The sequence below is a fragment of the Nicotiana tabacum genome, chromosome 5 (assembly GCF_000715075.1).
Source record: "Nicotiana tabacum cultivar K326 chromosome 5, ASM71507v2, whole genome shotgun sequence".
Lineage (NCBI taxonomy): Eukaryota > Viridiplantae > Streptophyta > Magnoliopsida > Solanales > Solanaceae > Nicotiana > Nicotiana tabacum.
The window spans coordinates 165,993,573-166,065,661 of NC_134084.1; the positions used below are offsets into that span (position 1 = coordinate 165,993,573).

At 39.9% G+C, this 72,089-nt stretch overlaps 1 protein-coding gene across 1 annotated transcript; it reads right to left on the minus strand.

The window, feature by feature from the left end:
* Positions 1 to 26,599: 26,599 nt before the first annotated feature.
* LOC107767019 (FH protein interacting protein FIP2-like) lies at positions 26,600 to 47,961 on the minus strand. Its single transcript, XM_016585934.2, has 11 exons — positions 47,804 to 47,961; positions 47,252 to 47,361; positions 40,958 to 41,092; positions 40,034 to 40,189; positions 37,887 to 37,970; positions 36,622 to 36,668; positions 36,322 to 36,395; positions 30,220 to 30,278; positions 29,883 to 29,942; positions 28,764 to 28,844; positions 26,600 to 26,964 (listed from the first exon to the last, which is right to left on the minus strand). Exons 1-11 carry the CDS (start codon positions 47,853 to 47,855, stop codon positions 26,911 to 26,913), a joined length of 912 nt encoding a protein of 303 aa, XP_016441420.1. The 5' UTR covers positions 47,856 to 47,961; the 3' UTR covers positions 26,600 to 26,910.
* Positions 47,962 to 72,089: the final 24,128 nt, after the last annotated feature.

The following is a 72,089-nucleotide window of genomic DNA, read 5'->3' on the forward strand; positions in this document are numbered from 1 at the left end:
CCAGTGCCCTTATAATATCCCCTCGCGGCTTGATACCCAACAAACTCGTGAGACCTTTCAGATGTCTCTTGATTTCGTCATGCCCCTCTTTGCCTAAATCATTCCACCATAGCCACAACTGGAGGGGGATTTTATTCATGATTGAAAAAGGTTCAATTTGAGTCGTGCTCATTTTGCACATTTATTAACAAGATTAAACAAAAGAAAATTTATTTGACTAAAAACGATTTAATCATTTTTCCTAAAAAAAACAGATCTTCCGAACACGACCTTTCAGCACTTCAGGGACGAAGATTTTAAGGTTGCGCGAGTTAACCAATCAATAATAAAAATAAAAAATGACAGAAGTGGCCGTTTATACAAAGTTAGCCTTCCGGCGTTCCTTTTGGGAACATTCGGCTATTTTTGATAAAAACGGCATCACCCGACTCTATGACGAAAAATTAAAAATTTTGACATTTTTGGGCTATTTTTGCAAAATGGGAGGTTGGACCCGACGAGGGTTGCCTACGTATCTCACGCCCTGTGAGAATCAAACCGGCGTAGTTCGCCCAACATAAACTAAACTTGTAAACAAGATTCCTTTCTTTTGTTTTTCAAATAAATCAAACTAAAAAAGACAATTTTTTTTTCATTTTTCAAATTTCGGCAGGGTTTTGACACTACTTGGACATTGGTTTTATTTTTCTAAAAATAAGTAGTTATCTCCCTACACTGCTATTTTTCTTTTTCCTTTTTTTCACAATTTTTCAAAAATTCCCGATTTCAGAAGCCGGTCAGCATGCAGATCTGAAGCAAATAAATGTGCAAAACAAACAGGATGCAGCAGGATAGTCTTTTTTCATTTTAGGTTGCTTGTCCTAGACGGACCCAACCCCTGTGTTGAGTCCCCTAAGTCAAATGCAACATGATGTAAATAAACGTTCCTACTAGGAATCCGGTATGCAGTCAAGTTATTCTAGGTTCAACCTGGGCATATGTTCTAGACAGTGTACCCGAGCGGACAACTCGAATTGAGGAAGGAGCCCCTTTCCGGGAACCAAAAGGCCAGCCGGCTTAGAAACTTTCCGAGCCTCTTTTATTTCAGGGTATGACACTAACAGAATAGGGAGTCTCAACCAGTAAGCACATCCCCGGAGGTAAGAAGAGAAGAGTTTCAGCACAATTTATATGTATAGTTCAAATAATATCAAAGCAGTAATAAGCATCATTTTGCATATTAAGCACAGATCATATGAGAATATCAGATAATAAAGCCAAAATACAACAATTTATCAAGCTCGAATTTCTAACCCTGAACCGGTGGTTCTGGGTAAAGTTTACCTCCCCAGCAGAGTCTGCAGAGCTGTCACACCTCCTTTTTCACCCGCGCCACCCGCAAAGGGGCGCGGAAGGGAGTTTTTTCCAATTAAAGGACAATCGATTTATGCCAAGCCGATTTAGTAACTAGTGAACTAGTGAACTTAATCAGTTTTGCCAAGCCGATTTAGTAAAGACCGACTTATGTTATTTTCCTCCTATTCCAATTATTAAACAGTTTGACAGTAATGAGCATGCTTAAATATATACTACCTAATAATCAAGTTAAAGCAAAGTATTATTTAATACATCACTACCAGATGCCTAGTTATGCAGAGCGACAGAAATTTACAGAATAATAATACATGAAATAGCCTAAATACAATTAGTAAAAGAAACAAAGAAAAAGCTAAATTAAAACTTTAAAATTCCATTCTTCATATGTATTCATACTTTCACATTTCAGCTTACAAAATGCCAAAATTACAGTTGTGTACCTGGTATTGCCAATACAAGAAGAAGAAAGTCAGCAAAGTAGTATGTAACACAGCAACAACAACAAATAACCAGCAATATCCAACAAACGGAACACCCAGTGACAGATTTGAAAACTGAATAAAATCCAGCAATAACCAGTGAAGTAGTAGCAAATAACCAATTAAACTCGAGAAACAAACCACATGAAAATCCAGAAACACCAATAATAATCAACGGGCAATAACAAAGTGAACTTCTTCTTTCTTTTTTTATTGAAAGACCAGTTAATGTTTAACCTTTAATTCTCTCTTAATGTTCAGAAAATTCTTTCTTTTTAAACTCTCTTCAAATTTGAATCCCTAAAAATCTTTTAATATTTTTCGAATTTTTTCTCTCTATTTTCAGCTCATTCTCCCCTTTTTTTAATTCTGTCCAAATCTGTTCTATTTATGTCTTAAAGCAGACCCCTTAATCAATTAATCAAATAATAAAATAATCCAATTTCTCTTACCAAACCCACTACTACATAAAAAATGCAAATTTGTTTTAGTCAACTTTTCTTGAGCCCCGCAATCCCACTATATCTTGTTCCCCATGATTGATTAAACAAATGCATTATTCCCCACCATTATGTCTTGTCCCCCCACTACATATTATTTTATACATTATTTTAATATTATTAGTTTAGTGGACAGAGCACTCAAAATAAATAATTGTTCAGATTTTCAATTCCAAAAATATCCCTCTGAAATTACTGAAATTACCATTCTACCCCTGAAAATACTGCAATTTACCATTCTACCCCATCAGGCATAACCAATTCAACTAATCAATTCTAACCAAAATACAACAGCTATAACCAATTCTTAATCAAATTCAATCAACAAATTCAAACTAAATGATGAACACCAAAGAAACAACTGGAATTATTTTGACTGAACAATATTTTTAAACAACAAACCTACTTTCAGATTCAACAACACTAACAAACAAGCATGTTCAAATTACTGAGCTTAAATTCAAATTAAGCTTAAACGGAACAAATAAACAGATTCAAATCACTAAATTAAATAACCAATTGAACCTCAAACTTAAATCTAACAATATTACAGTCAAGACGAAGGATTCAAGTTATCAAACTAACATATTTCTATCTTAAAACTAAATCCTTTTAAATTAATAAAAACAAACTGAAGAAATAATTAATTGAACTTCAACTTAAATCTAACAACATTATAATTAAACTAACAATTTCTACACAATAAAAAAAATGAAACAAACTGAAGAAAATAAAAAAAACGATAAACACGAAATTAATATCAAACATATACTAATTTCAGATCCGAAAATATCAAACAAATTACAGACAGAAACGAAACTTAAACCAACTAACCGGATCGGAACGACGATGAACTTGAACGAAAACAAATCTGCCCGGAAATAATTATCGCACTAAAATAACTCGACGCCCAAGACGACCACGAACGGACGATCGAAGAAGATGGTCGTTTGGTGTCGTTTGAAAATGAAGCAGTGGCAGCCCGTCGAAGCTGGACGAAGCAGAAGGCAGCAGCAGCCCGGTTTGCTTGGAGTCGTTCATGGTGGTTTATGGAGGCGGTGAAGCAGCAGCAGCTGCTACTGCTGAACATGGAGCTCGACGAGGCAGCTGGGAGGTAAATCAGAAGATGCAACAACGCAGCAGCCATGTTGCTTGTTAATGGCGGACGGGGTGATCGTTTGGACGCAGACGAAGGAGGCAGCCATGGATGTTGGTTGTTCATGGTGGAGCTGGTTTTGGTGGTCAGCTGGTGGAGTTGTTAGACGATGGGGTGATGGAAATGGCGTAGGGCAACCATGGTCGAAGCTGGACGAAACAGCAGCATCCCGGTTTGCTTGGGGTCGTTCATGGTGGTTTAACCCAACACGATGGAGAAGAAGACGATGCAGCGGCAGCAACATGGTTGTGAGGAAGAGGCTGGTGGACTGGAGGGTGGTCGACGGGCAGACATGGGAGGGCAGTCATTGATGTTGGGAGTTCGGAGGTCGTTGGGGTAAGTCGAGGAAGAAGAAGAAGAAAAGAAGGGGGGGCGGGTAGTTTTTTTTCAACAGTTAAGTTTAGGGTTTTGTTTTGAAAATGAAAGATAGGGAAATAGGGATGTTGGGTCTTTGGGGTTATGGACTGGGTTGACCCGGGTCGAAATGGACCGGGTCGTAGGGGAATGTTGGGTATCTTTGGGCGTGTGGTTTAAAATTGAAGAAAAGGCCCAATCCGGTCTTCTTCTATATTTTTTTTCTTTTCTATTTATTCAATTTCTTAATTAATAAAGCTAAAATGTTAAGATTAAATTATAAAAACCAAAATTATCTAAAAATACTAATTAGCTCCTAATAACAATTAACACACAATTAAATAGCAATTAACGATAAAATCACACAATTTGGACGTTAAATGCTAAAAATGCAAAATACATATTTTTTATGATTTGTTTTAATTTTGTAAAACAAACTTAATTAATCCTAACTGTAGAATTAAATATTAAATGCAAATGCGACATATTTTTATATTTTTTGTTAATATAATAAATAAACCTGCACAGACAAAAATACAAATAATTATCCAAAAATGCCGTAAAATTCAAAAATTGCACACAAAAGAAAATTGTTTTATTTTGAATTTTTTTTTTGGGAGTAATTCTCATACAGGGCAAAAATCACATGCTCACACTGCCTAATTAGATCTTTGCTCGTGAATTGGTACCATGGCTGGTGGAACCACTTCAGATTTGCGTGATTGTGTGCAAAAGTTGGAGGCGCTGATTGGCGTAACTGATGATCCTTTGGATCTGGATGATCTGATTTTTGAGATCTATCATCTAAAGGATGGGATGGGTCAGTTTCATGAAGGTATTCAACAAACTTGTGAGGCCACAAATGTTCAAATTGAAGATCTAAAAAAGGAGATCGAAACTCTGAACTTTGAAATTACTATTCTTCGAAGGGCATTGGTTGCTCATGGCCAAGGCGGTGAAGAACGTTCTAAGGTTAAGATCCCTGATCCGAAGGCTTTTGGTGGAGCGCGTAGTGCTAAAGAATTAGAGAATTTTCTGTGTCAAATGGAGCAATACTTTGTTGCTGCCAAAGTTCCAAACGGGGAGAAAGTTATAATTACAAGTAGGGGTGTACATGGACCGGGTTGGTTCGGTTTTTACCAAAACCAAACCAAACCAACTATATCGGTTTGGATTGGTTCGGTTTGTCGGGTTTTTCGGGTTTTTGGGTTTTTTTGTTATATGAATATTACTTCAATCTTACTTTGTTAAAATTATAGATAAAGCTTTGATAAGTGAATACATGTTTAGTAAATATGAAAAAAATTGACAAACATATGATCTATTAAAATATTCTAATGGGAGAATTTTTTTAGTAACACATGATAGTTATTTTCTTAGTCGTTTAACAATAATTTTTCGTTAATTTACGCTTTCAAGATTAATACATGAGAGGATCCCAAATATTTCTACATTTTCTAAAGAAAAATCACTATAAACTCTTAAAAATATAAAACAAAATTATATATTTATATGTCGGTTTGGTTCAGATTTTTTTATTCAATACCAAACCAAGTCAAACCAAATCTAGTCGGGTTTTTTAATCGGTTTGGTTTGGATTTTTGGTTTGGTGCGGTTTTCCGGTTTGGTTTGAACACCCCTAGTTATAAACATGTACCTAACAGGAGATGCTAAATTGTTGTGGAAAACTCGCATGGCTGATGACGAAAGTGCTGGCAGACCAAAGGTCGATACATGGGAGAAACTCCGGAAAGAAATGAAGGACCAGTTCTTACCTAGTAATGCATCTTGGCTTGCTAGGGATCGCTTGAAACGTCTATAGCAAACTGGAACAATTTGTGATTATATTAAGGAATTCACTTCCTTAATGTTGGATATACAGAACATGTCGGAGGATGACAAATTGCATAATTTTATTTCTGGAATGCAAGGGTGGGCACAGAACGAAAACGTGATGGATCTCCTAAGTGCGATTGCTGTAGCGGATTCTTTGGTGGATTATCGCAGTACCTGTAGTCTTTCTGAAATTCCTTCTACATCAAAACCTAAGAAAAAGGTGGAGAAGAAGGGGAATGGAGGTAGGAAGTTCTAAAAGAAATTATCGAAAAGGGCAAGGCTACTGTTGAAAGATCTGCTAGAAACAAGGGCATTGCCAATAAAAAGGGCGATGGTTGTTGGACTTGAAGCGGACCTCACATTGCCAAAAATTGTCCAAATCAAGGCATATACAGCAAAAAGGGAAAAGCTGCCATTAAATAATTTGGATTTTAAGACAGGGAGCAGATTTAATGTTGCTAACAACCATCCACAATTCAGAACAAAATGAGAAAACAAGTACCATAAACATCATCATAAGCTAACATAAGAGATCGACACTTAAGACTTGACACTGAGGGGACACTATCTATGGAGCACTGGAAGGAGAGTGCTTAGAGGCAGAGGCAAGGGTTTGGAGGACTAGATCCATTCGAGCATTCACCGACATTTGCTCATTGAGCAGTTTTTCCTTCAGGTCCTCAACTTGTTTCTTTAGCTCAGCATTGTCCTTAGTCAAGCGGGCAACCTCTGTGCTTTGAGAGCTACTAGAACCAAGTGCCTCCTGGAGCTGACTTAGCTGACCTTCAAGAATGACATTCCTTGCCTTCAGCTTTCGGATCTCATCAATAGTACTGTTATAGGCATTAATTAACGCCAAGAACATGGAAGGACCTGGTTCTTCTAAGTGTTGCTCAACCTACTATTGCTGAAATAGTAAATGCGGAAAGTAAAGAACACAAGTATTTTACGTTGAAAACACCTAGCTCAAAAGGTGAAAAAACCACGACCTACTTCTCAGTAGAATTTTCCCAAACTCTCCACTAAATCACTGAGCCAAAAACTGCATTTACAAAATACTTTTGTAAACCTAGAATTAACTCTAATCCCATTGTGGCAAACAACCTCTAACTATTGCGACAACTTCAAGTTAACTCTAACTTGAATACTCTGAGTACCTATTACAATTGCCTCTAAATAAAGCTGAAAGGTACAATATGAAAACACTTACTACAATTGAACTAGGATAAAAGATAGACACTTGGAACCGGTTCTTCTATCTGGTTCATGTAGCTTCAGGTTTGCACATTTGGATCACACACGAACTGCTTGCAACATGCCTTGCTATTTTTTTATCAATTCATGTATAACTTCTGCATTTGTGCATCACCTGTAAAGTGAGAACATCCTGCAATTTATAGAGTTAGTAGAGTAGAAAATAACTAGAGTTCTAATGCTACTCTTCCTTATGGAAGACTTCTAGTTAACTTCAACCTCTAACTCCTTCCCTATCTTGGATAGTGTTCTCTTTGAGTAAGGAGTCCTTCTCCTTATCAATTATGCAACCTTTTCGATCAGGAGATATCAAATATACCAAGTTAAGCTTATCTCCTTCACGTGCATCCCACTTGCTCGAATCTGGCCATATGCACACAAGGGATGCACATGGTTCATGCCTGAGCTTCCTTTGTCAATCTTCAAAACAAACCTTCACTTGGGCCAACAAATTCCCCCTTTTTAATGATGACAAATTGTGTGTTTTTTCATAAGTTTAGGCCCTGTTTCAACTCAGCTCAACATCAACACAATGTTAGAAACATTTTTCCTTCTTATCACTTATCATCAAGGATCAGATACATTAGGTTATAAACATCACTGTTCAAAGTGTAAAGCACAACCTTTTTCCCCTTTTGAAATCATCGAAAAGTTGCATAAATATGCAAGATAACCAGATTTTAAAACTTTCTCATGGCCAATTGGGCTATTTCAAATGCAATCATGGATTAATCATCATAGATCAAGCTAAGAATTTAACCATCAAAAAAATATAAACAAACCGTTAGAGCAAAATTTAGTGAATTTCATTGATGATTGATAAGATTCTACCACAAAGCATAAGAAGAAATAAAAATACTGCAAACATGAGCAAAAGAAACAAAAAAAAATCCCGAACTGGATAACTAGTTGATCTACACTAGGCTAGGAGGCTTAAGGCTGGGAAGGACCAAGTGCTTGGTTTTTAGCTTGGAGGTTTTTCAGCATATTCTGAAGAACGCCATCATTTTTCTCCTTTTCTCTTGCGAGCTCAGTTCTGAGAGCATCTCTCTCAGTCTCCACCTCTGCCAACCTCTTCTTTAGCCTCTCAATGTCAGCATCCTTAGCCCCACTTTCTTGCACCAAGGCTCACACTTTGCTATTCACTAGTACCTTATTAGATGAACCAGGTTCTTTGGGAGTGGTTTGAACTCATAGTCACAAGCAGTTAGAGTGTTTGCCCCAAAATGATCCTTGCTTGTACCAACTTCCCATTTCTTAATGAGTACCTTAAAATGTGCAAGTACAGCCGTGAGAATAAAATCATAGGGTATGGCATGAGTCTTGGTGCCATTTAGAACTTTGTCAAGAAGCTGGATGATAAATCCAGGCCAATTGATTTGTCTCCTACTGTCCAAACATTCCATAAGGACCAGGTCCATGAATGTAGCAATGTGCCTCCTTTCCTGCCTTGGCGGCACACATTATTAACAAATTCGAACAACACTTTGTGGGGTGGATTCATCTCACTTTTGTAAATAGCCTTGGGCTCAAGTTCCTCTTTACTGTCACCAAACTTCTTAGTAATGGCAAGGGAAGTAGGGAGATTTTGTAGACTTGGCCATTTAAGCTTCTTGTAATCATTGTACCCTTCAGCAGGTACACCTAAGATCTCTCCTAGTTCTTATCATCAAAAGTCACTGTCACCCCCTTGACCACACTGGTGACCCTACCATCTTTAATCTCACATTAGCCATGAACTCCACAATCTCATCTCTGGCCAGCCTTCCATCCATCTGAAGGACCATGTCCTTCCAACCTTGCAATTGTAACTTCTCCAGCAGTAGTAACATTCTTTCTTCCTCCAAGACCCTGAGGAGTCTACCTTTAAGATAATTCACTTCCCAAACTTAACCATCTTGTCCTTCTCAACATCTTCTTCTTCTTCTTCTTCTTCTTCTTCTTCTTCTTCTTCTTCTTCTTCTTCTTCTTCTTCTTCCTCTTCTTCTTGAGTCTACCTTTAAATAGTTTGTTTTTTAAACAAACTTCTTTGAGGAAGTCTTGATTTTTTTAGCTTTTGGAGTCACAACCACCACTCTTCTATCTCCTCTTCATCCTGAAGGACCAGGTCCATCTCATTAATATCAACAGCCTCAACAGGCTCACCCATCTTCTTATTTCCCTTAGCAACTGCTTTTCTTCTACTTTCTTCCAAGGCATTCTCCAGTTCTGCCTCATTTTGCTTTTTCTGGTTTCTTATAGCTCTACCTCTTGTGGGAGGAATTTCAATAGTAACAGATGGGCAGCTTTCCTTTTCTTGTTTGCCCTAGCAGTGCTAGGGGTTTTAGCCTTTGAACTTCCCTTTTTCTTTGGGTTATAACTCTCAGTCACCTTTTTCAATAGGTCTGCGAGGGTTTCCTATTCAGGTGGAACAGGTTGGTCTACATTTTCCCAAGCTGAACCAACCCTTCAGCAGCTTCGCCAGACCCACTTCCCCTATTTTGCGCACACTCTCCTCTATTCCAGTAGATTCCTCTTCCCAAACAACCATTGTACATATTTCTTTGGTTAGACTAACAAGAGTATGTGAAGAATCAACCACTCTTTTACCCTTTCTCCTCACAGTACTCCAAGTATCCTCACTCTCTTTTTCTTTTCCTTTTTCATTTTACCACCAACCCTTCCTGACTCTATAGATTCATCACCTGCTATAAATCCTACCAGCACAAACCTATTCTCCAAATTTGTAGAAACCTCAGAAATAGTTTCAGGAGTGAGTTTAGGGCCAGATGATACCTGTTTAGTTTCAGAAGAAATGATTTCTTCCCCCTCAGTAGCAGATTTGAAAGACTCATCAGATTTCTGGGATTCTTCTTCCCTACCTGCTTTCAATTGTTTGTTTATTTTTTTGATCTGCTCTCCTCCAGCGACAATCTTACGAGCCATCATTTTTACTCTAATTTCTTAGAGAGTGGTGTGGTTGAAGGAGTGGTAGAAGAGGTGGAAGTGGTTTCATGTGGTAGTGATGAAGGATTTTCAGGAGTGTTAGCCATTTCTGTGCTTGGGTATGTAAGAGAAGAGAATTAGATTGTGTTTAGAAGATGAAAGAAGAATGAGAGTTTTTTGACAGCTTGAAAGAGATGAAGTAAGGAATACACTAAAGTTGATCAATTTAAAGAGGAGTAATTAATGGGGTAATGACAGCTCTTCAGACTCTTAGAAGTCTAATCAAACTAAAATTCAGTCTTGAAGAGACGTTGGAGTGTATCCCTATAATCTAGGTACTTCAATTCGGTTGGGACTATTTTGAACGGAACTGGTTCACATGTAACGGATAAGTCCAAAAGAAGTTTGAAATTAGGTGGGACTCTGCTCATGACCCAAATAATATTATTTCAAATTATGCAGAGGGTAGAAAGCATACCGAGTAATCTTGATGATGAATTAGGTTTTTCACTGAGAATTCTCTTGTGTAAGTCTAAATTTGCCAAAATAGAGAAAATATCATTAGAGATTAATGAGTTATTTTAGCACATGGCACAGGAGTATACTATTAAAATTATAAGACTTAGCAAGATTTAATCTAATTATATACACAATTTACAGACTTTCTAACCAAAAAAATTCAATTTTTTTTTCATTTAACTTTGAACTGGTCCTTTTAGGTGATCTTAATCATCCCTAACTCCAACCTTTTCCTCTCAAAGTGATCTCTTCTTAAGGATTTTGTGAAGATTTAAGCTATTTGCTTGTTAGTAGCACAAAACTCTATAGTGATCAAACCCTTCTCATAGTTATCCCTCAAAAAATGGTGTCTAACATCTAAGTTCGTTGTTCTCTTATGATGAACTGGGTTCTTTATCATACTAATGGCACTAGTGTTATCACAAAATATAGGGATACAGCCAACATCAATTCTAAAGTCCATTAATTGTTGCTTGATCCACAGCAATTGAGCACAACATGAAGCAACATCAACATACCCAGCTTTAACAGTAGATAAGGCTACAGAATTTTGCTTTTGGTAATCCAAGACACAATACATGAGCCAAGAAAGTGTGTCATACCTGAGATGCTCTTTCTATCCACAATAAAACCTGCATAATCAGCATCAGCATATCCCACTAAGTTGAAATTACTACCTTTTGGATACCATATACAAAGGTTGGTGGTGCCTTTCAAGTATCTCAAGATTCTCTTAATAGCAGTCAAGTGAGACTCCTTTGAATTTGCCTGAAATCGAGCACAAAGGTCTACACTGAAAACAATGTCAGGTCTGCTGGTAGTGAGATATAACAAAGAGCCAATCATTCCCCTATACAACTTCTGGTAACAGATGAACCAGGTTCATCTATATCCAATTTAGTGGATGTTGCAATAGGAGTGTTAACTTCTTTGGATGTTCCTTCCTGGTTTTGTTACTGAGGAATAGGTTCATGGAAAAGTTCCTTCGAGGTTTGAGGACCAGTTCCTCTCTAATCACTTCCCCCTGTCAGGTTGCCCTAGGTGGAAGGACCTATTCCATCACTTGTTCCTTCTTGTGATGCAGCTTTAGGCTGGACTGTGGCTTCATCATTTGAGTTTCTTGTCAGTCCAATCTCTTCATCATCATGTTCCTGCCTCTCAGAAAGAATGTTATTTTCAAATATAACATGCACACTTTCTTCTACACACATAGTTCTTTTGTTATATATCTTATAAGCTTTACTATGTAAAGAATATCCCAAAAATACTCCCTCATCATTTCTGGGATTAAACTTACCTAAGGAGTCTTTACCATTGTTGTGCACAAAGCACTTGCATCCAAATGCCCTAAGATGGGATATGTTTGGTTTTCTCCCTTTAAGTAACTCATAGGGAGTCTTCTCTACAAGAGGTCTAGTCATGCACATATTTATGATGTAGCATGCAGTATTTACAGCTTCTGCCCAGAAGCTATGGGGCAATTTACTAGAAAGAAGCATAGTCCTAGCCATATCTTCAAGTATCCTATTCTTTCTTTCAACTGCTCTATTTTGTTGTGGAGTCCTAGGAGCAGAAAAGTTATGATCTATGCCATGCTCATCACAAAATTCAGCAAATTTAGCATTTTCAAATTCAGTGTCATGATCAGACCTAATTGATGCAAGTTGATTACCTAGTTGTTTCTGAGTTTTTCTAGCAAAAGAGTGAACGTGTCAAATGTTTCATCTTTAGATGTTAAAAATAATGTCCAAGTAAACCTAGAGTAATCATCAACACGCACCATCACATATCTTTTACCACCTCTGCTTAATGTTCTTATTGGACCACAGAGATCCATAAGGACCAGTTCCATTGTCCTGGTGATGCTTACCTCTTTCTTGCATTTAAAAGAGGATCTTACCTATTTCCCCCTTGCACAAGCTTCACAAACTTTATCTTCCTTGAACTTGATGTTAGGCAACCCTATCACCGGGTCCTTGGAGACTAATTTGTTGAGTTGACTCAGACTTGCATGTCCAAGTCTCTTGTTCCAAAGGATGGGATCATTGTCCAACATACTTAAGCAAGTGAGTTTATTTTCAAAAAGTGTGGAAAGATCTACAATATATGTATTGTTCACTCTTTTTCCCTGCAAAACGATTTTGTCAGTGGTAAGATTTATCACAAAACATTTGGTAGAGGTGAATGCTACCAAGTTACCTCTATCACACAATTGTGATACACTGATTAGACTGTATTTTAGGATATCTATCAAGTAGACATTCTCAATAGAGTGAGAATCAGTCTTACCTAACTTTCCAACCCTAATGATCTCACCTTTCTTCCTATTTCCAAAGGAGACATTACCTCCTTTGAGGTCCTCAAGTGAAAGGAACTGGTTCTTGCTTCCTGTCATATGCTTTGAGCAGCCACTATCCATGTACCATATTTGGCTGCTCCCCTTCATTTGGACCTGCAAAAGGAAATCACGGGTTAGTCTTAGGAACCCAAACTAGTTTGGGTCCCTTTCTATAGGTAAAAGGGTGAATCGGATTCTTTTAGCCCAACTTGACAGCCTATTTTTCCCTTGAACAAGTTTTTTATTTTTTTTACTAGCCTTTTCTTTTACAGTTCATTCACTTTTATAGTGACCAGTTTTACCACAGTGTATGTAAATTTTGTTCTCAGAAAGTGTGAGGTACTTGCTTTTGGGGTCTCACTTAGGTGCAGGGGTCCCGTAGGTAAGTCCTCTCTTATTATTACTATGGTATTCATGTAGCCATGAAAGTGCATCAGAAGACCTGTTCCATTTACAGGTTCTGTCGAGATCGTGCTTGACCTTGCTTAGCTCCTTCTTTAGGACTCTTATCTGCTCATCTCTTTTGTACAACTCATATTTTATTTTTCCTACATTTTCTTCTAAAGTGAGTTGTGTGTGATCAGCTTCTTTTTACCTGTTCGTAATTTCAATTGTAGATTTTCAGATTTAAGCTCTAGGACAGTAGTGTCAAGTTCATGAACCTGGTTTTTCAACATAGCATTTTTACTTTCACTTTCACTAGCCCTAAGTTCTAGATTTTTGCACTTAGCTTTCAAAATCACACATTCTTTAGACAGCTGTTCCTTTTCATTATTACATCCTCAAATTCATCAGTGAAATCTAAAAGTAACTCAGATAGCCTTTCTTTAGACAAAAATTTAATCTTGTCCTTGAGATGATTACACTTACCTCAGATTTCTCATTAGATTCTCCAACGGACATAAGTTCTTGTTCATCCCCATCTTCATCATCTGAGCTTTCATCTGAGATTTCTCCCCAAGCAGCAACCATAGCCTTTGTTGATCCTTTGTTCTTCTTTGGGTTGAACATGTTCCTTCTTCCCGTTTCTTCGTTCAACTCTTTCCTTATTTCATTCAATTTCCCATTGAGGGCAGTTTTTGATGTGGTGATCAGTCTTCCCACACTTGTAGCACCCCTCATTGGTTTGCTTTTTAGGAACCATTGGTTTGTTGTAGCTTCCACTTCTTGAATGACTCTTTCCTCTCATTAGGTACTTCTTTAAGTCCTTTGTGATTATGGCCATTTCATCATCTTCTAGTTCAGAACCTTCAGTGATTCTCAATGCCAGGCTCCTTTCCTTCTTTGGTACATCCATCTTCATGGTTTGCCTTCTAAGTTCATAAGCAATGAGATTTCCAATTAGTTCATCCAACTTAAAAGCGACAATGTTCTTTGATTCCTGAATGGCAGTGATTTTGCTCTCCCAGGTGACTGGTAGAACCCTTGTCAAAATCTTCTCAACTCTATCTTCTTCAGGACTAATCCTTCTAAAAGACGTAAGTTCATTTGTCAGTGTGGTGAAACTTGTATACATCTCTTGGATGGTCTCCCCTTCCTTCATGGTGAAATTCTAATATTGAGAATATAGTAGTGTTCCTCTGGACCTCTTCACTTGAGGTGTTCTTCATGATCCACTTGCAAAGTGTCCCAAATTTCCTTGGCAGTGGTACAGCTCTAAATTTTGTTGTACTCATCTGTACCAAGTCCACACACAAGCCATTTCTTGGCCTTAGCATTCTTCTCCCATTTCCTCAAGTCCTCAGCATTGCAGTCAACTCTTGTTTTTGGCACATCTACTCCTTCAGTATTTTTTTTCATGGTAGCCAGGGGACCATCAGTGACAATGTCCTATAGCTCATAGTCCTCTCTTATGATATGGTCTCTCATTCTGTTTTTCCACCATGAGTAGTATTGGCCATTGACGAGTGGTGGCCTAGCAGTTGATTATGCTTCCCAATTTCCAGGTGGTGCACTCATCTTGATCTTCTTCTAAGGTGTTAGCCTCTTCAAGTATAACCTGCTCTGATACCAATTGCAATTGTCTCTAGATAAAGCTAAAAGGTACAATATGAAAACACCTACTACAATTGAACTAGGATAAAAGATAGACACTTGGAACAGGTTCTTCTATCTAGTTCATATAGCTTCAGGTTTGCACACTTTAATCACACACGAACTGCTTGCAAAATGCCTTGCTATTTTGCTCTCAATTCACGTTTAACTTCCGTGTTGTACATCATCTGTAAAGTGAGATCCTTTGATTTATAGAGTTAGTAGAGTAGAAAATAACTAGAGTTCTAATGCTACTCTTCCTTGGTGGAAGAGTACTAGTCAACTTCAACCCTATCTTGGATAATGTTCTCTTTGAGTAAAGAGTCCTTCTCCTTATCAATTATGCAACCTTTTCGATCAGGAGATATCAAATATACCAAGTTAAGCTTATCTCCTTCTCGTGCATCCCACTTGCTCGAATCTAGCCCTATCTATGCACATAAGGGATGGACCCGGTTCATGCCTGAACTTCCTTTTGTCAATCTTCAAAACAAACCTTCACTTGGGCCAACACACTCACATTCTTCGAAAGTGGTCTTGGAGAAGGTTTGTTTCCTAGTGCCCACTTTAGCTTGTCCCAGAGGGACCTTAAAGAACTCAAAAACCATGGTGATAAGGAACCCATAAGGCAGCCCATAGTTACCATCTTAGAACTCTGCCACTTTCTGCATGTGTTCAATCATAATCCCGGGCAGGTTAATAGTAGTGAAGCCATCCAGTGCTTCCATGAGAACCAGGTCGGCTCTGGATGCCATGGACCTTCTCTCAGCACGAGGCAGAAAAACCTTATTCACCATCTCAAACAACAATTGGTACATTGGAAGGAGAGTCTTCTTGTGTACCCATTCCCCCTACTGGACTGCCTTATCCTTAACTATAGCATTTCTAAAATTTGTAGAGCAGGAGCCTTGAACAGTAGACAACCCTTCAGTAGGTACATTCAGAATAGACCCTAGCACCACAGATTCCATTACAAAATCCACCCCATTCACCATCATGCAGATATGGTCATCTTCAGTTTTGAAGAAGTCAGCATAGAGGCTACGCACTTCCTCCTCATATACTTTGGGAGCATCTCCTATCAACAAGTGTGTCAACTATTGAAACTCACAAATTTCAACCAATTGTCGCATTCCATCCTCCTCCAAAATGTCTGGAGAAAATGTGCAGTCCCATAGCACTTTTTGATTCTTCAATTTCACTTTTCGAGCACTCTGGGAATCACCAACTTTGGCCTTCTTGGAGGAACCAGGTTCCTCATCGACATCAACTTTCCTTTTCACAGACTTGCGAATAGTTTTCTCATACACATGTTCACCAAAATCTTTCATCCCCTTGTTACTAGATTTTCCACCACTTTCTTCAACTATCTTGTCAGCAGATTCTTCTACCAAACATCATCACTCTTGTTTGGACTCTCAACACTCACAGAAGATTTCTTTTTAGACTTGGAGAGAGAGTGCTTTTGTGAGCGCGTGTGAGTCAAGGAGCCAGGTTCCTCGTCCACTTCATCATCCATAGTGACAACAGGCACTACCTTCTCATGCACAGCCTTCCCATCCTTCACCAATTTCCTCCTCCTTTGACTGACTTGGCTTTTCTTAAGAGCGGACTCAAGAGCCTCCTTCTTTTGCAACCTTGTAGTAGGTTGCTTAGGAGTTGCCTTTGGAGTAGCAATTGGTCTACGTCTATCCTGGATAAAGCTAGCAATAGCTATATCATCGAAATCCTCTTCACTATCCCCATTCTCTTTACCAGATACAAATCTCATCTCAGGCACCACCACAGACAATGGATCAGCATAAAAATGAGGAGAGGGAGCATGATCAATACTGACTTGGGGCTCTTGAGAGAACCCCTAAGTTGGATCCTCCGATGAGGGATCAGGTCTTTCATTAGGTACCCAAGTAGTATTGTTATGTGCCGATTGTTCAACAAGCACAAGCTCTCTACCTTCTACCAATGTCTTAGACACTTCCCCCTGAGGCTCAGACCCATCCTCACCTCCTTCGATAATAACCCATTCACCAGCTATAGATAGCATATTTTCTATTGTTTCTTTCTCTTGTAACTCCATAGAAAATGCAGGAGAAGGAGGAGTGTTACCTGTGGGCTCAAGATTAGAAACTATCTTTGTTTAGTCAGCATTATCGGAACTAGCAATTTGGTCTACATTTGAGCCTTCGTCCATTTTGTCAACTGTACCTTTTTCACCCAGTTTTTCCTGCGAGGCATGAGGAGAGCTCGTAGCCACAAACCTTTTAGGAGTCGAGATTTTGCGGCTCCAATGAGAACCAGAACTCGATTGGGTAGGAGAGGAGACTGAATGTGGGGGTGACTCTACCCTAGGGTTTTGGCTAGTAGTGATGTTGAGTGAGGAGTCTAACATCGGTGTTTTAACTGGTGAGGACTCAATGGGGGTGTTACTTGTAACACTTGAGGTTTCTTGATTTTCAGTCATGGTGAGGAGTGATGAGTTGAAGAGGAGGGATTGGTAGTTTGAAGAGAGATAGAAGAAGGAAAATTTTGAAGTTTGATGTGAAGAGTTGTGACAGTGATGGGTGTATTTAAGATGGGTGAGGGACCGGTTAAGAAAATGCGGCAGTTTTGGGAGTCAGGTCGCTTAACAATGGGTGAGACATTTGGGTTCAAAAGATGCAGAGAAAAGAAACTGACACACTGATGATGTGGCACTGTTTTATCCGTTCAAAATTATGCATGAGAGAACAAAGAAACTACTAACCTATGTCATGAGAACCAGGTTCCCTGACGAATCTTGCACGTGTACTTTGCCCTTTTTACTAGCGTGCACTGCATCAACTACTTATTTTCTCTGTAATCATCATGCGTGACTACCTGTAACTGTATAGAGATGAGTTAGACTTTTCCAGAGAATACTTTTTAGCTAACTACTTGGACATTTCTTTCATAGCCAACTATCGAGGGACCAGGTTCTCAGTTGGATTTTATCAAGCCCAGTGCCAGACGATTTATTTCAAAATGATCTCTGATCAAGGCTTTGGTGAATATATCTACAATCTAATCTTCTATGCTGCAAAATTTCATACATATGAGCCCCTTTTCAACATTGTCTTTGAGGAAGTGGTGATGCACATCAATGTGCTTGGTTCTCTTATGTTGGACTGGATTTTTGGCCATGTTGAGTGCACTTGTATTGTCGTACAGGAGGGGCACACAGTCAGAGAACACTCAAAGTCTTCCAACTGTTGTTTGATCCATAGCAATTGAGCACATCAAGAAGCAACTGCTACATATTTCGCTTCTGCAGTTGAGAGTGCCACCGAGTTTTGCTTCCTTGTACCCCATGAGATTAGGCAGGAACCCAGAAAATGTGTCATTCTAGATGTGTTTTTCCTGTCCACCAGATATCCTGCATAATCAGCATCAGCATATCCAACAAGATCAAAGTTTTCTCCTGAGGGATAGTAGAGAACCGGGTCCTATGTTCCTTTGAGATATCTCAATATTCTTTTGGCAGCCTTTAGATGAGATTCCTTTGGATTAGATTGAAACCTTGCACAGAGACCCACACTGAACACAATGTTTGGCCTGCTTGCAGTGAGATACAAGAGTGACCCTATGATGCCTTTATACATGGTATGACCAACAAGGGAACCAGGTTCATCCATGTCTAGACGAGTAGCTGTGGCAATATGAGTGTTAATGATTTTTTATGTTTCCGTGTCAAATCTCTTCAGCAACTCTTTGATGTACTTCTACTAACTTATCATTGTCCCCTTTTGAGATTGCTTCACTTGTAGACCTAAGACGAAGTTTAGTTCCCCAATCATACTCATTTCGAATTCACTTCCCATGAGTTTTGCAAATTCTTCACATAGGGAATCAACTGTTGGTCCAAAAATGATATCATCAACATAGACTTTCACAATGAGCAGGTTCCTTTCTCGTTTCTTCAGGAAGAGAGTGTTGTCGATTTTCCCTCTTGTAAAGCCATTTTCTAGAAGGAATTTTGACAACCTTTCATACCAAGCACGGGGAGCCTACTTTAACTCATACAAGGCCTTGTCGAGTTTAAAAACATGCTCAAGATGCTCATGATTCTCAAATCTAGGAGGCTGTTGACGAAGACTTCTTCTTTTAGAAAGTCATTTAGAAATGCACTTTTGACATCCATTTGGAACAATGTGAATTCCATATGTGATGCAAAGGCAATAAGAATTTTGATAGCCTCCATTCGAGCGACTGGGGCAAAAGTTTCATCATAGTCAATCCTTTCTTCCTGATTGTAGCCTTGAATTACAAGCCTTGCCTTGTTTTTTGTTATGTTTCCAAACTCATCAAGTTTGTTCCTGAATACCCATCCGGTTCTTATAATGGTTCGATCTGCAAATCGAGGAACCAGGTGTCATACCTTGTTCCTCTCAACTTGATGGAGTTCCTCCTGCATGGCAGTAATCCAATCTACATCTTTCAGTGCTTCTTTGATATTTTTGGGCCTATTTGAGAGAGAAAAACAAAGAAAGCAAGTGAGTTTCTGGTCTTTGATCTGGTTTGAATTCCTGAATTAAGAGGAGTGATATGTTATCAAGGGGGTGTGAACTTTTGTTTTTCTAGTTAGACACCTGAACCTCGTTGTGAGAATGTCCAGGTATTTCTGCCTGTGAACCTTGATTGCTTCTCATCTCAGCGTGCGGGGTCTCTTGAACAGCATCGACAATTCTTGTTTTCAGCTTTAGTTGTTGTGATTGAGGGACTAGGTTCCTCAACATCAGTTAGAGATATGGTTGCACCATCCTCATTTGATTCCTCAACATGGCTCATCATATCAGTATTTCCATTTGCCATGTCAATGATTTCACCAGGAACAAGTGACTGTTCTCCGTCTTGATCATTATTATCATTCAAATCCTTTCCACATGGGTCATGAGATTCACTGAAGATCACATGAATGCTTTCCTCAATATATTGAGTTCTTTTGTTATATACTTTGTAGACTTTGCTTTGTGATGAATAGCCTAGAAAGATTCCCTCATCACTTTTGGCGCCGAATTTTCCAAGTGCTTCATTCCCATTATTGAGGACAAAACATTTGCAACCAAATGTTCTCAAATGTGTTAGGTTGGGCTTCCTTTCATTCAGCAGTTCATATGGCGTCTTGTTCAGAAGGGACCTGATCATGCACTTGTTCACCAAGTAGCATGCAGTATTGACGGCTTCTGCCCAGAACCCTTTTGAATGCCACTATCAATCAACATTGTTCTTGCCATGTCTTCAAGCGTTCAGTTCTCCCTTTCCACAACAACATTTTGTTGAGGTGTTCTTGGAGTTGAGAAGTTGTGAGTGATGCCATTTTCAGCACAGAATTCGTCGAAATTTGCATTGTCATATTCTGTCCCATGGCCAGACCTAATACATACTAAATTAAGGCTCATCTTGACCTGGATCTTCTTCACAAATGCCATAAACACTTTAAATGTTTCATCCTTGGTTCTGAGAAACAGAGTCCGAGTGAATCTGGAATAGTCGTCCACTATGACAAATATGTACCCCTTTCCTCCTCTACTTGGCACCCTCATAGGTCCACATAGATCCATATAGAGGAGATTAAGTGGTCTTGAGGTGATAACTTCCTTTTTGGGATTGAAAGAGGATCATACTTGCTTTCCTTTTACACATGCATCACACACCCTGTGTTCCTTGAAGCTTGACTTGGGTAGACCACGAACCAGGTCATTCTTGACCAATTTGTTCAACAACGTGAGACTTGCATGACCCAGCCTTTTGTTCCATAGCTTAGAATTATCATCAATAGCACTCAAACAACTAAGATCCCTATTTTGCAAGGACTCAAAGTTAGCCATATAGATGTTTTTGTATCTTTTGGCCACTAACACCACTTCACCGGTCACAAAATTTGTGATTGTGCATATTTTGGATACAAATTCCACTTTGTTACCATTGTCACAGATTTGGAAAATACTCAGCAAGCTATACTTCAACCCCTTCACATAGTACACATTTTCAATAGAGTGAGAAAGAGACTTCCCGATCCTTCCAACTCCCAGAATGTATCCTTTTTTGCCATTTCCAAAGGATACACTCCCCCTCCACAGCTTTCAGTGAAAGAAAATCATTTGTACTTCCAATCATGTGCTTCGAGCAGTCATTATTCATGTACCATTGTTGGCTGCTCCCTTTCACTGTTCCCTGCACAAGTAAATCAAGGGTTAGATTTAGGAACCCAAACAAGTTTGGGTCCCTTGTAATGAGGAAAGCGGTGAATTAGAGCTCTTTTGGTCCAAGCAGGCATTATACATTTTCTTTGTGAAGGACCAGGTTCCCTAGCAATAATTACTTTTTCAGCAAAAATTTTGTTTTTCTGTTGAGATCGGAATCTGGCCTTGCAGGTTTCCTTAAAGTGCACAGTGTTACCACAATGAGTGCATAGCCAATTATCAAGCATAGTGATGTACTTGCTATGAGGGTTGTATGGAGTCTTTTCCCTTTGAAACCCGATTCCCTGCCTGTTTCTCCCATTGTTTGTGTACATGGCAGTGATAGCATCATAGGACCAGGTCCACTTGAGTGATTTTTCAAGATCACTCTTGACTCTTCCTAGTTCTTCCTGAAGTTGTTTATTTTTCTCAATCTCAGCACACAGACTAGATTTCACTAATTTTAACTCATTTTCAAGCTTAAGATATGCCTCACTTGCAACTTTCTTTCCCTTTTGACTGTTCCCAGGCCTACTCTCTATTTTAAGTTCCTCAATTGTTTCCTTTAGATCTACCACCACTACTAGTAGGTCATCTCTCTCATGCTCAAAGTTAGCGACTCTCTCAATTAAGACTTCTTTCTCCTTTTTAACACACTCAATGGTCTCTTTTAGATCGACCACGACAACCACTAGATCATCTCTTTCATGTTCTATGTTTGTAATTTTTTTAGCGAAGGCATATTTTTCTTTCTCCAGACTCTCAATTGTTTCCTTTAAATCAATCACAACAATTACTAGATCATCTCTAGATTGTTCTGCTTCTCTTAGTTCCACAGTTAATGCATCTTTATCATTTATGAGACAGTGATAAGAATCAATTAAAATATTTGCCAAAGACATAAGTTTTTTCGGAGAATAAGACTTTAGATTTCTTTGAACATCCAGAAAATTTACTTCATCATCATCACTGTCATCTCCATCATCATCAGACTGTGCCATCAAGGCAAAAATGGAGTCATGCTTAGCTGCTTCATTTTCCACTACCATCATGGAGATGTTACCTTGATCATCATCTTCTTTAGACTCGCTGGAAGAGTCTCCCCATGCAGCAAGAACTTGTTTCACAACATTATCAGCGACATTTTTCCTCTTGAAGCGTTTATCAGGAACCGGATTCCTCTTTGTTGCTTTGTCAATATTGTTTTTGTACTGATCTTGCATTAGGAGAGGGCAATCCTTGATGAAGTGTCATGGATAACCGCACTTATGACATAGGTCATAACCTTTTGGCTTGCTGGAGCTCCTTCTTTTTGGAATGCCTCCATTCCTACGAACCATCTTCTGGAAACGTTTTGTCAGGTAAGCCATATCAGCATCCTTGCCACTTGAATCATTACTGTCAGTCTTGAGGACCAAGTTCTTCTCCCTTTTGGGCTCTCTTCTCTCATTATCCTTTTTCTTCTTCATTTCATAGGTTTTCAGATTACCGACAAGCTCGTTAATGGTTAGCTTCTGCAAGCCCTTTGGCTTTGTGATAGCGTTCACTTTGCTTTCCCAGGAGCTGGGCAGGACACTAAGTATTTTTCTGACAAGTTTGTTTCGTATAATGATTTCTCCAAGAGAGTGAAGCTCATTGATGATAAAGGTGAAACGAATATGCATGTCTTGGATGAATTCATTATCTTTCATCCTAAAAAGCTCATATTCAGTTGTAAGCATGTCAATCTTTGATTGTTTTACCTGTGTTGTTCCTTCATGAGCTGTTTGAAGAGCTTCCCAGATTTCTTTTGCTGATTGGCATGCCGATATCCTATTATATTCATCAAGACCAATGCCACAAACAAGAATTTTCTTTGCACGAAAATTCTTTTCTATGGCCTTTCGGTCAGCGTCATTGAATTCCTTCCTTGTTTTGGGAATAATTACAGCTGGGTCACCAACGGTCTTGGTAAGAACAAAGGGTCCATCACAGATGACATCCCAAAGCTTGGAATCTTCAGCCATGATGAAGTCGTGCATCCTAGCCTTCCACCACCCATAATATTGCATGTTGAACCTTGATGGTCTGTAAGTAGACTGGCCTTCTTCGAAGTTTGGCGGAGCAGCCATGAGGATCCTTTCTAGGTGTTAGCCTGATAGAAAGAATCGGCTCTGATACCAATTGATAGAATTTAAGGGTCCACCAAACTATATAGAGAACTAGGTTCTCTATTAGTTTAAACAAGACACACGCATACTACAGTAAGTAAATGACACAGACGAATTTTACGTGAAAAATTCCTAGCTCACGGGATAAAAAATCACGACCTACCCTTGTAGGATTTCAACTTCACAACTAAGCAACTTTAGATTACAGCCTATTGTAACCTAGGAATTAACCTCTTAATTCCTTACTAACTTGTAACACTATATTACAAGACACTTTGTAATAACTTTATTACAAGCCACTTTGTAATAACTCTATTACAAAGACTTTACAACTTGACTAACTCTAGCCAAGACACAAACACAAGAGTTTATGGTTTACAAAGGGTTTCCTATGCAATGCTTCTAACTAAGCTAAGTAGGAATTACAAGTAAAGAACTTCAACAAAGGTACAACACAATTAAGAACATATAATAACTCATATACGGGGAACCGGTCCGTTGCTATGTTGTTCTTTGTTCTTGATGCCCTAGAGAGTCACTTGCAAAATTGATGGATGACTTGAGAGAATGCTTAATCAATTCTTGAATGTGCAAGTTATTTGTTTTGCCTTGCTTGATGTTAATAAATCATTTGTGACATCACTTTGAATGATGTAAGCAAGTTAGATAAAGGGCATTCCCCGTAAAGTTGACTGCTGCACTATTTTTGTACTGTAGCGTGTGCAGGCAGAAACTTTACAGCCAGGACAGTTGACTTGTACAGTCTCCTCGGGAACTGGTAGCTATCTTGTTAATCTTTAAGTTCTTGAGGATGTGTATCAGGTTACTTATCTGGTTCTTAACAGTAAATTTGTTAGATCATCAAAACATAACAGGGATACACATATAACTTATCATTTCAGTTCTTTGATGTTGGACACAAACAAAATGTCTGAGGAAGACAAGGTGTACAATTTCTTGTACGGATTACAGTCGTGGGCGCAGATGGAACTCCGAAGGCAGAACGTGAAAGACCTTCCTAGTGCCATCACTGTTGCGGATGCGTTGGGTGATTTTTGGTAGGGACAAGACAGTTCTGATTTCTCTACTACTTCAAAGTCCCAAAATGAGAACAAGGACAAGGCAAAAGAGTAGAGGAAAAAGGAAAATGCAAGAGAAATGTTGTTGAGGGCAATGGCAATGGCAATGGGAAGGAAAAGCAATGTGTTGGACCTTCGACAAACAAGGGACAAAACAGCAAGTTTGATGGGTGTTTTATTTGTAAAGGACCACACATGGAGAGGGACTGTCCAAAACTTGAACGACTTGAAACTTTGTGCTATGGTTGTGCTGAAACGAGGAAGAACGAGGAAGAACATGAGTAGGAGACGGCATATTTAAGGCCTATGGTTGTGCTGAAAAATGCGAAAACTGCTTCGTCGAGGACGACGAATTCTTCAGGTGTGGGTGGTTTGTTAGCCCCTTGACAAAGTTCCTCAGCAGATGTGAGTTGTGACAAGGATTTTCATGAGGGCCTTGGCACACAACTCCGAAAATTAGGCTACATCATGAGAGGCAGCTCGGCATGACGGAATATGCGGGATTGACAAACGCACCTTAACGGAGGTAAGGTGCATTTCTTATGGACGTCGGAATTGGCATGACAATGGCAAGGCAAAGTCAAGGTAGGGGCAAAGACATGGCAAGGCAAGGCAAGGCAAGACAAGCAATGACATTGATGTGGGCAGATTTGATCAAGTTAGGGGAGACTTGACATAGGCGAGCAGCTGTGGCAACGGGCGTGTGCGGCTAAGTCATGGGCGGCAAGCTGTGGCTATGACATTAGGGCGGAGCAGTGTTAAAGGCCAAGGCTAGGCGCAATGCCAACCTTGGGCGCACAGCAACTGGGCAAAACAGGCACATGCAATGCACAAGCAACGGTTAAAAATTGTGATGGGCACATGACAATGCAGTTGAGCAGTTATAACTGCCACATCCAAGCATGACTAATCATGGGGCTAACTGGATGCACGTCTTTAATCATGTCTATCATGTTTGCACATCAGTTGGGGCTTGTCAACTGATTGTCTTAGATGTTGCCATGTGAATTGGGCTGCCTACACGCTATAGTAATGTGCATAAGGCTGTCCCAAAAGGCAGAACTTAGTCTAGCGGCAAATTTGTTAAGCCAAAACTTCTAAGTGTATTCCTAAGGGTGGGAAATCATTTTGGGACAGGTAACTAGGGTGTTCTTTGTTCTTGATCATAGGGTTGGCTTTATTGTATTCTTGTATTCACATATTAATACGAGTTGGGAAGAGATTCATGTAAATTTCGTGTGTGCCTTTACTTTACTTGCGGCCTGAATTTTATTCCAAGTCCCAAACGTCCTAAAAAAAATTTAAGTGTTGGAAAGGCTGAAGTCAAGGCTGGGCTTGACTGCCGCACGGTGATGAACCTCGAGCAAAATTCTAGTGACATAAATCACCCCTGACACCTATCATGTAGATTATTCCAGCCAAAATACCAAAAAAAGGGCGGGGGACATGTGAACCTTACCATTAAATACAAAAGCCTAACAGAGTGCTTTAGCAACTTTTTTAAAAGTTCATGGTCAGAGACCTTACAAATCTTATGCACCAAGGTACATTGAGAGTAAAAAAGTAGCGTTTGGGACACATCAGCCATTACTTTCATGGTGGGTTATAGCACCAACTTGAGTGTTTTTTGGTTCTTCTCCTGAAGGATGGAAGTTGCATTTTTTCACTCTCGGGGGACCCTTTGCCGCCTTTGTCAAGTCATTCTCATGAGAGAAAATCTTAGTCGTATGCAATGTAAGGGCAAACTTTGCAAGAGGAGATGGTCAGCACCCCACACCTACAACCTCAGGATCATGGGTTCGAGCAACCAAAGGAGCAATGACCCCAACAAAGGGAATCAAAGGGGAGGGAAATCAACCCCCAAAAAAATAATACAACTCGAAAGTATGTTACCTTAAAGAAATTGATTTGTTAGAACAAAAATTGGTCCAACATAAATTTAAAAAATGCAATAATATTTGCAAGCACAATTAAGTAAGTTATAACTGCTTATGGTGACCTAATTTTCTTTTCCCCTCTTCCTTTATATATGGTCTCTTCTGTTGATTTTCCTTGCCTAAAAAAAGCGGTAGAGCGGAAGAAGAATGGACATTTTTATACCAATCATGACGTATAAAAGAGTAGATGTATTTAATCATGATAATATTACGTTACAAGCGATGATAAATTGTTTGATATATATGCTTTATTGCTTGTAAGTAATTATGATACGACTAAGTTATAAGCTTTGATGCTAATCTATTAGATGTATACTTTACTGCTTTTCGCTGGACTTCTAGCCCTTAAAATAACAAGAAACGAGACCGGTAGATAATAAGGATAACTTCAACCTTAAATGCAGTCGATTGACTTGGTACATCTTGTTTAAAATACCAATCTATGCAGACAGATTAGGCATAATCCACAAATTAAACACAAACTCTCACCTTTAGAATTATACGATCAGGATATTTCAGGCAAATATACGATCAGGAAATTATCGAGTATGTCAATATTGTCTCAGTACATCTTTATGCATCTCAGAACAGAAGCTAAACAGTTTTGCAAGGCCAGCATGGTTGCTCCATGCTTGGTTTGAAACAATTTGGGTAAAATACTAATACAGATATTAACCTTAAAATGAGCTTCAGCCAACCAAATAAAACTTACAATAGTCAGTCAATGCAGTCAGACTCGCACTATTTCTACAATTTTTTTGGGTTGTATATGGGTTTGCGGGGGGGAGGGGGGGGGTCACCTGATTGCACCCAGTAAATTTGCACCATCAAGCTTCGCCCCCTCCAAATGCTGAGAAAAGAAAATGAAATATTTAGTTAACTCAAATCCAATTATAGTTCCAAGTAGAGACCACTAACAGTGGAGCTGAACCACAACCACTCAAGTGACTAGCTCCAACTTTGTTGAACCTTCCCCTCTATTTCAGGCAAATATACGATCAGGAAACTAATATGTTCAAATTTTGTCACATCAGACATTTCTGCATTGCATGCTAGTACTAAAGAAGACATAAGTCATGGAATGGGAAGAAACCTCAACGCATACAACTAAAAGAGATAAGGATCTCCCAAATTCATTGTCATACTCTTTCATAAAACTCCTTGGAACCTCTCTAGATGGAACCATACTTGATGGTCCAACAGCAACAGTTAGAGGTCATTTGGTTACCAGGATAAAAGGATACTAATTCCGAGATCGAATTTGGAATTGTATTTATCTCGTGTTTGGTTATGGGTAAGCTAATGTTGGGATAAATTTTATACCAAAATGGTGGTATTAGCTATCCCATATAGAATGTGGGATAGCTAATCTCATGGGATAACCCAGCCCATGGAATATCGTTGTCTATCCCACCTGGTAACCAAACGATCTCTTAGGGAATTACCATGCAAATTTTCTGCAGCTGATCTCAGATATCACATGCTAGTAGAACAAAGATGGTCTCAGAATAAAACACACAGCCACACATATGCCTCGGCTGATGAGCATCCAGTGCAACTTAAATGATTCGGAGTCTTATATGCCTCGTACTAATTTTTGGGTCTGCAACTAAGCACATTATTTGATAGGTTGTCTCTCAAACTTTACTTCACAGATGCCACTTCTTTTAAATAACAGTGGTGTCCGGATCAGTATTTGCACACCTTGATTATTCGACTAGGTACCTGCTACCTCCCATCAGCATAGGTACCAGATAACTCTGCCATCAACGCTAAGGCAGAGTTAGCGTGGGATTTGAACCGTGGTCTGCACCCACTTCATAGGCTATAGGTCACACCTTTAGGTGCCAGATGTCACATATTCGTAACTAAAATATTCTACCTCTAACAATTTGAGTGACAAGACACTTACGTAGTCAAAGATTAGAATGTAAATTCTGTTTTACTCCAAAACCTAGTGCGATATTGAAAGATGATAAAATTTTGACCTCATGCTTCTTTACACATGATACATAAAAGCGAAAGTAAGAGTTAGTAGTCACAATTAAGAAAATGCAAATACATCACAGGTAAGCTTGAGAGTTTGGCAAGTAATTACTGCAAGAAAGCAACTTGAAATCAATATGGATTCATGAGAGAGTAGCCAGTAGCCACACAAACACCCAAAAACTCACGGCTTGAGTTCGAGAAGATATTCAAGTAGCAAATTATAGGATAGATATTTACTGATGGCAGAGATCTGTCAATTCACATATATTTAGCAACTCATGGTTACTAGCATTGCAAAAGTTGGTGAGGTCAAATGCACGGCTACAAGTAGTTTGAAGTTCAAAGACTGGGATCTCACTGGAGTTCCTTGTGATACCAATATAACTTCAAAATATTCAAGAAACTTTGATTGAACTACAATCAACTTTCTTTTTTTCCAGATGGAAATTCATTGGTTGAAATTGGAACGCAAGAACATTCAGTAAAAAGACAGGGAAAAGGGAAATCCTTGCCAGTGATTATGTTTTAACCAATTATCTTCCCCCCACCCCCAAAAAAAAATCCCACATCCATGCATCATAAAACCAACCTAAATGAGGATTAAATGAAACATACAGAAGAAATCAAGAAGCTCTTTGATTCTCAGTGGTAGTGACTTACCGTATCACGGAGATTCACATGTCGAAGATAAGCTCTTTGAAGGTTTGCACCCTTCAGATTTGCATTGGTTAACTTTGCACCCTGAAATAAATTGTGGAAATTAATCAAGAGGCATTAAAGGAAATTGACTCCTTGTTTGGATTCAGAAGAAAAAGTAATAAGAGTAGCTGACTTATAATGAGAAATCATACTCTCTTTTGGATGAGTAGACTATTGGTTCAGAGTCCTCTCACTTTTCATTAATTTTTGTACTGCCAGCCCTTGGTACCCCTCTATTAATGTTTGCACTTACTATCTATAAATCCCAAAGAGAAATGGGGAAGGAAGGGGGGGGGGGGTATTCTTTGTTTGCAAAGTTCAAAAAAAAATTGAAAACTAACAAGAGATATCTTCCAGACTGTCAAGGCTCTTTTACTCAAGTTAGTGGAGGGGGTGGCAGGACCTCTTGGTTTGAGATGAAAGAGGGATCTCCTTGCATTATGCTTTAGGTGGTATAGACTAAATTGGGTGTTGCAAGTGCCTCATTACAACAATAGATTGTGAATGGCCGGTCCAGGTGAAGAAAAGGAAAGGTTTGGCTGACATTGATAAGCAAGTAATGTTTACGTAGGACATAATTATCACACATGGGAAGGGACAGAGGAGTTTCACGACTTATAAGGTAGTGTCTAGGTATGGCTGTCAATTTAGGTTAAACATTCCATGCCCTGTGAACTTTAGCCCTTAGTGGTTAGTAACTCAACCCCTTACCAGTTAATTGTCAAGTTCTGCAGGTCGGACCTAGACAAATAACATAATACCTGACGAAGATGCTTAAATAGAAGGCCCCATGTGCTACTGTATTAGGATAATATCTTAAATGCTTTCACCGTAGCAAGTAAAAGCAGTTTGAAGCTGTAGAAAGAAGCGTACAAAGGTTGTTGAAAGGTCACTTATTCCTATTTCAAGAAGCTGTGGTCCAAGCAGGAAGCAAAAAGCCAAAAACCTACATGGAGTACTCTACAATCCTTGTTAAAGAACAGTTTGTAGTATTTTAGCAAAAATGGAATGAAATCTAGTTGGGTTGAGTGAACTTCCAGTGAAGTATAAGCAAAAGATATTTTAAAAGTCATCTTTTACCTTCAGATTGGCGCCTTCAAGATTAGCTCCTTCGAGATTGGCATTGGTAAGATCAGCCGTCTGAGAGTTTGAGAATAAATAGTAATTTATCATGTTCACACAAGCCTCAGAATAAAAATGGTGAACAGTGTTGTAAAACTCAGGTGAGAGCATATAAACAAAGGATAAGAATCTAGGCCTCTCATTGCAAATCTCATGTTCACTCAGTTTCTACCACCAAAGTTGAATAAGAATTATATTTAAAATGAATCAGAGACAGGTGCTGTAATAGAATATCTTGTTCAAGAAAAGATGTAAAAAAGGGTGGGATTAAGAGGATGCAGCCAAAGAATTTAACCTGTAAGTGAGCTGAACGAAGATCCGCCCCACAAAAGCTACAGCCTATTAGACAGGCATCTGTATTTAAATAAACGAGGATTATCATAATAATAAAAATGACGGACAGAAGGACAATATTAAGAAAGAACATATATTCTTGATCACAAGCAGACTGTTCATGCTTTACATGTGAAAAGAGAACAGCCTGCTAAATCATCAGGAAATATTTCAGATAAAAATATATGCCGATTTTATACATAGTTTAACAGTATTATATAGGGAAATGATCTTGTTTCTTTTGCTTTGTTGATCAAGCATAGAAAAATTAGGTCTGGGTCCTATTAGTGGCAAAATTATTATTCAATTTTTCTAATCTGTCTTTATCCAAGACAATGAAGTAACTTGGCATTGCTCTGGCTAAATTCAAAAGAATGAGTCAATTTGGCATTCCACTCAATAAATTGAAAAAATGATTTTCATGTTTACTTTTTCGTATAGGGACACAACATAATACTTCGATGTAAATTACTGCTAGAGCTAACGTAAAAACTGTGAGAAAGCACGGGAAAAAATATATTATTGATTAAAAAATGACAATGATACAATGAGCCCTATATATACAATACATGTCCTACTCCTAATATATATGGGATTAGGGTTATTTACTACTATTTATACAATGAAACTAACACTCCCCCTCAAGCTGGTGCATATAAATCATATGTACCGAGCTTGTTACATATATAACTAATACGAGAACCAGTGAGGGACTTGGTGAAAATATAAGCAAATTGATCATTCGACTTCACAAATTTTGTAGCAATATCTCCCGAGAGTATCTTTTCTCTAACAAAGTGACAGTCAATCTCGATGTGTTCAGTTCTCTCATGGAACACTGGATTTGACGCAATATGAAGAGCAGATTGATTATCATACGCAAGTCTCATCTGACTAATCTCACCAAATTTCAACTCCTTGAGCAACTGTTTAATCCAAATTAGCTCACATGTGGCCATAGCCATTGCTCGATATTCTGCTTCTGCACTAGACCGAGCAACCACATTCTGTTTCTTGCTCTTCCAAGACACCAAATTTCCTCCTACTAAGACACAATATTCAGACGTAGAACGTCTATCAGAAGGTGATCCTGCTCAATCAGCATCTGAGTATCCAACGATCTGCTCATGGCTTCGATCTTCAAACAATAAGCCTTTGCCTGGAGCTGATTTTATATACCGAAGAATGCGGACAACTGCATCCCAATGACTATCACAGGGAGAATCCATAAACTGACTCACAACACTCACAGGAAAGGAAATGCCAGGTCTAGTCACTGTGAGGTAATTTAATTTACCAACCAACCGCCTATATCTTGCAGGATCGCTAAGAGGCTCCCCCTGTCCTGACAGAAGTTTAGAATTCGGATCCATCGGAGTGTCAATAGGTCTACAACCTGTCATTCCTGTCTCCTCAAGAATATATAAGGCATACTTCCGTTGTGAGATCACAATACCTGAGCTAGACTGAGCGACCTCAATACCCAGAAAATACTTTATTCTGCCCAGATCCTTAGTCTGAAAGTGCTGAAAGAGATGTTGCTTCAACTTACTAATACCATCCTGATCATTAACGGTAATAACAATATCATCAACATAAACGACCATATAAATACAGAGATTTGAAGCAGAATTTCGATAAAAAACAGAGTGATCAGCTTCACTACGAGTCATGCCAAACTCCTGAATAACTGTGGTGAACTTACCAAACCAGGCTCGAGGAGACTACTTTAGACCATAGAGGGACCGGCGCAACCGACATACAAGGCAACTAGACTCCCCCTAAGCAACAAAACCAGGTGGTTGCTCCATATAAACCTCATCCTCAAGGTCACCATGAAGAAAAGCATTCTTTATGTCCAACTGATAGAGAGGCCAATGGCGAACAGCAGCCATGGATAGAAAAAGGCGGACTGATGCAATTTTAGCCACGGGAGAGAAAGTATCACTGTAATCGAGTCCAAATATCTGAGTATATCATTTGGCAACAAGACGAGCCTTAAGTCGATCAACCTGGCCATCTGGACCAACTTTGACTGCATACACCCAACGACAACCAACAGTCGATTTACCTGAAGGAAGAGGAACAAGCTCTCAAGTATCACTCATATGTAAAGTAGACATCTCGTCAATCATAGCTTGTCGCCATCCGGAATGAGACAGTGCTTCACCTGTAGACTTAGGGATGGAAACAGAGGACAAAGATGACACAAATGCACAATAGGATGATGAGAGACGATGGTAACTTAAACCGATATAATGAGGATTAGGATTAAGTGTGGACCATATACCTTTTCGTAGTGCAATCGGTTGATTAAGAGGAGACAAGTCTGCAGTATTAGTAGGGTCAGGTGCAGGACGTGAATCAGTTGGGCCTGATGCTGGGGGCGGACGACAATGATAAGTCAGGAGTGGTGGAGCTGTAGAAGGTTGAACTGGACTAGGTGGTGGCACTGGGCTCGGTGGTGACACTGGAGCTATAGGTGGTGGAGCTGTAACTGGAATTGTAGGCGGTGGACCTATGGAGGAAGAGGAATGAGAGATAGGGACTGAATCTCCAAAAGAAGGAACAGGTAGCACCTCAAAAATATCTAAGTGATTAACTGGACCTGTGAAGTATGATTGGGTTTCAAAGAAGGTAACATCAGCAGACATAAGAAATCGCTGAAGGTCAGGAGAATAACATCGATATCCCTTTTGTGTTCTCGAGTAACCCAGAAATATGCATTTAAGAGCACGAGGAGCTAACTTATCTTTTCCTGGAGTAAGGTCATGAAAAAGCACGTACTCCCAAAGACACGGGGTGGAAGAGAGAACAAAGGTAAGTGGGGAAACAGGACAGAGAATGGAACTTGATTTTGGATAGCTGAAGATGGCATACGATTAATAAGATAACAAGATGTAAGAACTGCATCCCTCCAAAAACGCAGCGGAACATGAGATTGTATGAGTAGGGTACGAGCAGTTTCAATAAGATGTCTATTCTTTCTTTCAACTACCCCATTTTGTTGGGATGTGTACGGACAAGATGTTTGATGAATAATCCTATGGGAGTTCATAAACTGCTGAAATGGGGAAGACAAATACTCTAGGGCATTATCACTACGAAATATGCGGATAGAAACCCCAAATTGATTTTGAATTTCAGCATGGAAGGTCTGGAAAATAGAAAACAACTCAGATCGATTTTTCATCAAAAATATCCAAGTTGCACCTGGAATAATCATCAATGAAACTGACAAAGTAACGGAATCCTAAGGTAGAACTAACCCGACTAGGACCCCAAACATCTAAATGGACTAAAGTAAAAGGTGACTCTGCTCAATTGTCAAGACGTCGCGGGAAATGGGAGCGGGTATGCTTACCGAGCTGACACGACTCACACTCTAGAGTGGACAAGTGAGATAAGTCAGGTACCATTTTCTGAAGTTTTGACAAACTGGGATGTCCTAACCGTTTATGTAATAAATCTGGTGAATCAGTAACGGGATAAGTTATTGGAGGAAGACAAGATGCGAGTCCATGTGATTTTGCAAAGATAAGGTAATAAAGTCCATCTTATTCACGTCCGGTACCAATGATCCGCCATGTACTGCGTTCCTGTATAAAAACAAGGTCATCAAGAAATAAAACAGCAGATTTAAGTGATTTGGCTAAGCGACTAACGGCTATGAGTTTAAAAGGACTACCAGGAACATAAAGAACTGAGTCTAAAGGTAAGGAAGGAAGTGGACTTGCTTGACCTATTGCAGTTGCCATGGCTTGAGACCCATTGGCCATTGTGACTATTGGAAGAGATTGAGAATATGAGATACTAGTGAAAAGAGATTTGTTACCAGAAATATGATCAGATGCACCTAAATCAATTACCCAAGACTCAGAAGGTGAAGATTGGGAGACACCAGTCATGCTACTATTTGTTGGAACAACGGAGGTTAATCCTGAAGATGTCTGTTTACGTGCTTTGTATTGAAGGAACTCAATATAATCCGGTAAAGAAACCATCTGGATTGGATTTATTGCATTTAATCCAACGGATTGTGAGTTAAAGGCTTCAGATACGAATTCCATTATAATATCGTGCCGGAAAAAGCAGAAAATTTGTTGGGGATCACTGTTCACGCCGGAAAAATCACTGTAGCTCGACGGAAAATTCCAAAGTTGTCGGAATCTGTCAAAAATAGTATCAATGGACTCGGAATTGCAAGGAGATGAAGCTGTCCTGAAGAAATTTTTTCAAAATCGGCGCGTGTGACAGCGCGTGGCTAACTATTTTCCGGTGATTTTTTCTGGGGTTTGATCGAATCTCTCTTGGGAACCTTGTGGTGGTGTTGGATTTTGCACAACACTGATAATTAGTGACTTTGACGCAATTAGTCACTTAGGTCACCGGAAAATTGCACGGTTACTGAGTTCTTTCTTCCCGGATATCGCTGGAATGACGCACAACGATCTCTTCTCACTGATGCTCTGATACCATGTGAGAAAGCACGGGAAAAAATATATTATTGATTAAAAAATGACAATGATACAATGAGCCCTATATATACAATACATGTCCTACTCCTAATACATATGGGATTAGGGTTATTTACTACTATTTATACAATGAAACTAACAGAAACAAAATTTCCTAATTTAAACATCCAAGAAAATCATTGAGTAGCTTTCTTTTTTTGCTTACCCACCCTATATCCGGTACCCGCATTGGAGTCCGACTACATCCGAATTCGCGCCGGGTAGGGCCCCATTCGGGGGGAAGCATTCCCTAACAAGGATTTTTACATACCTAGGGCTCGAACCCGAGACCTCTGGTTAAGGGAGGAGCAGCCCCGTCCGCTTTCAAAGTACAGAAGAAGATAGCAAACAAATTTAATAAAAGCAAGAACATCTGTAACAGCAGCAAGCCAACACTGAAATTCTCCAAATGATTAAAGTTGAGGACACTGAGGCGTAGTCAAGTGATTGATTAAAGTCGAGGACAATCATCAATGAGATATAAGATTTACAGCAAGTTTGTAGGTAGAATTACACATAAGTGATAGTTGGGAGTTAGCAGCTCCCTTAAAATCCACAAACTATTTCTAAGGTCAGACTTCAGTTCTAGTGAATGGTAGCCCGTATGGTTTCTTTGGCAGCTCAAGCGACTTGAGCCAGTGGGATCCATTATACCCATGCTTTTCATTCTGGTTATGGAAGCGTGGAGTAGAACGATGTATAAAGTAGTGGTAGGTGGTTACTTGAGAGACTTTTCTGCAGCGATCGGGGGGCTACGTACGGTGAGGGTTTCACATCTCTTGTCTGCTGACGACACTTTAATTTTCTGTGATGCATACATGGATGAACCACTGGATTATCTTAGACAACTTCTTATAAGGTTCCAGCAGTGTCAGGCCTCAAGATCAAACACAGGAAGTAAGACCATTCCGGAGGATGAAGCAAACAATATTGAAAATCTAACACAAGTGCTCAATTGCAGCATTGGAGCTCAGCTAACTACTCATCTCCGGTTACCCTTAGGTGCTTTCAATAAGGACCAAGCAGTGTGGAATCCAGTGATTGAGAGAATTGAAAAGAGGCTAGCATTATGACAAAAGAAGTGCCACTTCCTTTTCGATATGGACTTTGGAGGATTATTATGAAAGGATGGGAAGACTTCTTCAGCAACATAACCTTCAAAGTGATGAAATTGGGTCCAGTGGATGGAAATGAAATAGGAGAGTTCTCGAGGAGATGGAGAGTGCCTATGTACATTTGAGGAATAGCCTCTCATTTTTAGTTTCTTTTTGGTGCATCAATGAGGTTCCAGTTTGTCTAGAAGATTGGGTTTCGCTCCTAGAGCATCACACTTTGATGTAGATTCTCTACTTTTTCATATACTATTGTATGCGGGAGATTCTCCCATTATTAATGAAATGCAAGGTAAGGTTGCGTACATAAGACCCAATGTAGTCCCGGCTCTTTCCCAGACCCCACGCATAGCGGAGATTACTGCACCGGGCTACCCTTAATGAAATTATTTACCTTATTAGAAAATATCAAAACAAATATGTTGTAACCACTACCTTGTAAATTTGCACTTTGAAGATTAGCACCAGCTAATACAGCTCCACGAAGGTTTGCTCCAGTGAATTCACATCTTCCCTAGGCAAGACAAAATCACTAAGGTTGCAACTTGACAGTAAAGATGAGCTATAAAATAACATGTGTGCTTAAAAAATTCCTTTATACAAATATGTAGAGCCAGTTAAAAGGGATTGTATAGTGGATGAATCTTAAGAACATCGAACAATGAAAAGATGATTAGATGCTATGCATGATCTACTTATGATGTGGAGACCGAAAGATCATGTTCTTTAACTTACTCGCGCAATGTGGCATTGTGAAAAATGGAAGCTTCAGCATCGACATCCTGTGCCAAAAGTTAAAGACCAACCAAGAGAAAATATCATTATTTAGTGACTGAAGTCATGCGCAGATATTAGTATTAGGAGCTTAGAGTACAACTGTTCCCTGAGCCCTTGTAAACAAGGACTCTACATATACCACCAGCCAACCAAGAGTATCCCTACATAAAAGCTAACTTTTACTTTTCCTTTTATGGGATGAGCAATCAAGAGTTGTCATTGAAAAGGACAAAAAGATTCCAGCATTGTAGAATGGCTACACGAGAAAACATGCGAACTTGTGCACTTAACTTATAAGGGACCAGCTTAGTCAGAAGTAAGCTTGCAAATACCTTACAGCACCAAATGAGGCAATTTGCAAAGACTTGAAATGGCTGAGACTGATTGAAATCCTTATGTCTATGTTATATGGAGTCGGGTATGAGATTCAGCTACAGGCAATCAAATAAGATATTACCCTATCATACCCATTCGATGTGGGCACATCAAGGCAAATAGAAGAGCATGCAACATAGTTTACTATCTCCAAAACTTTTTTTACACAACATAAGACATCCAATCTTGATAAATTATTAAGAAACCACTTATCCAAGAGAATGTGCAAATAACCCTGAGCACGAGATAATTTGCAAAACTGGAAATCGGTGAGACTGATTTGGGATCCTTATCGTCTATATATTATTACATGGACTGGGGTATGAGAATCTGCAAAAGGTGTGCATCCAACATGGTACATAACCTAGTCAAATCCCGGTCCAGCCATTTTCTTCTAAAACTGGCTGCTAAGACTCATCTCCCATCAACACCGTGGATGGGACTGAAGCATTCCCAGTTAGCTCCAGTTAAGTGCTCTGCTAAAGTAAACCATTGCAACACTTCGAAACACAATTCTTAATCTTGGAAAAGTAGATAACAGTAGAACTCCTTTTTAGCCAAACAAAGCCAAAGTGAGGGCTTAGCAAATTCCAACTTTTCTCCCTTCCTCTTCCAAATCGAAAACGAATAGCTCATCCAAAGATTGTGGAGTGCTACTTTGTTCTTATTGTATATTCTAGATTATAGACTATTATCACAAGTTTAAACAAAAGAAATGTAATGCTAAAGTTAAAAGGCAACCACCCTCCCAAAGGTATTATGACTGCATAAATATACAGTAATGTTCTCAATGATCTACACACTAACTGCAGTTGAAAACTCAGCAACTTTCAATTGAGAAATAATACCCTGAATTTTGCACACTGAAGATTGGCACGCGAGAAGAATACAGTTTTCAGACATGCATAGCTGAAGTCCACAAATGACAAGTCCTGCACATAAAACAGGCACCATTGACTAATTAAAAACTTCTAAAAAATAGCACGAATAATGGCTTCTCCTAACTTGCCAAAGAAAAGGGAAAGAGGGGGGACTTGGGAACTTGCCAAAGAGGAGTAACACAGAAGAAAGAAAGCTATTATGATGCCACCAAGATGGGCTTCCTTTTCTAAGAATTTTCACCTTTTTAAGGAACCTAGATAACAGTGGAAGAGAAAAAGCTTTTTTCACATGGCATCCCGAGATTGAATTCTCCAATTCTGGAGATACTTAAGTTTGGAACCCAGAGCCATTGGTAGTCTTTACTAACAAATTCTCCCCATGCATTTTTGAATCACATACCTCTATAGATTTTACCTCAGCCCCTTCACCTGAAATGCAATTTGCCCCCAATATGTAATTTGCTTCGTCCCTATTTTATGGTAGACTCAACCCCGGTGAAGATATTATGCAAAAATAAGTATTAGCAGGATTTGTGCAATAGTATTAGTGTAACTAATTCACATCTCTTTGTATGAGTCCATTTGCAATGCAATTGTGCCAGACTTTGGAATATTAAGGAGATATATTACAAACCAAAATTAAAAAAAAATGAATTGGTGTATAAGTTGCTTGGCCACATCGACCCGTAACTAGCTATTCTCTGCCTTGTGCTAAGGCTTCTGTCATTAACTCGTCGGCTCATAGCAAAAAGAGAGATACTAGGAAATGCACTTTGCTACCTGTCTGTTTCTGGTGCATTTGGGTAGAAAGGAATGCTAACTCTTTTAGGATCATTATCTCTCACAAGACCATCTCTAGAATAAAGTAGTCTTTCTATAATCTTTGTGGAGTAAGGCCACGGGACATTTCTTAAATTCTGCAGGAGAACAAACGTTGTATTCTGAATTTCCCCTTTTTCTTAATGTAAGACTTGAGGACAACTTGTCCTTTCTTGTACCCTCTTTATCTCACTAAATTGTTGCTCTCTTATTCATTTTATACACTGATAAACAACATAAAAAAAAAAAATTAAAAAAAAGGATAAGGACGATGATGCCCTTAGAGAGGGAGATGAAGCATAAATTCTTTATCAAGTACAACAATAATAACATACCCAGTATATTCCGATAAGTGGGGTCTGGGGAGGGTAGTGTGTACGCGACCTTACCTATCTTGTGCATGTAGAGAGGTTGTTTCCGAGATACCCTCAGCTCGGGTAAGCACAGTAATCAGCAGTAAAGAAATGCAATATATAAAAATGAAAAAGTTATGGGAAGAAAGCATAAGCAATAGTGAGAATTAAACAAAATGAACCAGAAGCAATAATAGGCAATAATATGCAAAGAATAAGCCACAACTAGCGTAATGCTAAAGCTACCGGTATGAAAGGGAAGTACACTATACTACCTACTAACCTTCTACCCTAATCTTCGACCTCCACAACTTCCTATCAAGGGTCATGTCCTCAGTAAGCTACAGAAGCGTCATGGCTAATCACCTCTCCCCGATACTTCTTAGGCCTCCCTCTACCCCTCCCTAGACCCCATGTGTAACCTCTCACACCTCTTTGCTGGGCCTCCGGGCATCTCCTCCTCACATGTCCGTACCATCTTATTCTCACTTCCCACAGCTTATCCTCCGCAAGATCCACCCCCCACCTTGACCCGAATGACCTCATTTCTGATTTTGTCTCTCCTAGTATGCACACACATCCATCTCAACATCCTCATTTCCGCTACTTTCAACTTTTGGACATGGGAGTTCTTTAATGGTCAACACTCCGCCTTGTACAACATAGCCGGTCTAACCACCATTCTGTAGAATTTACCTTAAAGTCTTAGTGGCACCTTCTTTTCACACAAGACACAGGAGGCAAGCCTCCGCTTCATCCATCCTACTCCAATACTGTGTGTGACATCCTCACCAATCTCCCCATCACCTTGGATTACTGACCCAAGGTACTGGAAACTATCCCGTTTGGGATAAGAAGTACTCCAGAAAGTGTAGATTAAGCAAGTGTATCTCCAAATAAGAGCATAAAGAAATGAAATAGTCTAGCACTAGAGTATATTACCAACTTCGAAAGATCGAGACCAGAAAGATTAATTCCGCGAAATCTGACTCTGTCAGATTGTATGCATTTGATAATATCAATGCGTGTCAATTCGGTACCCAACTCCTCATCCACCTTCCTCTTACTCAGAGCAGTTTTAACTCCATCTACTAGTCCCTGAAATGAAACAGGTAAACTGAGTAGTTTTAACAACTTCAAGGACAGAAACCCCATACGACGAGTATTTAGCTACAAGTAAATTCTTATATCTCTCAAAATAGCTGAACAATTTGATAAGGTGAATAAGTTTATTATTTCTGGGAAGATCTCCCGTACAAAAAAAAACAGTATACAAAATATTAGAGAATCTACAACAACTCTCAAAAAAGCTGAATTTCCAAACAGCATCCACTATTTGGTAAAAATAAAGATTAACTGACATCTCGATAGCTTTTAACAGATATATTCAAGAGAAACATTCACGGAAAAAATCAAATCACAACGAGTAGTTGCATCGACATCAATGTTTTGGGAACCATGACAGCTAGCGCTTTGGTTCACTACAACCTCAGGAAAACAGAACAATTTATAAACCAAGCAAATCTCAGCCAACCTCAATTTTTATCTCAAATATCTCAATGGTCTATGACAAAAAACGGTCTTGTTCCATCTGGAGAGGCTATTATAACATGCTTCTACATCCTCAAGAAACATAAACAAATAAATGTATATCATCTACATGAAACACCAAAAAGTTAATAAAATAGGATATCCAAGGCAGTGAAAGAACTAAGAGAAGCCATTGCAATTATTCTCTGCTGCAATGCATACGCACATGGTTCAAGCAAACAAAATCTGCCCCTAAATCTTAATGACCGCATCCAATATGTGTACTTTATAATACATAAGTGCACAATAAACAATTAAAGAGATAAATGGATTTACAAGAAGCTGATAGTACTCCGCCTCTCGCAAAAGCTGAGCATATTCGGAATCTTTCAAAGGTGGAATTTCACCATCCCTCAACCAATTTAGGATATGGCGAAAATGCTTTCCGTCCCTGTCAACGAATATGTATCCCTGCAATAACACATCGAAAGGAGATCTGAAGTCATGAAACCATAGACCATAGATGCCCTTTCTCAAAGATCAACATGAAGAAATATAAGCTTGATGCCTATCAAAGATAATAAATATATTTGACGAGGAAGAGATATAAATAATATTTCCTCAAACTAAAGAACAAGCTAATACCAATGAACAGAGCATCCCAGCCAATTTCTAATATGCATGCATAGACATCATATCATGGTAACCAAAACCAAACCAGTGTTGTAGGACCCTGCGCACCTACACAGTTTATCTTGAATTGTCCAAGTTTAAATTACTAAAAAACCAAAAACATTGATCCTACGAGAACATTAGAACACAACAACTGAGCTTATCCACGAGATTAGTGCACCTTGGAGGGAATACCAACATATAACTACACAGCAGAGAAAAAAAGAAAAAAGAGCAGAATAAGAAGATAATGTAAAAATGTAACAGAATTTGGAGCTTATTCATGTTTTTTTTTTTGGATGAAGTGGAGCTTATGCACACGCTTGTTCATGTATTCATGTAAATCTGTTAAAACTAATGCATCTTGAACTGAAATTGCAATACTCCAAAGAAGATTAAAATTCCTAAAGCAATTGGTGAAAAGATTGGTATTTTTATTTCTACAACTACAAGAATACAAAATAGACATCGTTGATACAATAACGTAATCACCGCTAGCTCTATCAATCTTTAACTCCAGATAATTCCTTGTCTCGTTTCTTTTTTCATAATAATATTTTATTGATGTTATGGGGTAAGAAACCCCATATACAAGTAGTATATTAAAAAGTAGAGAACCTACACAAACTGTGGTTAATACGAAAGATATCCAATAATCTATCTCGTAGGTGCACCAAAAACTAATAAAACAAATGGATATTCTAAAATGTGCAAAATCATATTCCCCTATTTATTTTCTTTATCGCATACATTAAGTGAAGATATGGCCATTGGGCCTAACTCAACCCCAGAAGCTAGCTCATGAGGGAAGGATTGCCCAAGTCTATATAAGGAGACCACCAACCCATTCCCTAATTAGTGTGGACTCTAACCCTAGAAGCTAGCTCATGAGGGGAAGATTGCCCGAGTCTATAAGGAGACGACCAACTCATTCCCAATCAGTGTGGGACTCTAACCCAATCTAATATTCGAGGTCATATCTTTACAGGGTATCAAAACCACTAGGGCTCAAAAATTCTTCTTTCTTGTTAAACTTTTCTGAGCAGAATTTGATTCTTTTGGTGTTGTTCGATTTCTTTGATACTCAGTATTGTGTTGTATTGCCTGATTGGTGAGGCTTCTCTATTTATTAAAAAATTTCTTTTGTTGGGAATTTCCTCTGCTGGGTTTGAATGGTTTACTGGTTTTGTTCCAGAGAAGTTTTGTTGGGTCAAATTTGAAACTTTTGGGTGGCATCCTTTTTTGGATGATATTTATCTTATCCTCAAATATTAGCGGTTTGGGTTGCTATTTTGTGAAGCTTTGATATTCTCTTTGTCGTAAGAATCTTTGATTAGGAAAATGGCTAAGGTTGTTGTTGCCAATGGGCTATCATCTACTAAAACAATTCTGGTCTCGGCGGATGAGTTTGCAAAATTCTCTCGGTATCGATAATCACTTAAGGAATTCACTTCGGTTACTACCCTAGCTGAGTCACGTAACACACGTATTATTTCCTCTTCAAGCAAGTGAGTGATTGATTTAGGTGCCACTAATCAAATAACAACTAATCCTTATATTTTTTCTAGCTTTCAGCCACATAAAGCACCCTCTTCAAGCACCCTCTCCAGTTACTGTAACTGATGGGTCAATCTGTAGCCTTGTGGGTTCTGGACTATTAAACAAACCTTCAATATTACATTGTATTAAGACTACTAAAACTCGCCTTTAATTTAATTTTTGTGAGCAGACTTACGAAGGAGCTAAATCGTTCTAGAGTATTTTTTCTTTTTTTTCCTGATCATTGTCCATTTCAGGATCTTGTGACGAAGCAAATTAGTGGTAAATGACTGTATTTGATGGTCTCTATATCCTTGATGAATGGATGTCTCGGTCTGTTGCTTGTTCTAGTGTCTTATCTCCATTTGAAGTACATTGTTAGGCCGGACATCCCTCTCTCCCTATGTTGAAAAAGCTTCGTCCTCAGTTTTAATTCTTCGTTGGATTGTGAGTCTTGCTGGTATAGAAAACAACCATCGTAGCTCGTTAAGTCCAAGGGTTAATAAACGAGCTTAGTTTGCTTTTGAGTTAGTTCATTATGATATTTGGGGATCATGTCATGTCAAATCCAAAACTGGATAAAATTATTTTGTTACTTTTGTGGATGACTATTATCGAACGACTTGGATTTATTTTATGAAGAATGAATTGAAGTGTATTCCCACCTTTGTGCCTTTTGTGCTAAAGCGAAAACTCAATTTAGTGTTTCTATGCGTATACTAAAGAGAGATAATGCTAAAGAATATATGCCAGACTCATTTTGGACCTAATGAGATTCTACACCAGACGGCATGTGTTGATACACTCTAAAAATAGAGTTGTTGAGAGGCAGAATAGGCATTTACTCAAGACAACTTGGGCACTACTAATCCAAGAAAAGGTTCCCAGACAATTTTTTGCCGATGCGGTCTCTACGACTTGTTTTCTTATTGATCGCATTCCATCTAATGTTCTTGTTGGTGGTGTGTCTTACGATGTTCTTTTCCCAAAAAATCAATATTTCTAGTGGAGCCTAGATATTTGGAATTATATATTATTGAGCAACATTCGACTATTGTGTCTCATAAGTCAGCAATTACTCTATCTACTCCAACAAAAGTTTATTCAGGTGAGAGACCAATGATATATGTCCTGCATCAGTTCCTTCATCACTGGATCCTCCTCAACTTGATCCTACACAGGAAACACCTTTCGACTGGTGTATGCAAAGCTACACGTCGGTGCAAATCCACATATTGCATTGCTAATTTTATTTATGACTACCACTAATCTCTTGCATCTAGTAATTTGATTGGCTCTCTGGACTATGTACCTAAAACAAGAAAGCAGACCTTGAACCATTCTAGATAGTGTGATTCAATGCTTGAGGAGATACATGCTATAGATAAAACCACACTTGGGATTCAGTGAATTTACCCAAAGAAAAGGAAGCAGTAAGATGTAAATGTGTTATCAAAGGCAAAAAGTACAAAAAAGCTCTAAGGCCTATTGGGCTTTAAGTGTAAAGCGCAAATAAAGTGTTGTATTTAATGAAGAAAGGCGCAAATAGAGAAAAACTACAAATATGTATGTGTAATCCAAGACTAACATCAATGAGCAAGAATTTACGCTAAAGTAAAATATTAATGGTTTAGTATCGCCTTTTCAGGATTACGCTCATTTGTAGAAAAGTATGTTTTAGAGCCTTGATCACAACACTGAAGTGCCCGCTAAGTGAGGCTGCTAAGCGAGGTGAAGCGCTCAACATGTTTTGAGCCTCACTTCGGGACTTAAGCATGCTTTAAGAGCGCCTTTGATAACACTGGGATGTAAGTGGGTCTTTGAATTAAAAGTTTAATCCGGATGGCTCTGTGACAAAACTTACGGCAAGACTTGTGGCTAAAGGATATGCTCAGACTAATGGCGTGGATTATTCAAACACCTTCTCCCCAGTGGCAAAACTCACTTTCGTCCGCTTGTTCATTTTTGAAGTTGCTTTTGAACATTAGCTTTTACATCAATTGGATATCAAGAATGTATTCCTTCTTGGTGATCTCCATGAAGAGGTATATATAGAGCAACCACCCGATTTTGTTGCTCAGGGAAGTATGGAAAAAGTACGTCATTTGAAGAAGTTCTTATATGGCTTGAAGCAAAGTCCTCGGACTCGGTTCGGCAAACTTTAGTGGTCAAGAGACTAGTTTGACGCAAAAATCGAGGATGTAGTTTAAGGAGGGGGATTCTAATACAAAAAAATTTCATGGGATTGCGGTAGCAAATAGGAGAGGAACTTCATTGACTCCTTAGAAGTGAATGGAGTGGTGTTTGACGGGAGGAGGAAGTTAAGAGGGCTCAGTGTTGTTAAAAGCGACCGCTTCCTCACTTAAAGCGAGAAGCGATGCGAAGCGAGGCATCTGGCGCTTCTCTAATGTGAAGCGCATCAGGTACACAAAAGCGATCGCTTTCCGTGAAAAAGCGAGAAGTGAGGAGGCGAACAAAGCGATAGAAGCGAGCGCTTCTCTTTATAACTAGGCTGCCAACGTTAATTAATTAAAAAGGCTCTCTTTTTTTAACTTCAAATCATCAAGTTTGGTCCCAAGTATGTGATTTTTTCTTCTTCTCTTTCTTTCATTGTTTTAGTGTCCAAATAGCAGCGAAATGCGGGCGAATTTTTTTTTCCCCTTCAGTTCTTCTTTTTCTCAGTCTCCTTTTCTTCTTCTTCATTTTCTTTCACTGTTTCAATGATAAATTGCAGCGAAATGCTGCCTATTTTTCTTTTCAGTTATACTGCCATTTTTTGTCATATCATTATTCTTAGTTGTCTATGCAGTATTTATTTTATTGTCATTCTCCTCTTCTTCTTCTTCATTGTCTATGAAGTAGTTATTTAAATTATTATTTTTTAAATTCCGCTTCGCTTCAAAAAAGCGAGCGCTTCGCTTCTCACTTCTCGCTTTAAGAGAAAAGGGCTTGTCGTTTTTCCACGCTTCACGCTCTTCACAGCACTGAGGGGGCTATTGTAGAGTATTATGACCAGTTGTTCAAGGAAGATGTGAGTTGCAGACTAAATTGGGGGGATAGTGTTTTGTCAAATAGGGAAAGGAAAGAGAGAGTGGTCGGAGAGGGCAATAGAAGAAGAGGTGAGGGAAGCGGTGGTGACTAGTGTGGGTCTGTGGGAGACCAAGGTCAAAGACCAGATGGTTCACTTAAGCTTTTTTCCCAACAATGATGGAAGATAGTCAAGGGAAAGTTGATGGAGACTATTGCGAATTTCCAAGATTCTGGAGAGTTCGAGCATAACTGCAACTCACATGGTCAAACAAGCGCAGGATATTCATGCAAAAGCCAAACAAAAACTTGAAAAGACTAATTCTAAGTACAGGGCAGCTGCCAATAACATTGTTGCTTACGGACCTTTGAAGAAGGAGACGATGTTATGGTGTTTTTGCAAAAAGAAAGGTTTCCATTGGGTACTTATAACAAGCTCCAACAAAAGAAGTATCGTCCTTATTGCATCCTAAAGAAAATTAATGATAATGCCTATGTGATCGATTTGTCGGATACCATGAAAATTTTCAAGATATTAAAGTAGCAGACCTTTCACCTTATCATCCATCTAAGGGACCACTCTATTCAGAAGTTGCAGTCAACTCGGGGATGAGTTCTTTCCTGAGAAGGGGAGAATTGATGCAGAAGATCAAGCAGAGAATCGAATTAATGCAGGAAATCAGGCAGAGAATCAAATCAACTGATTTAGGGAATTTCCAATTGGGAGATTCTTTCCTGAATAGTATTGCATCAATCTTGGGTGGAAGGATATAGTGTGCCTTAGCTTTTATTGCATTTGATTTTCTATTTTAATTCATCAAGTAATGAGAAGATTCTAGTATTGGGGGTTGGCCTATAAATAGTCCCTTTAGCAACTATTGTAATTAAGTGAATAACAATTCTCTCCTTAAGGTTTCTCTGTAAACACTTGTATCTTCTCTGTTTAAGCTTTGCCAAGAGCAAGCTTTCTTTGATAGACTATTCGTGAAATAGTCTTTCTATCAATCTAATTGTTTCATAGTTTACTCGTCCTACATCAAATTTTGTTATATATTGTACTCATTTGTCTTACTTTTTCCAATCAAGGGTTTTGCTTTTCCAATTTTAATGTATGGCAGGAAGTAAGAGCTTGAAATTTTTGTAGCTCCCTACTTCATATTATTATATGTGGTGTGAGATAGAGTAGAACTTCAAGGGATAAGAACAGACTCCAATTCACCCAGGTAATCTAAAATACTCAAAGTTTCACAAATTGAAGAAAAAGGCTAACTTGCTATCCTCCTTCCTTAACTATGAATGATACTCTTACTAACTATTTTTGAACATCTGAGGGTCAATTGTGACATGCCTCCAGAAATTAAAGGAGTGAGTGCATGCATAGCATGTATATACCTTCTCTGACTCCTGGCAGATAGTGTGACGGCCACTAAACATAGCAGCAAGCATCGAGTCAGGCTCTCGCTGTGTGAGGGTATCCAATGTGGTGCAAAATTTCTTCCCTCCTTTAGATAAGAATTATAGGATCACCAAAAGGAGATTGTGCGTGAGAAAATGACAAGGAAAAATCCTACAGTAATATTTCTGCATGACAAATTCTTCAGCATTGTCCTTTCGTATTCAAGTAAAAATATGAAAACATTCAACATATTAATTGTTATACTCATCTCAGACCCAAATAGATTTCTGCTTCTAATATTGCATCTTATGTTTCATTTACTGTACAGTGAGAAAATGGAAACCTATGAATTAAAGGAGAAAAAGAGTATTACTTGTAAGATAGTTCCTAAACGGATTCATTGTATGTACAGTGATAAAATTGGAAGATAGTGCAGAAAGGCCAGAAACCAGCTTTTTGTCTAAATTTAAATATGAAACAGAATAGCTGTACATCACGATTCAAAACATCAAATGTCTAAGCATAAGAGCGAGGGAGGGAGGGTATACCGATATTCAGACGAACCATGGAAGAGGAGGAGCTATCAGAGTGATCGGCCATTTTCGCTTCCTTCCTGGGGTTGAGTTTGGGGCCGGGGATGGATGATTCAATGCACCGAAACAGACAGTCTCCTTCAGTAGGCGAAGCTGATTCTTCTTTCTAGTCCTCGAAACTTTTCCCTCTTGCCCCTCATTGTTTTTAAGTAGTTTTCACTCTAACCCCTATACTTCCCGTATTTAGGAATACTCTACTATAAGCAAAAATAAATCCCTCCTCTTCACAAGTAATTTTTTGAAAAATACTTCGGACAAAAGCAATTTCTTTTAAAAAAAGCCAATTTTGTTGGCCAAACATTCCATAAGACTACTTCAATTTTAAAGGTTGTAGTATTGAAAGTTATTGCATAAAGTTTAACTTATTTCTTGGCTATACGTCTTGTGTTTTTAGATGAGAAAATGACAAAAGTAGGACATTAATTTATAAGGAGTGGTCTTAATATTTCGCCTTTCGGGTAGGTCACCTATCAATGGGCAAACTTTCAAGGTCAAAGATCAAAAGTTTTGTTAAACTTAAAATTTTGGTAATTGGTAAGGTGACTTGCTTCACATGTCAAAAGTTCAAGATAAGCTTCTCTCGGGGTTATTTGTATCATTTGGCTTATAGCTTGTTTGGTCAAGCTTCTTTTTGGCTAAAAATACTTTTTATTTTATTTTTGTCAAAAGTACTTTTGGTCAAAAATTGAGGTGTTTGGCCAAGCTTTTGGAAGGAAAAAAATTGCTTTTGAGGAGAAGCAGTTTTGGAGAAGCACAAAAAATAGTCCGTTTGGCCAAGCTGCAAAAATCAGTTTATTCTGAGAATTGCGTTTTTTCAAAAGTGCTTTCTCAAAAATACTTTTGGTGAGAAGCAATTTGTGTTTGGCTAATTAGTTTGAAAAGCACTTCTGAGCAACAAGTAGTGTTTGGCCAAGCTTTAAAAAAGTGCTTCTATGTGTATTTTTCTCAAAAGTGCTTCTCAAAAAAGTGCTTTTGGAGAGAAGCTACTTTTAGCCTGTTTGGCCAAAAATTGAGGTGTTTGGCCAAGCTTTTGCCAGGAAAAAAAGTGCTTTTGAGGAGAAGCAGAAAATTGAGGTGTTTGGCCAAGCTTTTGGAAAGAAAAAAAGTGCTTTTGAGGAGAAGCAGAAGCAGTTTTGGAGAAGCAGAAAAAAGTAACTTCTCTCCAAAAGCACTTTTGAGAAAAATACACATAGAAACATTTTTTTAAAACTTGGCCAAACACTAATTGCTGCTCAGAAGTGCTTGTCAAACTAATTAGTCAAACACAAACTGCTTCTCACCAAAAGTACTTTTGAGAAAAGCACTTTTGAAAAAAATCACTGCTTAAAATAAGTTGATTTTTGCAGTTTGGCCAAACGGGCTATCATTATCATCATTAATAGGAATATTACTTTTGGGAGATCATAATTGTGTCAATGACTATACAATTGTAGAATTTTGATATTAATGGAGGTTAATTGGGAGATCATACATTACTTATTATACATAAGAATTTTAAACCAATTATGTGATGTGAGTATAGTGATTTTTCGTACATATTGAGATGTGCATATTTTTTACATCTTTATAGAAATTGCAATAATCATCCAAGAGGATGGCTTGACGATTTTAAAGATTAAGTAACAATCTTTGAAACTAAAGTTTATATTTTTAACTAGAAACTAAAGTTTATATTTTGTTAAGTGAGTTCTTCTCCTCTTCTTAAACCTTACTCGATAGAATTACTAATGTGCTAGTGAAATGGAAGATATTAGATGGCATAATTACATTGTTTTGCAAATAGCTTTCATAAGTATGACGTACAACTATGAGACTACATATATTATTTTTTTTGTTGAAGTATTTGGCTAACTATGAACAAGGTGTACATAACAAATCCAAAAGTAGATTGTGTAAAATGTAATAACTAATAGAAAAAGATTACAATCGAATTTTACGACACAATTACAACGTAAAATGATTTCATAGAGAAGATAATGATGCTAATATAGCTTGAGTTTGTGGTACGTCTATGCTTTCATTCTTGTGGTAATAATTTTTGTTTTTTTACCAACATAAGAGCTTCCCAATTTGCTCCTTTGATGATTGACGCTGCAACTTTGGAGTTAGAGGTGAAGGGTGCTTACCATTTGAATATTCTTCTATAGTCTTTATGGTAATAATTAATTATAGTGCTCTAAGCACAGAAAGAAAGAAAAACTAAGGTATTTAAGTACTAAATGTTTGACCAAAAAGTTTTAAACCTTTTTGTTAAACTAATTATGTGAATGATGATGGGTAAATGCTAGTTAAATATAATAAGTTCTACATCCGAGATTAGAATTCGAATGAGGTCGCTTATCAAATGGTTATACATGTATATTCAGTCATTAAATGCATACTTTTAGGGAGTAAATGAAGAGTTAATAATGAACAATAAATGTGAGAAATGACAATAATTGTAAATAAGAAGAACATTTCACCCAGATATCAAATGATGTGGAAGATTCTTCCTTCTAACAACGAGATATGGCAGTGAACAAGAATATAAGTAATGCTTTCTTGGATCATATGAGTGAAAAGGAAGAATAATTAATGAAATCAAACACTATGGAAAGGTAAACTTTGTATATTCTCTCAATGATCAACTTCCTACAATAGTGTTCTCAGATTCAATCTCACGTGTCCCTTTTCTTCTCTCTCCCATTTTTATTTATATGGGATATTCTCTCAAAACACTAAAAAGCACAACAAAGGGAATATCCAGGAGAATATTCTTGTTACTAGTCCCAAGACTACACTAACCATTATTCCTCTCTTTCGTTATTCGACCTCGACCTTTACGACTCGCTCTGCGACTGTTTGTTATTAGGCTTTGGTTGACCTCGTCTCATCTGCCCAACTTGGGACATAGTCTTTCACTTTAGTTCTTTCCACGCCCAACTTTCTAAGCAAGATTTTGACCCATACAGTTAGTCCATCCGCTTGTCAGGGTTGCCTTTTGGTCGGCCCCGATGAGCGAACCTTTTCAGTCGCTGACTTATGAGGAAGTTTTTGGGCGTGGTGATCGAGTGGGGGTGTCCGTTGCTGAAGCAATAACATGTCGCTTTGAGATTCGTGGGTCATAGGGTTGATACAGAATGACGTCACAACGCATATGTCATCATTGCGCATCTTCCTGATGCATTGCCTCGTTCCTCGAGTACCTGCCATTTCGATTCTAGGGCCACTGGCGGTTACTTGCATCGATTCGAATGCCCATGAGGTATATAAATAAATAGGGAGAAGTTTCTCAATGAAACTTTTGCACTATTCTAGTTTCTTCAACCCTATATTTGTTCCCTTTTCTCCTTTTTGTGTTCTTCTTTACTATAACTGATGCCATCGCCACCCCTTCTTTTCTGTCTCCTCATATATATGCCATCAAAAATGGCTACCGTAACCCCTAATGCTGAGATAGTTTCCGACCCTACTCCGTCATCAGTAGCAATGCCTTCTGGTAGGGGAGAATTAGCGGTGGTAGAGGATGAAAGCTTTCCCACGACGGAGGAGATTATTCCTTATAACCTTGCTTCCAGGTTTGACTTCTCTAAGGAACCTACCCTTGAATCGGAGTTTGCGAAGTCGGAGATGGAAGCAAAATGCCTTGCCGCCCTTAGGTCCAAGTATGACATTCTAGCCTATGTTGACCTAGTTCCGATCGGACATGACGTGATTCAAGTTCACAGGCCTGGGTATTGCGCATTTTATGCCTACCCGTTCCATATAGGCTATTCTCTTCCTCTTCCTCCGTTTGCGGAGGAGTCCTGCCATTACTATCGTGTCTGCCCGGCACAACTTTCTCCCTACTTTTACAAGATTTTCTTTATGTTGGCAAAGTTTGTGGAGCTCGCCGGTTGCGAAGTCTCTATCCGCCATCTTCTATATCTTTTTGGTCCGAGCTTCCATAGAGGCACAATGATTCACCTCCGTCACTGTAGAACCAAATGGCTGGTGGCGAGGATGGACGATAGGATGAACCGCCAATTCTAGGCCCATTACTTCTTTGTTAGGACCAAACACGTGGTGGCGAATCCCGACGACTTTCCTGAGAAATGGAACTTTACTCGTAAGTATTGTTATTTGGAGTGCATTCTTCTCTTCTCTTCGTGATACGTGACTAGCAATGTTGTATTTTCTTTTGCAGCTGAGAGGCGTCCCCCATCTTTGGTCGCTGATATCAATGACTTGGTGGCTCGCGTTCTACCTCACACTATCGGTATCCGTGATTGGGCGTCCTTTAACAAGAGATTCGGGCTCAAGCCCTTGACTGGTAAGTCGAGTTTCGCCCTTATAACTATTTTACTTTCGTCGTGGTGCATGTCTTTTTGTCGTTTTATGGTTTTCCTTTGATGCTACGTCAGAAAACATCTAAGAAGGTGAAGGCTCCCGTCCCCGTGTTTCATCAGGCGGTCGCTTCGGTGGGGATGTAGTTCGTATTGGCAGAGTATGTGCAAAATACTTCTTCCCAGACTCTGATATTAAAGGATCCCGATCATCAGACAGTCACCCCGTCAGTGGAGATCCCAGTTTGTCCGGTGGTTCATTTAGTGGATGAATCTTCCACTAGAGAGGAGGAAGCGGTGCCATTGAAGAGGCGATGAGTGGAGGCCATGGTTGCACTCGAACGAGTCATGACCGTGGATATGGAGGGGACGTGCACTTCCGCCACGGAGACAGCTCCCCCACCGGAGACTGTTATAGAAGCTAGGTTGTTGGAGACGATGAGGGCAGTTGCGAAAATGGAAACACCGAGAGCGGCCAAGGTTGGCTCATCGCCTGCCGGTATTAGAGGAAAAATAATCGTCGTGGAGGATGATGGGTCTGGTTTTGATATGGACCCCAAGGAGGTACGGACTTTTGAGGAGAGATTCACTCGAGTGGAGGTGAGGACTGAGGCATCCACTTCAAATATTGTCATCCCCGTGGATTTTAACTTGTTAGTCAACTCGGAGAGCGTGGTTCCAGCTTTGGCCCCTTTATGTGTGGAACCTAAGAACAGAACCTTGCAGACGCTGAAGGATGAAGACCTGCCATTAGGCATTTCCGGGATGGCCCCGGGAGTAAGTTCTTTTTCTTTCTTGATTTCTTCTTTTTATGTTATTTGTCTTTGCTGACTTTTCTTCGTCTGTTTATCAGACCCTTATCTTGGAGATTGAGAGTGCCTGGCAGGAGGAGAAAAGGACGAGGGTCTATAAGAAGATGGAGTCAAAGTACAGAGAATACCGTACTAAACACAAGGCCCTAGTCCGTATGCTTGGTGAGGACGCTCTATTTCCAACCCTCTATGATGATCTGAGGCAGAAGAATGAGGAGTTGAAGGCGAAGGACAACGAGTTGAAGGATAAGGACAACGAGCTCATGAGGATTATTGGTAGGTGTAGTGAGCTTGAGGAGACGTTAAGAGCCAAGAATGATGTGCTCGAGGTGAGCAAGGGGGTCATGGACGAGTATGTCGATCTCCAAGCTCAGGTGACATCTTTACGGGTTGAGCTTGAGTAGGGCGCAACTATGGTTATCAGCTTAAGAGACGAGCTAGCTACCAAAGCTGTTGAGTTGGAGTGAGTTGAAAGAGCTAGATCAGTTGTTGTGGTAGAGGCAACGGCATTGGCGGGCACCCTTCGCGTCTTCAAGTCAAAGTGTGCTAGTGAGACAGAGACCTTTGCTCTCAAAGAGGTGTGGCTCAAAGAGCGAATTGAGGGACTGGAAGGAGATATTCAGGACTTGAACGAGCAGATCACTATCCTTAAGGCCGAGAAAGCGCAACAGTAGGCCCAACCGTCTACCTCTTATGCTTCCACTTACCCTAATGTCCCAAAAGACTTGTACGATAAGTGGGTCCATGTTGAGGCTCATCTTGACATATTCAGAGGTTTGATGGCGGCCGGGAAAGCCTCGGAGGCAGAGTTTGAGAATGCTCATGTTAAGGCACGTGCAGCTCGTGCCGCTTGCGGCTATGACCCTGGCACGCTCAGAATGGATGATGACGAGGAAGATGTGGACGAGATTGAGCCAGATACTTGGTATGAAGACGAGTACTTGGATGGCGAGGGTGGAGATGGTGCTGCTGGACCGAGCGGCGAAGGTTGCGACAGAGATGGTGCAGTGTAGTTTTCTTGTACTTATTTTTTTTTTGTTTTTTTTCTTCTATTTTTTTCTGAGGAGAGGGGGGTCTTTTTGGCCCTTTGTAAGATACTCTATTTTGGAATGGAATGACTTGTCTTTTTGTTGTATGTTTTGGCTCTTTTCGTTTTTCTTTGTATGTTTTTTCCTTTGTAAGAGTTCTTAACTTAGTTGATGTGACTGAGGCTGGATGTCGAATAATTTGAGCAAGGTCGAATGCTGGTTGATTCGAACAAGGTTGAGTGTTGATAAACTTCGAACAAAGTTGAATGTTAATGAATTCGAACAAAGTCGAATATGAGTCGATTCGAGTGAAGTCGCATGTGAGTTGATTCGAATGAGGTCGAATGTTTTGACCCTTTAAGTTATTTGAACGGGGTCGAAATGTATACAAATTCGAGCAAGGTCGAATGTAAATTAATTCGAGTGAAGTCGAATGTGAGTTGATTCGAACGAGGTTGAATGTATGACTCTTTAAATGATTCGAACGAGGTCGAATGTAAGCCAATTCGAACGAGGTTGAATGTTTGACTCTTTAAGTTATTCGAACGGGGTCGAATGTAAAAAAATTTGAGTGAGGTCGAATGTAAATAAATTCACGCGAGGTCGAATGTGAGTTGATTCGAACGAGGTCGAATGTAAGTCAATTCGAATGAGGTCGAACGTCTGACTCTTTAAATTATTCGAATGGAGTCGAATGTAAATAAATTTGAGCGAGGTTGAATATAAATAAATTCTAGCGAGGTCGAATGTGAATCGATTCGAATGAGGTCGAATGTGAATAAATTCGAGCAAGGTCGAATGTAAATAAATTTGAACGGGCTCGAATATTTGCCTTGGCGTAATATATGAACTTGGTGGAGATGACTTCATGCGTGCAAATTTTGCTTTGTTTATACATATCCATTGGAGAAGTTTACATATGTTGGAGAGGTTTACATACATTGAAGTTTTCATGTTTTTCTAAAGTCCCAGTCCATCTAGTCCCTTCATTGGTCGACCTGGAAAAGTAGTTGATAGGTCGAGCGATGAATGTAAACTGAAAACTCTGAGACGCTCTCTTCGTCATCTCATTAGAAACCTCCCCGAGAAAACCCAACTGGGACAAAACTCGCGTAAGGGAAAAAAGAGTACGACTCGGGAGACGTCTATCCTGAGAAGTTGAAGTATTTGAGGTCGGCGACGTTCCAATTATTTGGTAGTAGTTTTCCTTCCATTGTTTCCAGTTGGAACGACCCTTTGCTTGCTGCCGCTGTGATTTTATATGGGTCATCCCAATTGGTTCCCAGTTTGCCTTCTCGTGGATCTTTGTTTGCTTGTGTTTTGGCTTTGAGTACGTAATCCCCGACTTTGAGTGGCCTAATTTTGGCTTTTTTGTTGTAGTACCACTCTGCCTGTTGTTTTTGAGCTATCATTCTTATGCAGGCCATGTCTCTTCGCTCTTCAGCTTCATCGAGGTTTTGCCTTCTATTCTCGTTGTTGCTTTGCCCGCTTTCATTTGAGTATATCAAGCTAGGCTCCCCAACCTCGACTGGTATCATTGCATCAATTCCATATACTAGTGAGTATGGTGTTTCCCCTGTGCTCATCTTTGGCGAGGTGTGATATGCCCATAACACTTCTAGTAACACTTCCGGCCACAGTCCCTTGGCATTTTTGAGTTTCTTTTTCATGATATTCAATATTGTTTTGGTGGAGGACTCTGCCTGACCGTTGCCTACAGAATGATATGGCGTGGAGAGTATTCTCTTGATGTGTCATTTTTCGAAGAAATCAGCAGTCTTTTTTCCAGTGAACTGGGACAATTGCCGTAGCTGATTTTTTGGGGGATGCTGAAGCGGCATATGATGTCCCTCCATATGAACGTGATTACTTCTTGTTCACGTATCTGGGCGAATAAACCTGATTCTACCCATTTGGAGAAATAGTCAACTAAAACTAAAAAGAATCATACATGTGAGCACGTGATTTTTGCCCTACGAGAACTACTCCCAAAAATTCAAAATAAAATAGTTTTGTGTTGTTTGTGATTTATTTGTATTTTTGTCCGTGCGTGTTTATTTCTACTTTAATTAAGAAATATACAAAAATAGGTGTTGCATGTGCATTTAGAATTTAATTTTACAATCAGGAATTAATGAAAATCACAAAAATGTGTATTTTTTGCATTTTTAGCATTTAATGTCTGATTATGTGAGTGTGTTTTAATTAGTGTTTGATTTTAGATTTTACTTATTATTAAGAGTCAATTAGTATTTTTTTTTGTTAATTTTGGTTTTTGATTTAATCTAGGATTTTGTTTGTAAAATAGGAATTAAAAAGGAAAATAAAAGAAAAGGAAGAAATGAAGAATAAAGAATAAATTCGGAACTGGGCCGACTTTTTAAAATCAAAATCAGGCCCAAACAGATGCCCAGACCGGTCCAAATCTCACAGACGTTCGAACGACGTCGTTTCAATGGCAATCAATCACAGCCGTTGATCCTGCATGATCCAACAGCTCAAAAACCGTCTCCCTTACCCATTCCCTGGCCCGACCCGTTACCCGGTTCAAACCGATCCCCTACTTAAACCAAAAGACGTCGTATTGGTTAATCTCTTTGATCCTAGCTGTTGATCTTAATTGATCAAACGGCCGGGGTTAAATTCCCCAAATGGTATATATTCCTAAATCCTACCCCACCCCCTAAACCAAACCCCCCCTCGCCCCATCCTCTCCCTCAGACCTCTCAGAGACGACCCCTCGAAATCCTAGAGCCGCCACCCCGCCCCTTCGCCGTAAACCCGGCAGCGCCGGCTCCGATGGCCATGAAAATAACACCCATTGACCACCCTCCCCTCCCCTCCACAAATCCACACTCGCCTTGCTTCGAATCATCCCCGAGCTTCTCGAATCTTCAATCGAAGAATCAGCCTAAAAACCCACCTCCTCCGATGACTACCAAATTCACACCCCTGAACCTTCTAACCACCCTCAACACAAATCCCTACCCCTTTAACCTCGAATCATCCCGGTTCGTTTCGAATCTTCAGTCGAAGATTCGAGAAAAACCCTAAAACTACCCAACCAGCCCCAAGTTCACACCCCAGCTCCACCTGACATCTTTCGTTCCCAAACAACCCCTACCGTGGCTCGAATCTTACTAGAACTGGTCGGATTTTAAATCGATTGAAGACCCCTAGGAGGATCAAACTTGGAGCCGGTCCGAGTGAAGGGGAAATTTGAGGTTCCTAATTAACTTCAGTCGAGTGTTTTCAGTCGAGAACACTCGATTGAGGTCCGTTTGGACCTCAAAAATTCGAGTCGAAGTGAAAGGGGAACTGTTTGGAGTTTCAGCCTGTAATTTTGAGGTATTTGTCTTCTTTTTCTTTTCCATTTTTGTTGTTTATCCGTTTGAGCCTCGTTGTATTTCATCATCTTTTTAATTTATTTCTCTCCTCTTTCAGACCTTTTTTTCGGTCCAGTTTTCTTCTGATTGATTAACATACGTTATTAAATAGTTTCGTCAATTAATTCATTCATGTTTGTAGTTTAGTAGTTCTCGTCAATTTGTTTTGGTTTGGTAATTGGTGTTGACTCGTTAATTTCAGTCACTTGTTGAAGTTAGTCAGTTTGTCGATTTGTTCTTAAACATTTCCGATTTTTGCAATCGTTAAAATTAAGTTTGTCCGGTCGCTAAAATTAAGGATTAGTTCATCACAATGTTTGAATCGCTTAGTCGTTCGTCACATTGTTTTGAATTGCTTGGTCATTTGAAATGTTTGAATTGTTTGGTCTGTTGAACTGCTTCGTCACAACTGTTGTTTTGGTTGTCACCTGAACCTACTGTGTCATGCCCTGTAAGGGTGTTCTGAGTCATTAAAAGCCTTGGCCTTTATTTTGTTGCTATTTGATTTATTCAAGCCTAAGCAATTGATGAATCGAATCCTACTGTTTAGGGTCTAAAATGAATCTGACATTGGTTTGAATACAGTGTTGGTATGATAATGTCAACTAGATAGTAGTGAGTCATAAGGTTGCATTCAGAACTTAGGAGAATTGGTTATAGCTGCAACTTCAGGGACTCTAGGAGGGTATTTTGGGATTTAAAAGGTTTGAGAATGGCCTAAATTTAGTGGTCTGACAGTAGGGTACTAAAGTACCAATAAACTAATGAATTGTTTAGTAATAGTGGGGAACAAGGCTTAATGACATGGGAAGTTGATTAAATAAGTTAAGTCACCCATAACCTTGGATTAAAAAAAAGAGAAAAACATGTAGCTGTCAGGGAATATCAGGGGCAGAAATACTCTCTTAATGAGTTGAATGCTCCTAGGAGCTAAAGGGTTTAAAAAGTTTGGATATAAAGGAGAGGAGCTGGACACAGTTAAAAAGGAGAACCTTCTGGAAATCTTAAGGGTGTTGAACATTCTGAAAAACTGGAAGAGAGTTTTAAGAGTTAGTCTAGTTCAACTAGTGGTATCCCATTGAAACTGAAAAGAGCTTCAACTTTAACTGTGGAGTTGTATTTTCGAGTTTTTCTTGATTACTGAATTCTAGAGATGTTTCTGCTTGTGTTTTGATTGATATTTGGTTACTATCAAGCTATTTTGGGGTCAGTTACTGGGTGTTTGTGTTGTTGTTGGTATTGCTGGGAATTTTAACTGGTTTCCTGAGTCGCTGCTGGTTATCTTTTGTTGCATTGCTGTTGCAACTGATGTTTGCTACTGCTGCTGCTGACCTTCCTCTCTTCTTCTTCCATTGTATTCCTTCCAGGTACACATTTGTACACTCTTGGCTTGAAGCAAAATGAAGTGTTGACCAGGCTTTGTTCCTGTTGAATTCCTCCTGTTTAGATTTGTGCTCGAATAGAGTTTTCCTTTCTTTGTCTAAATATGTAGTTGACTGATTAATGAGTCATAGGGTTGCATATATATAATGTTTAGTTTTCTGTAATAAGACTGGTTCGTGTAAATGTACCTAACTGGACTGTATCTAGACCATGTGAGCTACCGTTTTTCCAAGTTTTTTTGATTCAAATGAATTGAAGGTATCATCATATAGGTTCAAAGCTAACGAAATGGTTACTTGAATAATGTTAGCCTAACGTCAATTTTCAAATACTGAGGTATTTTCGACATTTGTAAAAAGAGTTCGAAAATGGCTTGGTATTACATTTGGTTCTTCTAATAACTCATTCATCTAATAATGTTAGTTTAAATTAATCAAATAATAGTTAGTTTGTTTTGATATTACTGTGTGTCAATCTCGTGTTCAATTCATAATCTCAATTTTAGTATTATTAACTAATAGAACAAGGAACGATACAATCTCCCTTTGAGCAAGCTCGGTTGCAATTTTCCGTTTGCATTTGTCTGAATCTAATAACTAATAAGAGGCACGAGCTTATAAACATGTAACTAATTAGGACTTCTTCTCTTTTATTTTAGAGACGAACTTAATAGAAAAATGTAGTCACTTTAGGATTGTCCTTTTAAAATAAACGAGATGAGCCTCGCCTAGTAAAACGCATAGATTGTGGGGCCCTCACAAATGTATGTACTAATTACTTAGAACTCGGGATCGGCCGCTTAGCGAACTTCACTGTCTTTTCCCAAAATAACCACGCGTTAATCTCTTTAGGCGCGTACTTTAAATAACATTACCTTATCAAATTCGGGTGCACATTTATGTGACCCAAATCCAAATCCCAACGGAGTCGAAATGTGTCGACAACCACGGGTACATTGATGTGACGTGGTTCGAGATACATCTTCACAACATTGCAATTCTCTGTTAAAATAATAATGATAATAATAAAAGCGGTAAAGAGTTAAAACTTGCATATAAGCTCATAATTGTTAAAGTCTGATAAATAAGCCGAATGTGACAGTTGAGCGACCGTGCTAGAACTACGGAACTCGGGAATGCCTAACACCTTCTCCCGGGTTAACAGAATACCTTGTCCGGATTTCTAGTTCGCGGAATGTAATACAAAGTTAATCTTTTCCTTGATTCGGGATTCAACCGGTGACTTGGGACACCATAAATCTCCCAAGTGGCGACTCTGAATTAAATAATAAATCGCGTTTCGATTGTCCTTTAATTGGAAAAACTCCCTTGACGCCCCTTTGCGAGGTGTAGGTAAAAAGGAGGTGTGACAGCTCTAACGACTTTGCAGGGGAGATAACCCAGAATCTCTGGTTCAGGGTTCAAGAATTCGAGCCTGGAATAATTGTTATTATTTGGCTTCATTTATTATTCGATCTTATTACATGTTTTGGCCTAAATGTGCAAAATGTTGCTTTTATCGCTTTGATATTATTTGAACTGTATATAAACTACTACGAAACCCTTCTCTTCTCACCTCCGGGGATGTGCTTACTGGTTGAGACTCCCTATTCTGTTAGTGTCATACCCTGAAATAAGAAAGAGGTCGGACAAGTTACAAAGCCGGACGATCTCGCGGGTCCCCGGTACGTAGCCCCCTCCTCGACTCGAGTTGTCCGCTCGGGTACACAGTCTAGAACAAATACCCAGGTTAAGAACCTAGAATAACTCAGCTTCATGTCGGATCCCTAGTAGGAACGTTTGTTTGCATCATGTGCATTTGACTTTGGAGGTTCAACACAGGGGTTGAGTCTGTCTAGGACAGGTGTACCAAAACGACAAAAGACCATCCTGATGCATCCAACTTGTTACCTGTGCATTTGTTTACTTCGGACTTGCATGCTGACCGGCTTTTGAATACTTTGAGGAAAGAGATATAGAGGTAGTTAATCACTTGTTTTGAAAAAAAATCAATGTCCAAATAGCGTCGAAACTCTGTCGAATTTTGAGAAAATGAAAAAAAGGGTTTTGTTTATGAAAAATGGTTTTATTTGCCATTGAAAAGAGTCTTGTTTTCAAAAGAAGTTTGTTTTATCTACCCGATCTACGCCGGTTTGATTCTCACAGGGTGCGGGATACGTAGGCAACCCTCATCGGGTCCAACCTCCCCTTTACAAAAATGTCAAAATTTTAATTTTCGTCATAAATAAGTCGGGTGACGCCGTTTTTGTCAAAATAGCCGAATGTTCCCAAAAGAGACGCCGGAAGGCTGACTTTGCATAAACGGCCACTTGTAGTCATTTTTTGGATTTTTGACCGGTTGACTCACCCAGCATCAAAATCTTCGTTCCCGAAGTGCTGAAAGGCCGTGTTCGGAACCAGATCTTTCTTTTAATCTGTGAAAAATTAAAAATAGCCAATTGGTTGAGTCAAATAAATTTTATTTTTTGCTTAATCCCCTTAATAAATGTGCAGGATGAGCACGATGCAAAATGAACCTTTTTCAATAATGACTAAAATCCCTTTCAAGTTGCGGCTATGGTGGGATGATTTAGGTGGTGAAGGGCAAAATGAGGTCAAGAAATATCTAAAAGGTCTTACGAGTTTATTGGAAATCCAGCCGCGGGGGGATATTATAAGAGCTTTGGTCGCCTGCTGGGACCCGACACATAATGTCTTCCACTTCTCCGATTTTGAACTCACCCCGACTTTGGAGGAAATAGCCGGGTACATCGGAAATGCTGAAGTTCCGTTGAGGCAAAAATACCTGGTTGCTCCAAGAGTTGTCACTGTGCATCGGTTTTTAGATTCGTTAGAGATACCCAGGACGGTCCATAACCCAAATTGGCCGCAGGTTTTTGTAATCCGCGCTTCATATACGACAGATACGGTCATGTCGGAGGATTCAACAACCCGGGTAACAAGTTATGCAGCAAAAGTAACCGTCAGAAATGGGACGAGCATAGACGAGTGGCTTTTATGATAACCTTTTTGGGCCTTTTGGTATTTCCAAGGAAAGACAGAAACATTGATCTGAAAATAGTCGGGGTCGTCAATACCTTGCTCACTCAAGATGAAAGCATTCTTGCACCTATGATAGTATCTGATATCTTCCGAACTCTCACACTTGTTGCTACAAATATGGATGATTGAGCATCTTTGCCACCGTTCCCAGCTCTTGAGTTATGGTTCCTCGAAGAAAACTTGCATAGAAGAGTTCTACATAAGAATCAAGGGGGTTAGTCTACCCAAGGGAGTTACGGCGTGGACATCATTCTTTCGGACCCTCACCGCCAGCCAAATACAGTGGACACTAGGATGGTTGCCCGTTGACGAGGTCATCCATATGCTAGCAGCTAGGACCCACTTTCTATTGATGGGGCTCAAGAGCATTCAGCCTTACGCGCCATATCAAGTTTTGAGACAACTCGGGAGATGCCAAACAGTGCCACAGGAGGAGGATCTTAGTGCTCAAGTAATTGAGATTAGCACTGACGGACAGTTCCCTGAAGCAAGAGTCTGCCAGATATGGAGTGAATGTCAATATTTAAAAGCAGATACTTGCGTGCGGGATCAGGCCAAAGGCGAAGTGGCACCAGGATACCTTGCTTGGTACATGAGAGAACTTGAGCACGAAAGGCGGGCTAAAAGACCCCATCTCCAGGAATTCGTCAAGGCGTCGCAAGAACAGTGAGATTGGTTGGCTAAAGAGCACGAGTACAGGGTTACAATAGGAAAGTTGGAGAAGCAAGTTATAGATTTGAAATTTGAGAAAGATTTGCATATCGCTGCAGATGAGGGAGAAAAGAGAAAACTAGCTCAGGAAAATGAGGTCCTCAAAGCTCAAATCCAGGAAATGAAAATAACTACCAGAAACCCAAAGAGAAGCCGGGATTATGAAAGGCTCATAAACGGTCTAAACAAGAAAGTCCTCGAGTAGCAAGAAGACCTGGAAAAATCTAAAGCTGGTCTAGCGAGAATCCAGGTGAAATGGATAAAGAAGGCAGAAGAGTGAGCACGGTCTATGCAACAAATGAAGAGGGACTACGAAAGGAACATCGCTATATTGAGAGAAACAATATCCACTCTCAAAGAGCGGATCTTCAGACAAGCCCATGATGCCAGAGCAGATAGGAAGCGCTACTATGATCTAATGGCCCGAATGGAGAAACAGATGAATGAGTTTCAGGATCAACTACTTTACAACGCTCAAATGTTGGGGACGTGGAATCAACAAATAGAGTGATTGCTTATGGGAAGGGACAGAATCAAGGGAAGAATCGACGATATCGGGCACTACATCACCATAAAGTGCCTAGCTTGTGAGGATATGTCCAGTACCACCTTTTTTGCTTCAATAATGATTTATGTCCACCAGATCATGGAAGATTTGAAAGATCTGCAAAGGGGCCTTGCACCAAAGCCCGCGACGAGGCCGAACGATGCCTCGCGGGCGCCAAAATTCAAAACTCTAAAACATTCATAGGTTGAGTCTGTATTTCCTTGTCTTCAGAGTCTGTTGTCCGTCGGAGTTTGTATTTCCCTTTTTGGCATAAAGTCTGTAGTCTGTATCAAGTCTGTCAATTTCCTTTCAAAAATATTTTGCCTTGTAATAAAACGTTTTGCTAGTAAAGGTTGAAAAATCCAAAAATGGTGTCTTTATTTTCCGCACTTGTGGCAGAACTACGCGCGGTCTGATTCATGCGGGGACATGATACGTAGGCAATCCACATAAGATTCGACCACCACTAAAAAGAAAAAGAAAAAAGGCAAAGTGAATAAAAGAAAGGAAAAGAAAGAAATAAAAAGAGAGATAAAGAAAGTTTCAGAAACACTTAAACGAGGCACAAACAAAGTAAGTCGGAATGACGCATGCGGTCGAAGCAAAGACATGTTAGAAATGGTTAAACTGCCTAGGAACATTGCATCCCCCAACGTGAAATTGCAATATGTGTTAAACTCTAATGCTAACAAGTTTGTTGTTTCTCCAGAGATTTCGAACCAGTTAGTTTGTTAGAACGTTCTGGCAGATTACCATTACCAAACAAGATCCAAAGGGCCCATACTAAAAAGCATGACTAGTTCAGACCAAAGTGTCGAGGATGAAAGGACGGAGAATCAAATGCTGAAGGAGGAAATGGATAAGATGAGACAGGAGATGAAAGAAATGCAGTTGGCCTTAGCTAGGGTACAAAAAGTGTCTAACCCTCCCGTTACTCCCACTCTCCCACCAGGACACACGCCGGAATACCCTCCCCCCGGCCTTTCGACAAGCTTCCCCAGTCACCAATACTATCAGGGAAGAAATGCCTATGATCCCCAAGCTTCACAACCCAATCAGAACCCTCCTCCACCAAATGTTCCTATTTTCGTGGCACCCCCACCAGCCACGCTGCAAAGATCATCCAACGAGCTGTTGTTTCAGGCTCACGATAACCAATATTACCCCCAGAACCAACCTTCAAAGCACCCTAGCCTCATACTTATAATACTCACTTCGAGATCCCGGTAGAGACTGAAAAGCCGGCTAAGAGCCCAGAGCAAGACGAGGTGCTTCAAAAGTTTAAAAGCCTGGAGCAGTCCTTCAGGAATATCCATGGGTTAGGCAACCAAGTCAGTGTGGCCTACAAAGATCTGTGCCCATTCCCCGACATTCAATTGCCGGTAAGGTTCAAGATGCCAAAGTTTGATCTATACGAGGGGCACGGTGATCCAATGGCACATCTGCGAGATTTTTGCAGTAAGATGAGCGGGGCCGGGGGAAAAGACGAGTTGTTGATAGATCATTTTGGTCAAAGTCTAAGCGGGCCTGCACTGGAATGGTACACAAGACAGGATCCTAGCAGGTGGTACACCTGAGACGATCTGGCACAAGCCTTTGCAGGCCACTTCCAGTACAACCTTGAGATCGTCCCTGACCGTCTCACATTGCTAAAACTTGAGAAGAAGCCCGGGGAAAGCTTCCGAGAATTTGGGTTCCGCTGGAGAGAGCAGTCAGCAAGAGTTGATCCTCCGATGAGAGAGGGGGAAATGGTGGACTACTTTCTGCAGACTCTAGAGCCAACTTACTTCGGTCACCTGGTGACGTCAGTTGGCAAATCTTTCAACAAAGTAGTAAAAATGGGTGGTATAATTGAAGAGGGACTTAAGTCCAACAAAATCCTAAGCTATTCGGCGATTATAGCAACCACTCAGGCCATCCAGAGCGGCACGGGAGGTGCGCTCGGAAAGAAGAAAAAGGAAGATGTCGCAACAGTCGAGGCAGGTACTTGGTCCAGATCCAGAGGTCCCCCCTCACTACCAACCTAGACCCCATCACTCAAATTACCCACACATTCCATACGGCCCTCCACAGCCCTACTACCCACCACAAGAGCCACATTTCTCTGTCCATCATGCCCAAACTTACACCCAGCCTCCGGCTCGCCCGCAATGGCATGCGCTGGCTCCCCAGAATACATATCCACCTCCACAAAATACATATCCACTACCAAGGGCCTACAGGAATCCTTCGGGACCAGGTTTCCGTGGGAATCAGACTTTCAGGAATGAAAGGGTGCAGAGGCAGAGAACATTCACTCTGCTGGGAGAAACCTATACTACTCTGTTCCACAAATTGAGGCAGTTAGGCCTATTGAGTCTTGTGGAGCCCAAATTGCCAAATCCCCTTCCCAAAAATCTGGACCACTCGGTAAGCTGTGAATATTGTTCGGGGGCTCCCGGGCATGACACTGAGAAGTGTTGGAAGTTGAAGACTGCCGTACAAGATCTTATTGACACAAATAGGATCGAGGTCCAGGAGCCAGAGGCACCTAACATCAATCAGAACCCGTTGTCGGCACACCATGAAGCCCACATGATCGAACTAGTGCACGAAGGAGGGAAGCTAAAAAAGCCCTCACAAACGGTAATGATGATCCGTGCCAGTCTAAAAGAAAAGTCGATCAGTGGAAAAGCGGTAGTACAGTCGGAAAGGGTAGAAGGCAAGCCAGTGGTGATGGGGAAGAGTTCGTCTGATGTTGCCAAGAATCCAGAGCCGGTCAAAGTAATGGTGCAAGGGATATCAAGCAAGCCAGTAGCCGTGAAGGGGGCATGCATAAGACTAGTCGTTATCAGGCCAGTAATGCAGTTGCCGATAATCAGCGAGAAAGCTGTGCCATGGAGCTACAATCAAGTAATGGTAATGCATAAAGGGAAGGAAGTTGTGGAGAAAATATGTAAGGCACAGGGGTTAACTCGTTCGGGAAGGTGTTATGCTCCCGCAAAGTTAAGAAGGGCCAATCCAGTAGTGACAAAGAATCCAGTTACCGAGGAAGAGGCGGAAGAATTTTTAAAGAAAATGAAGGCGCAAGATTACTCCATTGTGGAGCAGTTGAGGAAGACCCCGACAGAGATCTCATTGTTATCGTTGTTGATCCATTCAGACGAGCACCACCGGGTATTGATGAAAATTCTGAACGAAGCCCATATTCCGGATAAGATGTCTGTGAACCATCTGGAGAAAATAGCAAACAAGATTTTCGAAGTCAACAGGGTCACTTTTTCAGACAACGAGTTGCCCGTGGAGGGTACAGAACATAATAGAGCCCTTTATTTGACCGTGAAGTGCGAAGACTCGGTAGTCACTCGAGTACTGATTGATAATGGGTCCAGTGCCAATATCTGTCCTTTGACCACATTGAACACACTGAAGTTCGATGGTGACAGGATTCACAAGAACATCATCTATGTTAGAGGGTTTGATGGTGGTGGTACAAACACAGTGGGTGACATCATACTTTAATTAACAATTGGTCCAGTCGAGTTCACCATAGAGTTTCAACTGTTAGACGTGGCAGTGTCATATAATCTTCTGTTGGGGCGACCCTGGATCCACGCTGCCAAAGCAGTGCCTTCTACATTACATCAGATGGTCAAATTCGAGTAGGATAGGCAAGAGATCGTAGTACATAGGGAAGACAATGCAAGCGCCGTAAGTGATGCCATCGTACCCTTCATAGAGACTGATGATGATAAGGGACCGCGGGTTTACCAGGTTTTCGATACGGTTTTAGTGGACAAAGTTCCTGAAGGTGAAAGTATCCCACTTCCCAAAATAGCAGTTGTAACTGTCATGGTAGCCTCGGAGATATTGAAGAACGGATTTGTGTCAGGCAAAGGTTTAGGGGCTGATCTTCAGGGTATTGTTCAGCCGGTTTCTTTGCCCAAAAATCTGGATACCTTTGGGTTGGGGTTCAAGCCTACAACGGCGGATGTGAGACGGGCCTGCAAGTTGAAGAAAAGAGTCTGGGTCCTTCCCAAGCCAATCTCGCGCCTATCCAGATCATTTGTCAGAGCAGGTATCAGAAAGTTGTCGGTCCCGAAAGTTCTCGGACCACTAATTGGGCCAGATGGAGATTTGAATGAGGGCTTTGAAAGGCTGTTCGCCGATGTCAACATGATAGAAGCTGGAGAAGGGTCCAGTAGGTTAGATGTACAGTTTGTGGGGCCTAGGGCAAATATCAACAATTGGATGGCTACTCCCCTTCCTACCCGGAGGGAGTCTTGGTAGTGGGCTTTGATTTTTCTTTCTTGTTTTTTTTTGGATTATTCCAAAGTTGTAATCCAGTTTTGTTTTGTATTCGGCAAAGTGTGAAACTCTGTTATCCTGTATTTTAATAAAGTGAAAGCTTTTCTCTTCTTATTTTGTTTTAATTTTGTTTTCTTCTTTTCTCTTTCTGAACAGTTCTCTTTATATTGGTTCTAATGACATGGCATGCACAACGGATCTTCAACCTAGTCTAAAAAATCAATCTGATTCCGAACTAATTGTACAAGAGGTCGACTATGATGATGAATCGGAATACAATGAGGATGAAGCCTTCGAAGAGATAAACAGAGAGTTAAGCCAGTTTGAAGAGAAATCCAAGCCCAACTTAAATGACACAGAAGCCATCAATTTAGGGGATCAGGGGATATCAGGGGATATCATCCAAGCCCAACTTAGATGATATCAGAGAAACTAAAATAAGTATCCACATTGCACCGAATATCAGGGAAGAACTAATCAAAGCACTTATTGAGTTCAAAGACGTTTTTGTATGGTCGTATGATGACATGCCGGGGTTAAGCACGGATTTAGTGGTTCACAAATTGCCCATTAACCCGGCATGCCCTCCCGTCACGCAGAAATTGAGGAAGTTCAAAACAGACATGAGTGTGAAGATTAAAGAGGAAGTAACCAAGCAGCTGCAAGCAAAGGTTATTCGGGTCACTCGATATCCTGATTGGTTGGCTAATGTGGTGCCAGTGCCGAAGAAAGATGGGAAGATCAGGGTGTGTGTCGATTACCGCAATCTGAACAGGGCAAGCCCAAAGGATAACTTTCCATTACCCAACATCCATATCTTGATCGATAATTATGCCGGATGTGAGATCGGGTCTTTTGTGGATTGCTATGCTGGGTATCATCAGATTCTGATGGATGAAGAAGATGTGGAAAAGACGGCGTTCATTACGCCATGGGGGACTTATTGCTACCGGGTAATGCCATTTGGTTTGAAGAATGCTGGGGCAACGTACATGAGAGCAATGACTATTGTGTTTCATGACATGATACACAAAGAGATTGAGGTATACGTGGACGATGTGATCATAAAATCCAAGCATCAGGAAGACCACATAGCAGACCTAAGGAAGTTTTTCCAAAGACTTTGAAGGTAAGATATTAAGCTCAACCCGACCAAATGTGCATTTGGTGTTCCATATGGAAAGTTGTTGGGATTCATCGTCAGTTGGCGAGGCATTGAGTTGGACCCGTCAAAGATCAAATCCATCCAAGATTTGCCACCGCCGAAGAACAAGACAGAAGTAATGAGTCTGTTGGGAAGGTTGAATTATATCAGCAGGTTTATTGCTCAACTCACAGCAACTTGTGAACCCATTTTTCGGCTACTGAAGAAAGATGTTGCGGTAGAATGGACGGCAGAATGTCAGGAAGCATTTGACCAAATCAAAGGATATTTATCAAATCCACCTATGTTGGTTCCACCTGAGCCGAGAAGACCGTTAATTCTTTATCTAATGGTCCTGGAGAATTCGTTTGGTTGCGTACTAGGGCAACACGACATTACAGGAAGGAAGGAGCAAGCCATCTATTATCTCAGCAAGAAGTTTACAGGTTATGAGGTTAAGTACACTCAACTCGAGAAGACATGTTGTGCCCTAACTTGGGTGGCCCAGAATTGAAGCATTATCTGTCATCATATACTACTTATCTCATTTCACGCTTGGATCCACTGAAGTATATTTTCCAGAAGCCTATGCCCACAGGGAGATTGGCGAAATGGCAGATATTACTCACAGAATTCGACATCGTCTATGTGACAAGGATGGCCATGAAAGGCCAAGCATTGGCTGATCACTTGGCTGAGAATCCTGTTGATGAAGAATACGAGCCCTTGAGGACGTATTTTCCTGATGAAGAAGTGATGCATATGGATGAGTTGGAAATGACCAAGGAACTAGGATGGAAGCTTTTTTTCGATGGAGCCGCAAATGCGAAGGGAGTTGGAATAGGAGCGGTACTTATTTCTGAAACATGACATGATTATCCTGTTACGGCTCAGCTGCGTTTCTATTGTACCAACAACATGGCTGAGTATGAGGCATCCATTTTGGGTCTATGGCTAGCTGCAAACATGAATGTCCAGGACGTCTTGGTCTTGGGAGACTCGGACCTCCTGGTGCATCAGATTCAGGGTGAATGGGAAATAAGGGATTTGAAGCTCATACCATATCGACAATGTTTGCACGATCTGAGCAAGCAATTTCGATCAGTGGAGTTCAGACACATCCCAAGAGTTCATAATGAGATTGCCGATGCTTTGGCCACCTTAGCATCAATGTTGCACCACCCACATGTTGACCCGTTGCATATTTAGGTTCGTGATCAACATGCTTATTGCAACATGTTAGAGGAAGAACTGGATGGCGAACCATGGTTCTATGATGTCAAGGAATACCTCAGGATGGGGATATACCCGGAGCAGGCCACCGGAGATCAAAGGAGAGCCATTCGGCGACTGGAAAATGGATTTTTCCTTGGTGGTGGAGTGTTGTACAAAAGAACACCAGATTTGGGATTGCTGAGATGTATAGATGCTAGTCAAGCCACGACAGTTATGACAGAGGTACATGCTGGAGTTTGTGGGCCACATATGAGCGGATATGTATTGGCGAAGAAGATTCTTCGAGCAGGGTACTATTGGCTCACTATGGAGCGTGATTGTATCAGTTTCGTGCGGAAATGCCATCAGTGCCAGATACACGGAGATCAGATTCATTCTCCGCCGACAGAGTTACATACAATGTCAGCACCATGGCCATTTGTTGCATGGGGCATGGATGTCATTGGACCTATTGAGTCGGCAGCTACCAATGGTCATAGATTCATTCTGGTGACCATCGATTATTTCACCAAGTGGGTTGAAGCTAAAACTTTCAAGTCGGTAACCAAGAAGGCAGTGGTAGATTTTGTTCATTCCCATATCATCTGTAGATTTGAGATCCCAAAAGTGATCATCACAGACAATGGTGCTAATCTTAACAGCGGTTTGATGAAAGAAGTATGTCAACAGTTCAAGATTATACACCGTAATTCCACACCATATCATCCCAAGGCAAATGGAGCGGTCGAGGCGGCCAACAAGAACATAAAGAAGATACTGAGGAAGATGGTAGAAGGGTCCAGACAATGGTATGAGAAGTTACCATTGGTATTGTTGGGTTATCGCACTATTGTTCGTACTTCAGTAGGTGTAACTCCTTATTTATTGGTATACGGAACTGAAGTAGTGATACCGGCAGAAGTTGAAATTCCATCCCTTCGGATTGTCGCTGAGGATGAGATTGATGATGACGAGTGGGTCAAAACCCGTTTGGAGCAGTTGAACTTGATTGATGAAAAGAGATTGGCAGTTGTGTGTCATGGCCAGTTAAATCAAAAGAAAATGGCAAGAGCATACAACAAAAAGGTGCGTCCTCGGAAGTTTGAAGTGGGCCAGCAAGTGCTGAAATGCATCCTCCCACATTAGGCTGAGGCAGAGGGCAAGGTCGCCCCGAATTGGCAAGGGTTATTCATTGTAACCAGAGTGTTGTCCAATGGCGCTTTATGTTTAACAAATATCGAAGGGAAATGCATCGACATGGCTATCAATTCTGACGCAGTTAAGAGATATTATGTATGATTTCTTTTAATTGTAATTGTTATTTGTTTGAATTTGGCATGGTATCAGAGAATGAAATGACGGAGGCAATTTGTTCTTCCATCCAAACACTTCAACCTTTGCTTCCCCTTTGAGCCTTATTTATTCTTTCATACCCCCTTTTGGAATCAGTAATGAAAATGAAAGAAAAAGAGAAGAGAAAAATAATGATAATAAAGACAAAAGAAAAGTCACAAGAAAAACAAAGGAATTGGGAACTACGTTTGACCTGATTCCTCAAAAAGGATACGTAGGCGCCTCACGACTCGGTCATAGTGTAACAAAAATAAAAATCCCCAAGCAAGAAATTGGGGCAGAAGTTGTGTTTGTAATTTTGGGAAGGAAGTTTGATTCCAAAAGTTGTAATGTTTTACCCATCAAAATTATTTTGAACCTTTTGATACCCCTTTTCTTTTAGCCATACACAAAAACCCATATTGATGTCCAAAAAAGACCTCCCGATCAGTATCCGAGAAGTGCCAAGTCATGCAAATGGAAGTCGGGAATAACACTATGATCCCCAGCAGAGAAAAGGATTATAAGTTGGAAATGAATTGATAGTCGAAAGAATCCCCAGCAGAGAGAGTCATATCGGTAACACTCCAATCCCCAGCTAAAAAAATAAACTAAAATGAGAGAGTCTTATCGGTGAAAACCTCCACAGGCACCATAAGGCGACGGAAGTTGAGAGAAATAAAACGAGAGAGTCTTATCGGTGAAAACCTTCACAGGCACCATAAGGCGACGGGAGTTGAGGGAAATAAGAGAGTCTTGTTAGTGAAAACCCCTCAAAGGGCACTATGAGGAGACAAGGGGTCAAAAGAGGCAAACAAGATAAGATTGACGGAAAGGATCCGTCGAGGCATCAAGCAGTGCAAAGATGTTGAGTCAACAAAAGAATTGGGCGCTTACATATCCCCAACAAAGTAAGGCCATTAGAAAGATTGATTGATATAAATAGACTGGGTTGGTTAATCCAAAATACACTACATGATCATTGGGATCGGTTGTACCATTCAGATAAGTTCTTTTCCTTTTTTTTCTT

What these genes read in the sequence shown, in the direction of transcription:
- LOC107767019 (XM_016585934.2), bottom strand. Translation starts at nt 47,855, where the DNA reads ATGGCCGATCACTCTGATAGCTCCTCCTCTTCCATGGTTCGTCTGAAT. An exon ending in CACAATGCCACATTGCGCGA is followed by an intron (nt 36,396 to 36,621) that starts GTAAGTTAAAGA and finishes TGCCTAGGGAAG; the next exon opens with ATGTGAATTCACTGGAGCAA. An exon ending in TTCGTTCAGCTCACTTACAG is followed by an intron (nt 29,943 to 30,219) that starts GTTAAATTCTTT and finishes TCAAACTCTCAG; the next exon opens with ACGGCTGATCTTACCAATGC.